The 72,089-nt window shown below is 35.1% G+C and overlaps 5 protein-coding genes across 6 annotated transcripts in view; 1 reads left to right on the top strand and 4 right to left on the bottom strand.

The window, feature by feature from the left end:
• The window catches only part of LOC136208833 (SNF1-related protein kinase catalytic subunit alpha KIN10), a 5,849-nt gene extending 2,893 nt beyond the window's left edge, over positions 1-2,956 (bottom strand). The window contains exons 1-5 of the mRNA XM_066000091.1: positions 2,736-2,956; positions 1,471-1,663; positions 792-976; positions 516-698; positions 226-357 (exon numbers count right to left, since the gene is read on the bottom strand). Coding sequence (XP_065856163.1) covers positions 226-357; positions 516-698; positions 792-976; positions 1,471-1,660 — 690 coding nt within the window. The 5' untranslated portion in view covers positions 1,661-1,663; positions 2,736-2,956. The remainder of the gene's footprint in view (positions 1-225; positions 358-515; positions 699-791; positions 977-1,470; positions 1,664-2,735) is intronic.
• Positions 2,957-28,469: 25,513 nt separating this feature from the next.
• LOC136208825 (iron-sulfur protein required for NADH dehydrogenase, mitochondrial) lies at positions 28,470-33,502 on the bottom strand. Its single transcript, XM_066000079.1, has 9 exons — positions 33,212-33,502; positions 32,163-32,222; positions 31,941-32,067; positions 31,498-31,620; positions 30,996-31,093; positions 30,323-30,449; positions 29,760-29,845; positions 29,163-29,288; positions 28,470-28,954 (listed from the first exon to the last, which is right to left on the bottom strand). The coding sequence occupies exons 2-9, from the start codon at positions 32,187-32,189 to the stop codon at positions 28,784-28,786; spliced, it is 885 nt and encodes a 294-aa protein (XP_065856151.1). The 5' UTR covers positions 32,190-32,222; positions 33,212-33,502; the 3' UTR covers positions 28,470-28,783.
• A 12,689-nt stretch (positions 33,503-46,191) lies between these two features.
• On the top strand, positions 46,192-50,432 carry LOC136208814 (uncharacterized). Its single transcript, XM_066000067.1, has 10 exons — positions 46,192-46,595; positions 47,211-47,510; positions 47,595-47,678; positions 47,858-48,316; positions 48,497-48,632; positions 48,756-48,918; positions 49,020-49,148; positions 49,341-49,535; positions 49,715-49,837; positions 50,044-50,432. Exons 2-10 carry the CDS (start codon positions 47,234-47,236, stop codon positions 50,152-50,154), a joined length of 1,677 nt encoding a protein of 558 aa, XP_065856139.1. The 5' UTR covers positions 46,192-46,595; positions 47,211-47,233; the 3' UTR covers positions 50,155-50,432.
• Positions 50,433-51,727: 1,295 nt separating this feature from the next.
• On the bottom strand, positions 51,728-56,604 carry LOC136208801 (cyclin-dependent kinase C-2 C-like). Of its 2 annotated transcripts, XR_010677289.1 has the most exons (10): positions 55,918-56,604; positions 54,905-55,189; positions 54,460-54,777; positions 54,035-54,259; positions 53,755-53,852; positions 53,556-53,664; positions 52,980-53,465; positions 52,692-52,824; positions 52,215-52,386; positions 51,728-51,859 (listed from the first exon to the last, which is right to left on the bottom strand). XR_010677289.1 is itself a non-coding variant. In XM_066000037.1 (9 exons), the coding sequence occupies exons 1-9, from the start codon at positions 56,362-56,364 to the stop codon at positions 52,379-52,381; spliced, it is 2,109 nt and encodes a 702-aa protein (XP_065856109.1). In that variant the 5' UTR covers positions 56,365-56,604; the 3' UTR covers positions 51,882-52,378. The 2 variants fall into 2 exon arrangements, 1 of the variants encoding a protein (XP_065856109.1); XM_066000037.1 differs by lacking the exon at positions 51,728-51,859 and having other exon boundaries at positions 51,882-52,386.
• A 2,639-nt stretch (positions 56,605-59,243) lies between these two features.
• LOC136208808 (probable WRKY transcription factor 3) lies at positions 59,244-65,334 on the bottom strand. The gene is made up of 4 exons (XM_066000055.1): positions 64,676-65,334; positions 62,861-63,789; positions 62,613-62,771; positions 59,244-59,781 (listed from the first exon to the last, which is right to left on the bottom strand). Exons 1-4 carry the CDS (start codon positions 65,123-65,125, stop codon positions 59,499-59,501), a joined length of 1,821 nt encoding a protein of 606 aa, XP_065856127.1. The 5' UTR covers positions 65,126-65,334; the 3' UTR covers positions 59,244-59,498.
• Between the last annotated feature and the right edge of the window lie 6,755 nt (positions 65,335-72,089).

Raw genomic sequence — 72,089 nt, 5'->3', positions numbered from 1 at the left:
GAGCCAACTAGATGTATAAATAAAGCAGAACTGAAGTCAGAAAAACAAGTAATCTAATTGGGCAACTAAACAAAATGGGCTTCTCGTAAAGAAAATAAAAGCACAATAACTCAACAAAATTAATAATTCTATAACTACTACAAAGTACCAATTAGATCAACTATTGAGATGAAAAGCATGCAGATAAGCTGAATATTCATATAGACTAAAAGAAAGAACCAATACCTTGATTTTCTTAAAGAGGTTTGGGATGTTTTCATCATCAAATGGAAGGGTACCACAAAGAAGAGCATACAGAATAACACCGCAGCTCCAAACATCCACTTCAGGCCCAGCGTACAATTTCCCAGATATAACCTGCAGAAAGAATAGCACAACCTTCAAATTCAGATCATTGTACAGTTTAATTTTTTTTATTTTTTTTAATTAAAAAAAAAAAAAAAGTGGATTTAGGAAGCTTTGTTCCCATTTTAAAGTTCAAAAATTCATCTTAAAGTAATGGCAGAACTCTGCACCTCAGGAGCAGCATAATTTGGGCTCCCACAACTTGTCTTTAGAAAATGACCATCTCGCATTATATTGCTCAAACCAAAATCTGCTATCTTCACGTTGCATTTAGAATCCAATAACAGATTCTCTGGCTTAAGATCTCTGTGCACAACCATATTTCTGTGGCAATATTCCACACCAGAAATTATCTGCATCGAAAGAAATTTGGCCAACCAATCAAACTAATTGGCAAACGAAGATAAACCATGCAAAAACTAAGTCATACTAATGCCTATTCCCACCTGCTGAAAGAAATTACGCGCCTCATCCTCCTGCAGCCTACCCTTCTCCACTATATAATCAAATAGCTCTCCAGATTTTACGTACTCCATCACAACATATATATCAGTTTGTGTCTCTATAACCTCGTAAAGTCTAATAATATGAGGATGCATAAACAATCTCAATATTTTTATTTCTCTTCTCACTGCAAAAGCAAACAGTATGGAAAAAGAAATCAGATACTGATAAACAACCATGAAAAGTTAATAGAAATGTGGATAGAAATCAACCTACATATAGGAGAAACTAAAAAAAAAATCTAATGAAATACCAGAGAAAAGATCTAACATAAAGACAAAAATAACTCTTTTTCTTTTGATTTTGACTTTTTTTAACACCGTTAGTCCAAACAGTTTGGACTGTGTTTGCTAATGGAAGGTAACACGGGTACCTGTTTGCAAATTTTTAAACCACATAGTTTATGATTGAAAACGATCGTAACAAGGGGTTTATTTTTGTACTTTTCCCTAAATTTTATTATTTCCATATAAAAAAATCAGAAGCATTCCTCAATATAAGTAAAGAGGAAACAAAAGAATCAGATACATTCATTTATAGTAGCAATTATTCTGATCACTAGTACGCATATAGATGAGGAGCAAAATCAAGAAAGAATGAAAATTCATGCACAACAGGTACCTTTTTCTTCCATCTCCATGTTTTTTATCTTGCGACGGTTAAGTATCTTGATGGCAACTTTATGCCCAGTCAATGCATGCTCTGCAATTTTCACCTTGCCAAAGGAACCAATTCCAAGAGTTTTTCCAAGTTTGTAATTTGGTAAAATCACATCAGCAGTACTGCTGCCCCGGTGAGTTGAGCCATCCATTTTCTATGATACAAATATGAGCAAACAAATTTAAGATAATAGAAATCAATTATGTAAACATTTAAACGATGACTCCTGCACAAATATTATGTAGTTGGCACATTAGCAGAAATGAATGGAATAGCAAGACAATTTAAGAGAATCCATCTCCAATAAGATTCTGAAACCATAACTTTCATGTATGAGTTTCGACCTGAAAGTAAGAAATCCTTCATCTATACATATCAACCAAATGGCTTGTAGAAATTCCCGAGCAACAATATTTACACATCAATCAACACTAACATACATTGCCCTAGTAAGACTGTGGAACTGTATATGGAAAATTTTAGTTGCTATGTTGGCCCAGGTAATGATCACATTACTACAAAGGAAAGGTTTCTTTTTAGCTTTCACAAACGGATATTTGGCATGCATAACCCTTTGTCTTGAGAGATTTCACAACTTGGAAGAAATATCACATGACACAATCATGAGAGACACCGCATAACACAATCTCATAATAAAAGCACCTAGTTTTGCTGTAGCCTGTATACAATATAAAGCAAGGTTAAAAACTTACAAGTTCACAGAAAACTTTACCACTATAGAATTCTTCATATCCTCCATTAAATATCCAGATTTACACATTTAAGCCAGAGAGTTAATTTTGATACACTTCCGAAATATCAAAACCTAAAATTCATCAGTACAGCTACATGCTTATCCAATACTATAATTCTAAATTACATAATCTCAGCCCTAGTTAATATCACTCTTAGAATCAGCCACTTCATGTAAAAGTAAAAGAACCCACGAAGAGGGAAACTCTATTAGGGAGACTAGAGACATCGCAAGTAAATTAAAAGAAAGCAAAAGACCATCAATTTAACCAAATCGAATCCGATTAAGCTTAGATAAGAAAACATATATGAACTCAATTCTACAAAACCAAATCGAAATTCCAGAATTTGCCCGAGAACCCAAGCTTCCACAGATCTCAGAAACAAAAACAAGAACAAAAAGGTCACGCATTTAGAATGAAAGTTCATATTCATTAATCCAGCCACGCGTCCCAAGAAAAATAAAGACTTACCGGAAAAAGGGATAATCAGGGGACCCAAAGAGAAAGAACCGAGCTAGAAGAGAAGATAAAGAAGAGATTCACACAAAGAAAAATTCTAGATAGGCTATAAATTTTTTGATTCTAATTGGAGTATTGTTTAAAACCCATCTAGTTTTTTGAGAGGAAAAACAAAACTCTCTCCGTCAGTTGCAGATTCTCAAAGGACAACCATTTTTATTTGTCTTTTTTTCCTTTTCCTATTTTTCTTCGTGGTCTTTTGAGACAAAATGACGGCGGTTACCCTTGACGCCAGTCGCTACAAGGACTGTTTTCTGAGGAGATGGTAGGGGTAAATTGGGAATATGGAGAAAGGTAGCTGAATGAAGGAAGGAATAGAAGATTTACTGTATATGAATTGATGGAAAATTTTTATTTTTTTAAAAAACAAGAAACTAAGTGAAAGAAGAGGAAAACTAGAGGAAGGGAAAAGTTCGGTACCGAATATAAAAAGTCGGTTAGTAAAATATTATATTTTTATTCGTTTGAAAACAAATTATTTCATCTGTGTGATGTGGTTATAAAGAAATTATAAAAATTTAATTTCGAAATGTAAAAACTAAATTAAATACTCATAATTAATTAAATTAAATATTAATAATTGACTAATTTTAAAAAATAATAATTTAATATGATTAAAAGTAAATGATTATATTTTGAAATAAAATCAGTAATTCGGAAAAAAATCTTCTGTTCCGAATTTCCTGCCCCCTTCCCTGTCCCCCATTCAAATTTTGACACGTGTCCCTTTTATCTTACTTTATTGCTACTTATGAGAAAGAAATGAAAAAGGGAATAAAAATGTGAGATGATGGATGAGTTTGGTGAGTCAGGCAGGCGTGGCATAGGTTAGTGGTTTTGTTTTGTAGTTGAGGAAATAGAGAAACATGATACTTGCTTTTATTCTCCAAACTAGTATGTAAATGTATTCCTTTTCGGTTACAACCATCTTATAAACAAACAACACTAGCCCTTGTTTTTAAGGACATTTATGTCTTTAAACACCCCAATATTTTACAATAACAATAACTAATTACGGTAAGTGAATCTCGGAAAGCAATCTGAATCCTTCTACTAATTACGGTAAGTGAATCTCGGAAAGCAATCTGAATCCTTCTAGTCAGATGTCTCGATCGCATTTCCAAAAGTTTCTACTTTTTTATAAGATTAATTTAAAGAGTTCTTTCCTAATTTGATATTTTTAACACGCGCAGATAACGTAATCCAATAAAAAGAATGTGACTTATAACACTCTATAACAATTCAACAAAAACAAAAGTTTGAGTTGTCACCAAATATCTACTATTGTGAGTCTAGAAAATTCATTGGATTTAAGATTCGGTAAAGGTACGAGCTGCATGAAGCTTAATAAAAAAAAGGTTGAATATTAAAGACATGTTTAACTCATTACACGAACATAAGATATGTGTTATTCAGAATGTCTGCCTTTTACATAATTTTGAGTTTATAGATAGAATTCTTCGGAACCACAAAAGATTTTTAAATGAACAACTTGTAAGACCGAACCTATATATCATGTCTAGATCTCTTGCATAAGTAGGGATGGCAACGGGTAGTATACCCGCGGGTACCCAGCACTACCCGGTCCTAATGGGACTACTCGTACCCTGTATAAAATGGTATGGGACGGGTATGGGATCAAAACCATTACATGTTAGGGTAATGGGACGGGTATGGGAATACCCCCTAAGGTACCCGTTACCCGTCATAAATTTTTTATATATTAATAAATATAATTATTTTTTAGAGGTAAGACGTGAGATTTGAACTTCAATCTTTTGTTTTTTAACCATTGAGTGATACCATTAAGCTATTTTATTCTTATTAATTAAGGTTCAATTTATTCAATTTTTAGATAGATGATTTATTAAATTTGTAATATTTTTGTTTTATATATTGATTCTTAACGGGTAAGGGTACCCGCGGATACCCACAAACAGGAACGAATCCAGGATTTTTTGTTAGTGGGGGCAAACTATAATTTATTATAAGATCATAATTTTCAAATCCCGAGAAAAATGGTGCATATTTGAATATCTACTTAATTAGTGATTTTTCGGATCGTCACATAAAATGTGACATAGATCACCAATGCCTAACTTTCTATTTCTAGAATGGACCACGAGATAATATAACGATTTAATAGTATGAAAAAGTATTTCGGTGTCAACAACATCAACAATGAAACAAATTAAAAGACTCTTGATTCCTTTTATATTGCGCACTTCATAGTATGCATCATAAAATAAAATATACCAAGACTATTAAATTTTAACAAACTTCTTAAAATGATAATTAATGACTTCAAAATAAAAATATTTAAGAATTAAAGTTGTCCTGAACCACATTTACCATAAAACCATATTTTTTATTTTCAAAAAATAATCATTTTTTTATAGTTTTTTTTTTCAAAAGTTCATTCCCTCTCCTAACCAAACAAATCTAAGTTTCTTAGAATATCATTTAACTCTTAGAATTATTATTTACTGAGGAGATACTAGGGGTAAATTGGGAATATGGAGAAAAGGCAGCTGAATGAAGGAAGAGAAGATTTATTCTATATGAATTGATGGAAAATTTTTATTTTTTCAAAAAAAACAAGAAACTAAATGAAAGAAGAGGAAAACTAGAGGAAGGGAAAAGTTCGGTACCGAATATAAAAGTCGGTTAATAAAATATTATTTTTTTATGTGTTTGAAAATAATTTATTTCATCTGTGTGACGTAATTATAGAGAAATAATAAAAATTTAATTTCGAAATGTAAAAACTAAACTAAATATTCATGACTAATTAAATTAAATATTAATAATTAACTAATTTACAAAAACAATAATTTAATATGATTAAAAATAAATGAACATATTTTGAAATAAAAATCAGTAATTCAATCTATCAAAACCGAAAAGGAATATTGCCATAAAATAATAATTCAATCACTAATTACGGTAAGTGAATCTCGGAAAGCAATCTGAATCCTTCTAGTCAGATGTCTCGATCGCATTTCCAAAAGTTTCTACTTTTCTTAATATAAGATTAATTTAAGGAGTTCTTTCCTAATTTGATATTTTTAACACGTGCAGATAACGTAATCCAATAAAAAGAATGTGACTTATAACACTCTATAACAATTCAATAAAAACAAGAGTTTGAGTTGTCACCAAATATCTACTATTGTGAGTCTGAGAAATTCATTGGATTTAAGATTCGGTAAAGGTACGAGCTGCATGAAGCTTATTAAAAAAAAGATTGAATATTAAAGACATGTTTAACTCATTGCACGAACATAAGATATGTTCTGCCTTTTACATAATTTTGAGTTTATAGATAGAATTCTTCGGAACCACAAAAGATTTTTAAATGAATAGCTTGTAAGACCGCAGTCTTGATCACATGCACCTTAATGAGCATGTAGAATTTGCTCATTCACCGTCAGATCTAGGTTTAATAGAATCCTAAGATGGAGATTCAAAGTATTCTAAGGGTTAGATTTAATAAGCACATATCTAACAGTGAATGAGCAAATTCACTTGCTCATTAAGGTGCATGTGAAAATTCCTGTGTAAGACCGAACCCATATATCATGTCTGAGCCTAGATCCCTTGCATAAGTAGGGATGGCAACGGGTAGTATACCCGCGGGTACCCAGCACTACCCGACCCTAATGGGACTACTCGTACCCTATATAAAAGGATATGGGACGGATATGAGATCAAAACCATTACCTGTTAGGGTAATGGGACGGGTATGGGAATACCCCTTAGGGTACCCGTTACCCGTCATAAATTTTTTATATATTAATAAATATAATTATTTTTTAGAGGTAAGACGTGAGATTTGAACTCCAATCTTTTGTTTTTTAACCATTGAGTGATACCATTAAGCTATTTTATTCTTATTAATTAAGGTTCAATTCAATTTTTAGATAGATGATTTATTAAATTTGTAATATTTTTGTTTTATTTATTGATTCTTAACGGGTAAGAGTACCCGCGGATATCCACAAACAGGGACGAATCCAGGATTTTTTGTTAGTGGGGGCAAACTATAATTTATTAGAAGATAATAATTTTCAAATCCCGAGAAAAATTGTGCATATTTGAATATCTACTTAATTAGTGATTTTTCAGATCGTCACATAAAATGTGACATAAATCATCAATGCCTAACTTTCTATTTCTAGAATGGACCACGAGATAATATAACGATTTAATAGTATGCAAAAGTATTTCGGTGTCAACTTCATAGTATGCATCATAAAATAAAATATACCAAGACCACTAAATTTTAACAAACTTTTTAAAATGATAATTAATGACTTCAAAATAAAAATATTTAAGAATTAAAGTTGTTCTGAACCACATTTACCATAAAACCACATTTTTTATTTTCAAAAAATAATCATTTTTTTATAGCTTTTTCTTTTCAAAAGTTCATTCTCTCTCCTAACCAAACAAATCTAAATAATCTTAAAACGAAATTTTTTAAGAATTAAAGTTTCTTAGAATATTATTTAACTCTTAGAATTATTATTTTTAAGACTGTCAACGGTCATTTTGAAACGTTGAGGCCCACGAATATTAAAAAAATATAAAGTTGAGTATTTTTACGTTAATTTGTAAAGTTCAGTAGTCATTCCGTTAAAAAAAAGCAAAATTGAGTGGCGATGAGTATAATTTACCCTAATTAAATTTCATAAATGTAACTTATAAACATATAAGTTTTTATCAATATGTGGGTCATTCTCCATTGTGCATGTCTGCTAAACCAAGTAAAATTGGAGAAAAAAAACTAAAACCTAAACTAATCATACCTTGGGGGATCAAAATATTTCTAGATCTCAGTGCCCCATTGCCCCCATTGTAGATCTGTCCCTGCCCACAAATTAAATGGGACGGGTATGGTATACCCATTAGGGTAATGAGACGAATACGGATAATTAAAAAATAAAAGGGTAAGGGTTTAGAATTGGCATTTCCCGCGGGTACCCTATCCGTTGCCATCCGCGGGTACCCTATCCGTTACCATCCATATGCATAAGCACAGTTTGTAAAGACAAAAATTGAACCCTAACATATACCGAGAGAAATTGGCCTTACCTTATATGCTCAGATTCGACTGAATTTATTTACTCTTAAACCTCTGAATCTCTAATTAAAGGCCTTAAAATTTCACATTGAGAATTCATATCTTACAAAAAAAAAAAAAAAAAGTTCAAATTATAAAAGAAGCTTGGAGATCATTTCTCAAGTTTTAGAAAGTTATACTATCGAGTAAATGTGAAAAGTTATAAAAGAATATAGTTAAAGTTCTAGAGTGAACTTTAGGGGGTGTAGAACATCCAGATATTCAGAATAAAATTTTTTATTTATATGTTAAACAAGACATATAGAAAAAAAAAAATCCTAAGTCGAAGGCTTGTCTGCCTCATCGATACCGGAGTCTTGGGTAGGAGGAGCGGCAGACGAATGCTCAAGAGGAGCGGTATTTGAATTGTAACGTTCGTGTCCAAAATTCTCGATCTTTATATATTGAAATAAATTATTAGATATCTTTTAGTGTGTTAATAAATTGGATATTATTGGTATTATTGAGGTTAATCAAATTATATAAATTACAAAAGTGAAATATACAATTAAATTATTAATGAGTCAATCAACGCCACAATAAGTTCAGAGAACAAGAATGAGAACTACCTAAGTTAAGAGAACTACCTTAAAAAGATAGAACTACGTGGCTTTGATTCCCTAAATTGAAAATACTGGGACACGTAGGAAGCTTGATTATATATTATCAAGGCCAAGCTAGTTAGAGAGATTAAATTAGATAGTCAATTTTAAATATTGGTTAAGAATTTATTAGAGTATCAGGTTAGCTAATATAGAAATTTAAAAACGATTGTTCGTGTAGAGTGTGGATTTAGTGATAGAAATGTATATTTGATATTCTTATTGATTGAAATTTGATTTTTAGAATTTGTTAGAGAAAATAGATAAATGAAAATGTAATTAATTATTTATCATAATGTTTGTGACACGGGTTGTATGGTCTATTAGAAAATGAGTTTAAAAATATAATAAATCATTTTAGATCATCTGATTGAATTAAGGGGTTAAATTGATAACTTTTATAATTAAAATGTTATGGGTTGATTTTATAGAAAGTAGATTCATATTTTGGGATTTATAAGCGTTCGTTATCTTGTCTTCTTTTCATACCCGATGTCGTTTAGGGTCGGGTGTGATAATTTGGTATCAGAGCTCTAGGTTAAATTCTTCGGACCTAACTTGAGGTATATAGCAATTGAGAAATACGGATCATTGATGAAGATAGTTCAGAAATAATTTGAGTGGAAATTTTCGAGGATTATATTAGATATTTAGTCATAAAATAGAGGTTATAGAGAACAATTTTAATTATAACGTAAATAATTTGTGTGAGGAAATATGAAAGATATCAACTATTTTTGAAATTTTTTACCAAAGGTTTTCGGGGTTTGATAAATCATTCGGGTATTCATAAAAGGTTCATGGGTTAATTTCATGCTTTTAAGATATAAATTATAATTTTTGGAATTTTTAATGAAGATAAGATTAGGGAGATATTTTGTTATTTTTCAGTTATAATGCAAATTGATTATTGAGGCTAATTTAATTGTTTTTTAAAAAGGTTTTATGAGAGTTCATATGAAAAGAAAAAAATGGTAATTATGAAAGAAAATAGAAAGAATCTGGACAGTTGGGTTTGATAGAATTTCAGTATTCCAAATTCAATGGGATCTTCGGTTCGATTTGATTATTCTGATTAACAGTCTGTATTCTAGTAATAAAAATAAAAATAGCCTGTTAAGAATATTTGGATTTAATTTTTTTTTAATATTATCGGTATAATATTTTGAACAACTTTAATTCTTTCCAACTTAGTTAAATTCAATTTTTTCATAAATTGGTTATCATTTGCAAGTTTAAGATTAAATTAAAGAAAATAAGTATATTTATGAGTATTTTGGATGTTTAATAGCAGTTTTTGGTTTTGATGAGCTTATGTTGAATTTTTGGTTTAATTTATTTTTAGTTATGAAATTTTGGTATGTTGATAAGAGGAAACATCAGAATTGATGTTGGAATTTGATGAATATTTATGAGACCGATCTATGGGAAAGAAAGTATTTTGGAAAGAATGTATTTTTGATATCCATCAGAAGTAGACTGGATAGGTGGGTTTGTTATTTAAAGACCATATTTAGTGAGAAATATGGCTTGTGTACACAGTCTAATGACCTAATCGGGTATTGGCAACGAAGTGTGGGGTAAGACCAATATGGGATTAGGCAATGTTAAAGAGATGTCTCGAATATGAGGTGATACTCGACGATGGATATAATATTAAAATTTGATTTGAACTTTGGTTGTAGTAACGTGTTTTGATCATTATGTTTTGAATATGTTTGAATTTGATGATTTTTATGGAATTTTGATTCAATTGCAATTTTGATGGAAAAGTTTATATAAATCGAATATTGGTTGGATATTTGGTGAATTTTGATTTAGTTGGTATTTTAATAGAAAATATTTAGTATCCATCGGGAGTAGTCCGGATGGGTGGTTTCGATGTTTGAAGACTGTGTTCAATGAGAGACATGGCATGTGTACACAATTGAAAAACTTGTCGGGTATGGCAAATAAGTGTTGGGTAAGACCATGCGGGACTAGGAAATATGATGAGACATCTCGAGTATATATATGATTAGAAATATGATAAAGGGGATGTACTTTCTGATGGATACATACGTTAAACTGATTACAATATCATGTGTTTTTTTTTCTTTTTTAAAGAAATTCTTTATTGGAACAATATTTGAAAGATTTTGATAAATGTTTGGCATGTATGACATGACTATTCATATTTTAGGGTTTTGAAATTTCATGGGATTTTCTTTTAAAACTCTTTAAGTAAAGATTGACTATAAGAAATTACGAATTTTGAGGGCAAAATTTTTTTTAGGTGGAGAGGATTGTAACGTTTGTGTCCAAAATTCCCGATCTTTATATATTGATATAAATGATTAGATATCTTTTGGTGTGTTAATAAATTGGATATTATTGGTATTATTGAGGTTAATCAAATTATATAAATTACAAAAGTGAAATATACAATTAAATTATTAACGAGTCAATCAATGCCACAATAAGTTCAGAGAACGAGAATGAGAACTACCTAAGTTAAGAGAACAACCTAAAAAGGATAGAACTACGTGGCTTTGATTCCCTAAATTAAAAATACTGGGATACGTAGGAAGTTTGATTATATATTATCAAGTCCAAGCCAATTAGGGAGATTAAATTAGACAGCCAACTTTAAATATTGGTTAAGAATTTATTAGAGTATCGGGTTAGCTAATATAGAAATTTAAAAACCATTGTTCGTCTAGAGTGTGAATTTAGTGATAGAAATGTATATTTGATATTCTTATTGATTGAAATTTGATTTTTAGAACGTGTTAGAGAAAATAGATAAATGAAAATGTAATTAATTATTGATCGTAATGTTTGTGATACGGGTTGTATGGTCTATTAGAAAATGAGTTTAAAAATATAATAAATCATTTTAGATCATCTGATTGAATTAAGGGGGTTAAGTTGATAACTTTTATAATTAAAATGCTATGGGTTGATTTCATAGAAAGTAGATTCACATTTTGGGATTTATAGGCATTCGTTATCAAGTCTTCCTTTCATACCCGATGTCATTTAGGGTCGGGTGTAATATGAATGCTCAAGAGGTGATTGTTGCTTCAAGCCCTTCGGAGCACTCCTAGAAGCAGCTTCTGCTCCAAATTTCCCTCATGAATTCTTGAATGTTATCACTTATATGGAAGTAGATTTACCAAGGTAGAGAGAGATATAGTGCTTAGATAAATCTATCTTAATAGCACACGACCTGCGCAATGAAATAATCCTTATATTCTACAACATGGGCCTTCTTAGTAGCTAGCTCCTCCCTTAGATCCTCTAGGTCTAGCTGGAGCTTGAAATTGACAGTCTCTTCCTTTTTCAACTTCTTTTGAAGTTTCTCAACCTCCTAAAGCTTGCCTTGGAGATCCGCCACCTTTTTCTCCAGCTGCCAATTCCGCTTATTTAGCATAGTAGACTTCACAGCCTCGATGGCTTGTTTGGATAATTACTCTGAAAGCACCTTAGCCTATTGGAAGACTTGAGAAAAGAAATGTGATTAATAAAGAAGGCAAGGAAAAGAGGAAACTCTCAAGAAAGAATTGTTACGAGAAGATTACCCGAAGAATATTCTAGATCAATCTAGTATAGTTCTTCTCTATAAAATACCTCATGTACCTCTCCTCAGAAGCAAGAGGAGTCACAAGTCGTAAAAGGGAGGTTATCAAATGAGGATCTCTCAATATAATATCACCCCTAAATAGTGTTCACATAATCTAGTATTAAGACCCTCAAAGGTGAACTCAAGCATGCACTATGTAAAGGGTTACGACTGGTCCTCTAGGTCTTGTGAATGAGGCATCAACATTCAGTTAGAAAGCCAAGTAACAAATGATGGTATGAACGGAATGGAAAAACCCTTACCTTAGTTCCATTGGCTATATTCGGCCTCTTAGCCGAAATACGAGACAGTTTGCATTAATTATTCAATCGAATGGGCAAAAATTTTGTGTCCAAAATTATTCGATTGAAGAATCAACGCAATTTAAGAAAATCACTACAAGTCATCACACCATAAAGAAGGGGCAATCTCTTTGCATTCATTCTCAATTGAAGGGGCAAAAGTTTTTGTTCCAAAATGATGCAATCAAGAAATAAAGATAGATCCAATGATACATGACGGTCTTCCAGAATGAGAGCGAATGCAAGAGTCGGAAAGGGTGAGTTTCTTCCAGTTTGACAGTAGTCTACCAAGTAGCACATCAGCAGGATAGCATGGAGGATGGACATTCCTCACATGTGATAAGGAATGAGCTATTGAGATGGGCGACTATAAGAGCAACATATCTTTTATGCTTCATGGTTGATGATATCCCCGCACATGTGAAGATATCAATTTTTTTCTCCAGCCTTGGCGATAGTTTACCAAATAGCATGCCAATAGGTAGGATGATACGGATGATGGTGACCCCATATATGTGAAAGGATGTATGGTGGATGGTAACTCTACATGTACCAGAATCAGAAAACGGAAATTTACTTTTTCTAATTCGATGAATGATAATGAGAGTCAACTTGTCAGCAGGATAACATAGAGGATGGCCATTCTACACTTGTGACAAACAATAAATTCTTTAGCCAAAAGATGCAGGTCTATGAAGATAGCACATCGATGGTTGCTGATAAGAAAGGCAGGGTCGGCGGTGATGACTATGAGAGTTAGCTTGCCAGTAGGATAACATAAAAGACGGGCCTCTCGCGCGTGTGAGAAGAAAGAGACTAATGATGAACGGCAACTCCACACATACCAAAATCAAAAAATGAGAATTTACTAGTTCCACCAAACAGATGACTATGAGAGTCACCTCGTTAGTAGGATAACACAGAGGATGGCACCCCGCACATGTGACAAACGGTAAATCCTTCAGCCAGAAGATGGAGGTTTGTGAAGATATCACTGTTGAAACACCTTTCCACAAGATTTTGATTTGACAAAATCATCCATGATTAAGAGATAATTAAATTTAAGTGCTTTATTTTAATTGTACTAATCCGTTTGTTCAATGTTGAGTATTAATATAAATAAAGATAAATATAAAAAGTAAGACAGGAAGTGGTCAGCATAGAAGCCTAAAGTATGAAGCTGAGTGGAATCAAACTTAGCATCAAAAGACAAAGACATAAACGCCCACAACAACTGTCTCACGAAGTGAAGCTGACTAAAAATATACTCAGCTTGGAAATTGCCAATGACAATGATTTAAGCAGTAGAAGCTGAGTGATTCTTCAGGAAAGCATGAAAAAGTCGTTTGCTAAAAGACAATGATTACCGCCCCTCTGTATCAATAATTGAATCCTTGGAAATACGCAGAAGACACATTCCGAGATGTATGGGTCAATGGATTATTGGTAAAAGACAACTGACACAAAAAGACAAGCCAGACGCAAGAAGACAAGCCTGACGTCTGAAGGAATGCAGAGGAAGGGAATGGCCGGAACAGTCTGAAGCTGACCAGAATCTGTCCCCTAAAAGAGCCGTTTTAACATCAACGGCTAAATCATTTCAAAATGATCCATCACAGATTTTCCCTATATAAGGACAATCAAACTTCTTGGATCATGGCCGAATCACAAAAAGAAAAATACAAGAGAGAAAAGATACAAAAGCACTTAGATACAAAAAGAGATCTTACACTCATCTTCTATTCCTTGTGTAAATGCTAGAGTGATTACTTGTAATCTTCTAAAGTGTTCTTTATTTGAAAAGAAACAAGTTTTTATTAATTGTAACATTGAGAGTGTTGTGCTGAGTGTTTGATTGTAAACATTCAGTGGTAGAGAAATCTAGGTGCTGGGTTGTAGCACTTAGTAGGAGTTGAGTAGACGAATAGAAGAAGGTACTCTTGCATATTCAACTGCCTTGTAATTGGTTTGTGCTCTACCTTTAAAGAGCTCAGTATTGGATTCTAAAAGCCCGGAGGACTCTGGGGACTGGACGTAGGCGGAGAGGCCGAACCAGGATAAGTGATACTGAGTAATCTCTAAACTCTCTCTCAATATATATATGTGCATGTGTTGTGTTTGAAGTTTACTCAGCATATAAAATTGTTTAAAGTTGACTCTGAGTAATTTCAAGTGATGAGTTAGAAGCTGACCTCCAAGAGTGTCAATATCTAACTTATAAATAAAACGGCCTTAGTCAATATTCAGCCAAAGCTGTCTTATAGCATATCTGGCCAAGCTGACCAAAAGCTGAGTTGACAAACTCGCAAAATAACTAAGTCAGCATATCAATTAAACGAAAAAGTTATATTAGTTCCTAACCCCCCCTTGGAACTAATCACACGGGACCAGCAAGTGGTATCAGAGCCTAAGCTCACTACTCAAAGATATAACTATCTTGAGCGGATCCCCATAAATGGCTGAGAACAGCACTCGTTTCCTTCCAGGGAACCAAACTACACAGATACTCCCTGAGGGATTGTTAATCACTAGACATCCCCTATTCTTTGGATCTAATTATACATTCTGGAAGAATAGGATGAAAAACTTTATTCAAGCCACAAACATGAGTGCATGGCTTGCAATTGTTCAAGGTCCACATGTGCCCTATAAAACTGTTAACAATGAGAAAATTGTTAAGAGCGAAGCTGAGTGGACAGAGGATGACCTCGGAAAATTACAAAATAATGCTTCGGCTATAAATATGCTTCACTGTGCTTTAGATGCTGCAGAATACAATAAGATTTCAGGTTGTGAGTCAGCATAGGAGATTTGGAAAAAGCTTGAAGTAACCTATGAAGGCACCAGTAAGGTTAAGGAGTCCAAAGTCAATCAGCATATGAGACTCTACGAGCTGTTCGAGATGACCGAAAACGAAGACATCTCAGAAATGAACTCAAGATTCACCAACATCATAAATGAGCTCAAAAGACTTGGAAAGAACTTCACTGAAGAGGAACAGGTGAAGAAAATCCTGAGAAGTCTACCTAAGAGTTGGCAAGCAAAGAAAACAGCTGTAGAAGAAGCTCAGGACTTGACTACTTACAAATATGATGAGCTAATCGGATCCCTGCTGACCCACGAGATCTCTATGAAAAATTTTGAGGCAAAAGAAAAATCTGAAGATAAGAAACAGAAATCTCTAGTGATGAAAGCTGACTCCACAGAAGCTGAGTCAACTGATGATGAGGAAATAGCCATGTTCACTAGAAAGATGAAGAAGTTGTTCAGAAGAAATGACAGGAACAGCAAAAGGCCATACAAAAGAGGTGACAGGTATAAAGCTGAGTCAAGTGACAATAGATATAAGAAAGATAGCTCCAAGTCTGTCACTTGCTTCGAGTGTCACCATACTGGGCATATCAAGTCAAGCTGTCCTAATTTAAAGAAAGAAAAGAAAGGAAGCAAAAAGGCAATGGTGGCAACATGGAGTGATGGTGATGAGTCAACCTCATCAGAGGCTGAGCAAAATGAAACTGCCAATATATGTTTCATGGCAAATGATGGAGCTGACAAATCTCAATCTGAGCAAGATGACCTTTCTGATAAAACTGACCAGGAGGAACACAACAATGAGGTAACATCCCTACTTTTGCTTAGAAATGAAATGGTAAATGCCTTGAGTGACTTATATACACTAACTAAAAAGTGCAACAAGAAAATCAAATCACTCAGCAGGCGGTGTGACGAGATTGAAGAGGTCAAGCTGAGTGACCTCTGATATCTTCTCCAGGATAACTCAGATTTACATACCAACATGCAAATAATGCATAAGTTTGTCACGGAGGTTCAATATGAGTCAAAGAAACTTAGAAAGGACGTTACAACCCTACAGAGTCAAGTAAAAGGCTCAAATAAACATAAATCCCATGCTGAGTACTCAAGTACTAGTCAGCATAAACAATTCACCCAGTGTGAATGTTGCGGGAAAAGAGGACACACAAAAGATGTGTGTTGGTTCAACAAGCGGATTATCCAATGTGACTTCTGCGGAAGAAAAGGACATACCACTAAGGTATGTTGGCATGCTCAACATAACAATGCTGACCACACTCAGCATCACCCTCAAAGGGTAGTTTATTGTGACTTCTGTGGTAAAAATGGCCACACTATAAAAGTATGTCGTCACAAACTAAAATATGATTTTGCACCTGTTTATACTAACAAGAAAGGACCCAAAAAGAATTGGGTACCTAAAGATGAATAGTTTAAAATGCAGGTTAGCTTGACATGCGTGGAGAAGTCAAAACTTTGGTACATAGACAGCGCATGCTCAAGACACATGACGGGTGATGAAACACAACTCATCACACTAGAGCTTAAACGAGGTGGAAGTGTAAGCTTCGGAGACAATAAGAAAGGTAAGATAGTCGGCTCAGGTACTATCGGAGGTAACCCAACTATTGAGTCTGTCTCTTTAGTCAAATGTCTCAAATACAACCTACTGAGTGTAGCTCAGCTTTGCAAGAGCGGCAGAAAGGTTGTATTCGACGACACTAAGTGTCAAATACTCGAGGGGAACACAAATTAATTGATTTTATCTGCCCCTCGTGTAGATAATGTATACATGCTAAATTTAGAAAAACAGTTTTCTAAAAACATATGCTTAGTGTCTAAAGAGGATAACTCATGGCTATGACATAGAAGACTTGGGTATGTCAGCATGGACCTTCTTGCCAAATTAGCCAGAAAGCAATTAGTTGAAGGATTACCCAAATTAAAATTTGAGAAAGATCAATTATGTAAAGCTTGTCAGCAAGGGAAACAAACCAAAAAGTCATTTCAAAGTAAAAATATTGTCTCAACCAAGAGACCATTAGAATTACTACACTTGGATCTTTTCGGACCTATCCAGCCACTCAGCTTGGGAGGTAAGAAATTTTCCTTGGTCATTGTAGATGATTTCTCTCGGTACACTTGGATCATCTTGCTGAGTAGCAAGGATGAAACTTTTGAGATGTTTACTACACTTATTAAGAAACTTGAAATTGACAAAGACCTAAAAGTAGCTCATATTAGAAGTGACAACGGTGGAGAATTCAAAAACCAACAGTTTGATGAATTCTGTGAAACCAGTGGTATTGACCACAATTTCTCTGCTCTTAGAACACCTCAACGGAATGGGGTTGTTGAAAGGAAGAATAGAACTATTGTCGAAATTGCTAGAACCATGCTGAGCAAAAATAGGCTTCCAAAGTACTTCTGGGGAGAAGCTGTCCACACAGCATGCTATATACTGAATAGGGCTCTAGTAAGACCTATACTTAAGAAAACCCCATATGAACTTTGGAAAGGACGAAAGCCCAACATTGGGTACTTTCGTGCTTTTGGGTGTAAATGCTTTATACTCAATACAAAGGACAATCTTGCAAAATTTGATGCTAAAGCTGACGAAGCGATCTTCTTAGGGTACTCAACTAACAGCAAAGCATATAGAGTCTATAATAAACGAACTCAGGTTGTAGAAGAGTCTGTCCATATTGAGTTCGATAAAGCTGACCCTGTAGGAAAGTCAACTCAGCTCATTGAAGATGAACCAAGCTCAGCTTCCACTGATCAAAATGGAGCCTCTGAATCATCAATATAAGGGCTAACCAAAGGTAAGCAAGAAGTTGAAATTACATTTGCTGACCAGTCCATTCCTGTAGAGATTATAGAAACACCTCTTCCAAACGACTCAACATTGCCCAAGGAAGTAAAAATCCCAAGAGGACATTTAGAAAAGTCCATTCTTGATGCTGCTAACAACAAGCTGATGACCAAAGATCAGCTCAGGAAATACCTCAGCAATGTTGCTTTCGTCTCAATACATGAACCAAAGAACTTTGCTTATGCTGAGCATGATGAATATTGGATCAATGCCATGCAAGAAGAACTTGATCAATTCACCAGAAATGAGGTATGGGATCTAGTGCCTAAACCTAGGGATCAAAATCCTATAGGAACTAAGTGGGTTTGTAGAAACAAACTAGATGAGCATGGAAATGTAATAAGAAACAAAGCTCGACTTGTAGCCCAAGGCTACAGTCAGCAAGAGGGCATTGATTATGGGGAAACATTTGCACCTGTTGCTAGGTTAGAAGCAATACGTATATTATGTGCCTATGCCAGTTTCATGAACTTTAAGTTATACCAAATGGATGTCAAAAGTGCATTTCTTAATGGTTTCATAAACGAAGAGGTATATGTTAATCAACCTCCTGGGTTTGAAGATCCAAAATTTCCAAACCACGTTTATAAACTTAAAAAGGCCCTGTACGGCCTAAAACAAGCTCCAAGAGCTTGGTATGAGAGGTTGACCAACTTTCTGCTAACCAGGAACTATGTCAGGGGAAAAGCTGACACAACCTTGTTCATTAAGAAAAAGGGAAAACATACACTACTTGCACAAATATATGTAGATGATATAATATTTGGTGCTACTGACGAATCTTTGTGCAAAGAATTTAGCAAACAGATGCAAACTGAGTTCGAGATGTCCACGTTGGGGGAACTCAACTTCTTCCTTGGACTCCAAATAAAGCAAGGTAAGAATGGCATCTTCATAAGTCAGTCCAAGTACACCAAATAAATGTTAAAGAAATTCAATATGATGGACTGCAAACCCATATCAACCCCTATGGGTACTGATACTGTCCTATGCAAAGATGAGAAAGTAAGTCAATAGATAGTAAACTCTATCGAGGTATGATAGGTTCCCTACTTTATCTCACAGCAAGTAGACCAGATATACAATACTCAGTATGCTATTGTGCGAGATATCAAGCTGACCCCAGAGAATCTCATCTAACGGCTGTAAAAAGAATTTTTAGATATTTGCAGAGCTCAATTGATGCAGGTCTATGGTATCCAACTTCAAATGACTTCACACTCATTGGATATACTGATGCTGACTATGGACGAGATAAGCTAGAACGTAAGAGCACTTCGGGAGGATGTCATTTCCTTGGAAGCTGTCTAGTATCTTGGTTCAGCAAGAAGTAATCATCTGTAGCCCTGTCTACAACTGAAGCTGAGTACGTGGCTGCTGGAAGTTGTGTTGCTCAAGTTCTATGGATAAAGCAACAGCTTGAGGATTATGGAGTGAAGACTGAAACAATAGAGATCAAATGTGACAACAAAAGTTCCATTGATCTGTCCAAAAATCCAATCCAACATAGCAGGATGAAGCATGTCAGCATAAGGCATCACTTCATCAGAGATCACGTACTAAAAGATGAGATCAAGCTGACCTATGTGCCAACAAATGAACAACTTACAGATATCTTCACCAAGCCCTTGGCACGTGAACAATTCAACATACTAAGGGAAGATATCGGTATGTCTAATCCCCTTCAATAATTCTCTAGTAAATGTTGTATGATTGCCATGCTGAGTGAAAATTTGAACGCTGTACAAATGCCATGCTGAGTAAATTAAATAACTACTACTTACTGAGCTTGAAATAAAGAAAAATGACCCCATACTGAGTTGACATACATGTTGTGTGATTATCCTGAGTAGGTACAAATACTGAGCAACTATCATATATTAAGATAGGAAATTCACCTTGATAGAACTAAGTTCTCAGTATCACAAACGGTTCATTTTCTAGGAAAACTACGCTAAAACCCACTTGCACCATTAAATGCCAACACGTGTAATAAAAAGCACCTGGGAGAGGCAAACAATTATGAGACAACCCATGCATCGAAAATGTCATAAATGACAGAATCTCTGTCGGTTGAACGCCCCAAGGAAAAACGGTTAGTTCAATAAATAGAACCGTTTTAGATATATATAAAATGGAAGAATTACTCCTCAAATCTCCTCACGTGTAAATCCTTTGGAATTCAGAAATCCTTTGGTATTCAGAATCTCTCTCTCTCTCAAAACTTCCTCAAAAATCTCTGAAAATGTCCAACACTCAGAATATCTCCGGTGAAAATTCCGGCAAATTGATCACCGATGAAAGCCCCAAATCTATTCCTCAATCTAACCTAACTCCGAGCAAACGCCGTCAAGCTGGCCCAGCAAGCTCCTCAAAACAAAAGAAACCCAAGGCTAGAACCATGGTAAAGGTTCACACGAAAGTCAAAAACCTGGAAGTCCTAAAATGTCGTTGGTTCTCTCCCAGCTTCGTTACCGCCGAAAAGCCATTCTGTGAATGGATTGAGAAGAACGAGTGGACAGGTCTCTTCTCTCTCCCCGGAACCACCTATCCTCGGTTGGTTAGGGAATTCTACTCCGGTCTCCATGTTGATAAGGACGATGCTGACTATCTGGAGACGCACGTTAAGGGTCATAAGATTGTAATCACTCCATCCTACTTGGCAACCTTACTCAACTTGCCTAACAAAGGTACCGAGTTTAGAACAACAAAAGAAAAGGTATCAACGGAAAAGCTTGACCAGATGAATGGATTTTGCAAACCCAAAAATCACAAAGGAGAAATACCCAGCACTAGTATGGGGCAAAACCAGAAGATGGCGCACTACATCTTGACAAACTTCATCTTCCCTAAACTCAACTCAGTTTCGTCTGCCTCCAATTTCGAGCAGTGCTTTATATGGCACATGCTAACCTATTTCCCACTCAATATGCCTGTGTTTTTTTATTGGTGCACTCCAACGTGGAGGTAAGAAACTTCGACTAGGTACTCTAATCTCCAAAATACTCGAAGATCACAAGATCGAGACAATCTCTGAGACTAAGGGTTTGGGATCAGAAATAACAGCGGCTCTGTTATTTGGGTTGTTATTCAACCAACCTTTAAAGGGAGTTGAAGATGCTGAGGAAGATGAGGAAGAAAACGATGTTGAACAAGAAATCGAAACTGAGCTAGCAGTAGATGATGCTGAGCCAGAAGTTGAACCAAAGGAAGTTCCAGCCGAGTCCCCTAAGGCAAAGAAGAAGAGAAAGACACTTGCCACTTGTGCAAAGGATATTGAAACTGTGCCCAGAAAGAAGAGGGCTATGACCAGAGGAAAGAATGTTGATGCTGAGCTACCTCAGGTTACACCTAAGTCAGCAGAGAAAAGGAAAGAGCAAGCTGAGCCCGAAGAAGAAAATGAAGAATCCCCAGAACAACCTCTAAAGAAGAAAAGTAGAAATTCTGGGTTGAAAGTTGTTGAAGCTGATCCTATTGATTGGGTTGTGACACCCAAATCTCACTGCACTCAGAACATTGGGATTGATCTTGAGAAAACCCCAGTTGAGCAAGCTGATAAAGGGGAAGAACAAAGACAGGTTGATACTCAGCCTAATACTGAAGAAAAAGATCATGCTGAGCCGGATAATGTTGAACAACATCAGGAGGCACATGTTGAACAAGAAGAAGATAATCAAAGAGAGGATCTGAATGTTGAAGCTGAGGTTGAGGATATAAATGTTCAAACTGACCCGTCACCTCCAAAAACTAAGTCCCTAAAAAGACTGAAAAAGAAAGCTGTTAAAACTCCTCTCATTGATCTCTTGGCAGATTCTCCATCTTTGGAGCAAACTATGGATCCATCCAATATCCAGTTCGAGTATTTTTCCCACCATGTTGAGTCTCCTCCTAAGGAACCAGAGCAAAATCAAGCCTCTGTTACTCACATTGAGGAACATGCCAAGACGCCACAGAATCCAAATCTTGACGAGCAAGAGCTCGAAGATCCAGCCACTCAACACCGGGAGAAAGCTATGGATCCACCTGTTCAACCTCAACATCCTGGTATCGCACCTCATCAAGAACCAATTACTCAAGCTAGTAAGCACCCAACTCCACCACCATCCAGCTCCACCTCCATTCCTGCGTCTGAGCCAACTTCCACTGAGCAACATACATATCTTAGTGCAACTCAGTCTGGCCGTCGAATCATAGAAATGGCTCAATCTATTCTCCAGGAGTTCACCACTCCTGATGCTGCTAGGTCTGCTCATCCTGAGTCAACAAATATCTCTGCCATCACTCAACTTCTTACTGAAATTAAGGGACTCAAGGATCTTATCAGTGTTATGATCACCGTCCAATCGCAGCAACCTAAGCAAGATCACATTGCCAAACTGACTGAGCTATTTCTTCTGATGATAAATCACATGAACTCCCTTGAAGGTAAAATCAACAATCTCTCTGCACCTACTCCAGGATATGCAACTTCGGCTGAGTTAGATCACCACTTTGCCAAACTGAGAACAGAACTGCCCAACCTTGGGACAACGGTTGCTCCTGAGTATGCCACATCTGCTGAGTTGCAGGGATGCTTTGCCAAGCTGACTGCTGATCTCACTTGTACACGTGAGCTCGTTTCCTCCACTTCTCAATGTACAATTGATCAACTGAGTGAAGCCGTGAGTCTTCTCAGTGTCAACAAAGCTCAGATGGATGTTGACCCCATCAATGATAATCTGTCAAAGGGTATTCTGCAGGCCATTCACTACGACAATGCTCAACGCATCTTCTATGACTATGCTCTACTGAAGATGTATCATCAATCCTTTGCTCAGATTACCAGCTCCCTTACTTGGCTTAGTAAGTCCCATGAGTGTATCATCAATCTGATCACTGGGTCCATCCCAGTTCCTCAAAACGTTCGAGATGATTGTGTTCCTGTGATAGATGGCTTGAGTGAGAGCACAAAAAGATTACAGCGCTATTCGAATGTTCTATCCTCTGCTGCGAGAAATGACACCTTTGTCTATAAACCCGATGCTGGCAAAACGGGGGAGAGAACTCATCATGGAACTCAACAAGGGACAGGAACATCAGGGAGCAAAGAGAAAGGCAATGGTGAGAAAGGAAAAGGCAAGGCTTAAGAAGAGAGACTAAGAAGAGAAACTAGTGAAACTTTTTTTTGATTCTATTTTGTGTGGGCACAAGTATTTTGCATTCGTATGTTTTATTCTGAGTTCCAATGAACTGTGTTTTTTCATTCTGCTCAAATGCCATGCTTGTCAATGCACATTAACATAAGCAAATTGAACAAACAAATACTCAGTATACATAATAACGAGTAAATCAAACTGAGTAATCAAGCATTTCTGAAAGCTGACCTAGACTCAAAATAAATTAGAACTGAATCTAGTCAGTACACACATCCTTAGTTTGTCTCAAATAAATCTTGGAAGGTTTAAGAGGTAAATTAACAGATGCAACCCTTACGGGGGAGAAATCTCAGAAATATGAAAAATAAATCAATCATGGGGAATCTCAAAACTGAGTTCCATAATTATGCATTTTGCCAACATCAAAATGGGGGAGTTTGTTGAAACACCTTTCCACAAGATTTTGATTTGACAAAATCATCCATGATTAAGAGACAATTAAATTTAAGTGCTTTATTTTAATTGTACTAATCCGTTTGTTCAATGTTGAGTATAAATATAAATAAAGATAAATATAAAAAGTAAGACAGGAAGAGGTCAGCATAGAAGCCTAAAGTATCAAGCTGAGTGGAATCAAACTTAGCATCAAAAGACAAAGACATAAACGCCCACAACAACTGTCTCACGAAGTGAAGCTGACTAAAAATATACTCAGCTTGGAAATTGCCAATGACAATGATTTACGCAGTAGAAGCTGAGTGATTCTTCAGGACAGCATGAAAAAGTCGTTTGCTAAAAGACAATGATTACCGCCCCTCTGTACCAATAATTGAATCATTGGAAATACGCAGAAGACACATTCCGAGATGTATGGGTCAATGGATTATTGGTAAAAGACAACTGACACAAAAAGACAAGCCAGACGCAAGAAGACAAGCCTAACGTCTGAAGGAATGCAGAGGAAGGGAATGGCCGGAATAGTCTGAAGATGACCAGAATCTGTCCCCTAAAAGAGCCGTTTTAACATCAACGGCTAAATCATTTCAAAATGATCCATCACAGATTTTCCCTATATAAGGACAATCAAACTTCTTGGATCATGGCCGAATCACAAAAAGAGTAATACAAGAGAGAAAAGATACAAAAGCACTTAGATACAAAAAGAGATCTTACACCCATCTTCTATTCCTTGTGTAAATGCTAGAGTGATTACTTGTAATCTTCTAAAGTGTTCTTTATTTGAAAAGGAACAAGTGTTTATCAATTGTAACATTGAGAGTGTTGTGCTGAGTGTTTGATTGTAAACATTCAGTGGTAGAGAAATCTAGGTGCTGGGTTGTAGCACTTAGTAGGAGTTGAGTAGACGAATAGAGGAAGGTACTCTTGCATATTCAACTGCCTTGTAATTGGTTTGTGCTCTACCTTTAAAGAGCTCAGTATTGGATTCTAAAAGCCCGGAAGGACTCTGGGGACTGGACGTAGGCGGAGATGCCGAACCAGGATAAGTGATACTGAGTAATCTCTAAACTCTCTCTCAATATATATATATGTGCATGTGTTGTGTTTGAAGTTTACTCAGCATATAAAATTGTTTAAAGTTGACTCTGAGTAATTTCAAGTGCTGAGTTAGAAGCTGACCTCCAAGAGTGTCAATATCTAACTTACAAATAAAACGGCCTTAGTCAATATTCGGCCAAAGCTGTCTTATAGCATATCTGGCCAAGCTGACCAAAAGCTGAGTTGACAAACTCGCAAAATAACTAAGTCAGCATATCAATTAAACGAAAAAGTTATATTAGTTCCTAACCCCCCCTTGGAACTAATCACACGGGACCAACAATCACGTCAATGGTTGATGATAAGGAAGGTAGGGTGGGCAATGATCCCGCACATATGGAGATGAAATTTCATATATTCATTTCTTCCGATTCGGAAAATGACTATAAATGTTAGCTCACTAGTAGGATCGCACGGAAGACAAACCTCTAAATGTGTGACAAGAAATGGATTATCAAATAGAAAGTATGAGAGTGTCACATCGACAATAAAAGCAACCTCTAGGTCAATCAGCTAAGTCTTCTAAAACTCACCACGATATTCAATGCTTAATCAATTCTGACAGTCTAGGGGTAAGAGGCCAAGACGTCACAAACTTGGTGAAGTGAGGGGAAGCCTATGAGCACAGATTTTTTTCAACCTCGATGATGTATAAATTTTTTACCTAGAGATACAACTTATTCAGCAAAAAATATCGTCTCCAAGCGATAAGTCAAAGTTTCGAGAAATAAAGAACCTTTTAAAGACTAAGGTCGATCGACTTTCATCAGTGTCGATCGCCCATTATCAATGTTGATTGACCTTTAACCAAAATGTCCCAAACGTTTGACCATTCAATGCACAAAAAGTGCAACATCATTACCTTAAAAGGTCGATCGGCCCTTAGTCCTAGAAAATTAGAGATTTTCCATGCCTCAAATGTAGTAATGTTAAATCTCCCCCAATCTGTATGGTGGGTCTGTATCAAGGAGACTTCTTTGGGAAATCACATTTGTAGAGTTTTAGAGAGAGAAATGAAATCTTTAGGGGCTAGATCTAAGCTTTTTTCTTGAGAAAAAGAAAGGAAAAAGCTTGGGTTTTAAGAATTAATCCCACCAATCCAACATTTGAGTTCACCAACACACTCACAGGGTTTGATTTGCTAAGATGTGATCTTCAAATCAGTGAAGATGTGTTGAAATCACTAAAATCATTGTTTCATTCTTGTTCAAGTTCAAGAAGCTTTGCTTGAAGGCTTGGAGGACAAGAATCGCCGAAAATCAAGTTCATTTAAGCTTGAAAATCACGCTATAAAGGTGCCTCATACTGGGATTGTTCATATGTTGTATATCAGATTTAGGTATTTATCTTTATTGTAAATATGTAATTGTTTTTACTTATTTCCTATTTCCATTGTATAAATGCATTCACCTTAATTGATCAACCACAGTACCATTCAAAGTAAATCAAGTATAAAAGTTTAATTTAATTTAACATTAGAAATGAGTAAGTGAATGTCCTGAACCTATCTCTTAAAGGTCTAGAGCGCTCTATCTACTATACCGATTTTTTTGGTCTAGTAGATCGAGGGGCGAATCTGTACAATTCAGTTGTTCCATGTCATATTTTACCAAGCATCATTAATCGTGTGTCCCGCTCATGATACGATGCACTTCTTTTTCGAGTGACTCGATCAAGACTCGTTCCCGAAAGTATCATGTGCTCACATCTTTCCCAAATCGATAAGCTATGGAAATCAAGGCCACATCCTCAAGAGTGAGCCTGATTGCCACCTCCTCCACATGACATACGTTGTCATTATTAGAAGGTTGCTCTTGGTTGTCGAAATGGTTGTTAGGAGTGAAACCCGAGACGCTAGTGGACCACACATTTCTTGCGATCTTCTTATACAACTGGCCAAGCGTCACCTTGGCCTCTTTAAACGTAGAATTACCAAAGAACTCCCTGGTATAACAACCTATACTAGGAAAATGGGTGTGACAGTAGCTACTAACGACTGCGAGTTCCTCGGAATCCCTATTAAAACCACTTGTGTCCTCATATCCTCTATCAGGACTACATGTGCTTCTAGACCATGGAATACCCAAATTTAAAGTTGATCTAGACATTTTTGAAGCAATTGTAATTCAAAAACCTTCACATACACACCCTCGGGTACAAGAAAGAGAAGTACGAACAGAACTAGTAAAGAAAGCAAAGAGAAGAAGACTAACCTTACTTCAAAAACTGCCGACAATGAAAGAGTAAGTTCTCTAAAAAATGATCCACCCAGGTCTTATAAGAAGATGAAAGGGTTTCACACTAAATATTTGTCTGATATGATCATTCACCGTTAGCAAGTTAAAAAGCAATGGCTATTAACTCCCTCCTATACCAGCAGATATCAAGCACGCCTACTATCAGACTACAAACATTAGATTTGTCTCAAATGTAATGATTCGGAATACACCATTGAGGAGAACATATGTTACGGATCTAACAAATTAAAAAGGCCTAAGTCCAAATGGGACTTAGACTCTCAAAAGGGTTTATTCCTTTATAGACCCGAGAGCCTCACATCGACTTATAGTCACCACCTTACCCAACAGCAATAAAGTAACCTCACCCTGTGGGACCCCTGTAGACAAAGGTACTTCTCTCTCTTTAGGACAGATTACATTCATTCTACAGTACTTTCCTTACAATCATACTAACTTTGACATCAGGGTGTACTCAGGAGGTTCATCCCACTGCATGTCAACCTCTAAAGAACCAATCGATTGAACTCTTAAACCAGATGCAACAACTTTTATCTTTTATTGTTCTTGTTGTTACACGTTTATTTTTTTAGGATCAATGAATTCTTTTATTGTTGTTTTGCATTATTATATTTACAGACTTAAACTTAATTTTTCTATGTATTATTAAATGTATATTTTTTAATTTCTTAAATATATTTAAAATTTAATATCTTACAAAATAATAGAATATCATACTCGTGTATCTAATAGTAACTTTAGTAAAACATTAACAATCCTCTAATTGTAAATGTAGATTCTGAGCAAAACATTAGACCTCTGTCCTCTAATATTCGGGACGAGCAAAACCGAATCAAAAACCGAATCAAAATATAATTTGATTTGGTTCGATTCTAATTTCCTAGTAATTTTTACTTTCGGTTTGGTTTGTGTAGAAACCGAAAAAACCAAAAACCGAATTACTCCTTATTTAGCAGTTTTTAGTAATGGACCAAGCCTAAAAATCTAAAATTAAAAAAGTTTAGATTAATGACACCAGGTAAGCCCGCCCCCTAATACAAATAAACAATATATAAACCCACCCAGCACAAATAAACACTACACTAATTTAACTTGTAGACTACTGCTGAAAAATAAAAACTTAACATAACTTGAACTAAAATTAGTATTATAATTTATAATTCAACAAAAAAAAAATGATAACTCAAAAATTTAAAAACTAAAAAAGTTCCAGGAAATGAGATAATTAAGGAAATTCGGTTCCAACTATAGACAATCAATTCGCACTCAAACAATACTTCCAGGTGAATAACACAAAATTGCTCATCTTTTTTATAAGATGATTAGTGAAATTGCAAATGCATATTCCCTAATTTTAAATTTGACCTATTATTTGCATAAAAATCACAATAAGTTTCTTATATTGTATTGTAGCTGACAATAAATACACCCAGATTTTATTTTTTTGGTCATTGTCAGACTGATAGTTCCCAGTCAGAAAGAAATGTGCCAAGAAAATAGCAAATATGTTGCCACCTCGAAGGGTACATATAAGTAATTAATTACAATAAATGGTCAATAACTTTGAACTAGATTGCAATTAATTTTTTCCTTGTACAGTGAGATGGATATGAACTAGATCAACATTCATAGGCATCATTTTGGTCCCTAAAACAAGACCAAGTATATATTGATTATGCAACCACCACACCACACCATGGTTAAGACTATGGTTTACCCGGCAGAACATCAGAGATTAATTTCTGGTTGCAGAGTCTGTTCTGTTGCCAATTCCTTGAGTTTCTTCACCACATTTTCTGCCGCATCGCCATATGCTTTTGAGACTACAGAATCAGGTGATGATATTGTGATGGGGACACCTTCATCACAGCTCTTCCTTATTTCCACTTCTAATGGTATCTGTAATCAGAAGCACATTAATGTATGATGGTGATTAACATCAATTGCATTGCTTTCAATAATAGTTAAGGCATCAGCTTGAATTTGGAACGGATAAAACACAAGACTCCATATTTTCTGACAAGAACTTTGGTAGAAAAAATTGCAAATTGTACTAACCTGAGAATAAATCAAACTCACATGAAGTTGCTAGGAAGATATAGCTTACCTCGCCAATAAAATTATAGCCCATTGAAGCTGCTGTCTTTCGGGTTCCTCCTTCCCCGAAAATGAATGAAGGTTCACCACAATGCGGACATTTGAAACAGCTCATGTTCTCTATAAACCCCAAAATCTGCAAAGGCAATAAAACAATTCATCAACAAAATCGTAATAGAAACAAGCTTTCGTTTTATCAATAAAAAGAACACAAAAAAAAAAGTTAAAATAAATAATTTCACATTTCTCTACCTAGAATGAGGAACGAAATTCTTGCACTCAATAGAAATGAAAGTCAAAAATATGACGAGATACTCGATGCAACTATACATGTTAACATATCTAAACATGTATATCAATCAATTAGCCTAGTGCTCCAAAGATCTGACTAATTATCTATATAATAACTGAACCAGCAAAGCTAATAAATCATATTCATAGTCCACAGCAGCTATAAATAGATAGCATAAACAAGTGTTATATTAAAAGTCAAAATTCTACAAGCAAGGGAGCATAATATCCCTGATCTAAGTCAAATTACAGAGTAGTCTCAGAAATTACTTTAAAAATGTACAAATTTCAGATTTTAGAAATGAAATTGCCATACAGGAACTTGGACTTTAGAGAACATCTTAACTCCTCTCCGAGCATCTATTAATGCAACATCTTGTGGAGTTGAGACAATAACAGCACCTGCAAGCAAATCAAAGATGATTAGTTTATAACTACAAAAGAAAGCTTCGGAAATAAAACAAGAAAGAAGTTTTTCTTTTTCTTCTTCCGTTTTTGGTGCATATGCCCTAAGGATGTAGCATTTCATATGGGTTGTGATCATTATAATATTAACATTTAATAGGAGTTTCAGTGATGATGATTGATGACCCATTCAAATCCCCAGAAGAAGGCCTACAGGCTAGTCTTCCAAAATCATTTTAGATGCTGCCAAACATAATGGAACTTTATTTCCTGTTTCCACTGGAACTGGAACAAGAAGGTTGCTATATCCAAAAAATAATCAACCTAGATGTCAAAAACAGAAAATGAGTTCAGGATACAAATAGAGTATCAACTGACAGAAGCTTATCAATTTAGATTAAAGGAGTCCCCAGTATAGCATGTCCCCTAATAATTAAATTGGCAAAATGGTTTCTTATGGGACAATTGCCAGACCTGATAATTGCAGATTTTGACTCATAGTTAACTGAGCATCACCAGTGCCAGGGGGCATATCAACCACTAGTATGTCAAGGTTCCCCCAATCAACTCCCCTCAACATTTTGTTAAGCGCACTCATCACCTTCAAAACAAAAAGGTCAAATAAACTTCTGAAGTAAAGCAAATAGTTGTAGAAGATGAAAGCCCACTGTCTAGTTACTAATACCTCAAGAATAAAAAGCATTAGAGATCACAAGTACAAAATTCTTAAATACAGCAGAGTAAATGTTAAAGCTGAAAACATACCGCCACCTAATTACCTTAGCAATCAATTAATATATCACTTCTTCACCATAAAAGGGCGGCCCGGTGCATTACGCGTCCCCGCTAAGCGAGGGTCCGGGGAGGTGTCCCACCACAAGGGTGTACTGGGGGCAAGCCTTCCCTTGCCAATTTTTTTGGCGAGAGGCCGCTCCTAAGACTCGAACCCGTGACCTTCGGTCACACGACAACAACGTTTTACCGTTGCGCCAAGGCTCGCCCTCTATCACTTCTTCACCATATGAAAAGAAAATTTTATATAAGATTTTACATCCAGGTACAGTAACATTAACTAAATCACCTGCTTATGTAGAAATATATCCTTATACAGATGCTTATGCAAAAGTTTTGTAATAGAGTTTCGTACCATGGGACCTCTCCAAACAATAGGGGAATCCTTCTCCACAAGAAATCCAATAGACATGCACCTAACACCATAATTCTCTATTGGTATCATCTTTGCATCTACAAGAGAAAAAGAGAAACTATTATTTCTGTCTCATCTGTTAGTGAAGAAGGTACAATCATGACTTGTAGTCCTTGCATATGGAATGTTAATTTCACAAATGAGGGTGACAGAGACAGTATTCTTGCAAAGAAATTCACTAATACTCAAGTTGGATCTAGTTTTGCATGCCATTATGTAGGTGGAGACATTATGGAAGGCCCGTATACCAGAATAAATGCAAGTAAATGTCGATAAGTAAAATACTCAAGTTTGAACTTTCTCTGGGATAATCTAACTGCAACCAGCCAAATTACCACTATCTTACAACTACATCTGTGACGCTGAAGTCATGAATATTTTCCAGAAACTCCCTTATTTCACAAAATACCTTCCAAAGCATCTAGAAGAATCACATAATTACCTTTGTTGACATCTGGCTTTCTGTCAATCTTCATCATTGTTGGAACGGAAGGTCCATAAACATCAGCATCGAGCAAGCCCACCTTCAGTTGGCACTTCTTAGCAAGTGCAACTGCCAAATTAACTGAAAATTTAACCAATGCATCTATATGAGACAAATCAATTGCATCGAACAAATGAAATAACATTGGCAGATGGTTCAAGGTGTTTCACACAAAGACATGTGACCTATCAGTATATTCATTTAGTATGACAATAGTACAAGTTAAGTTTCAACTCCTTTTTAAACCAACTCTCAATCAAAATATAATAGAAGCCCAAGACCAGGCTTCTTAAACAAACTCAAGAAACACGTTTCATCGTGAAAAGAGACAATGACTGAAACTACTGTCTCAAATAAATAAATAAAAGTATCCAAAGGTGAACAGAAGATTTAATGAATACCGGCTGTGGTGGACTTCCCAACGCCGCCTTTCCCCGAAGCAACAGCAATAACATCCTTAACCCCTTCAAGCAGCAGCTTTGACCTACTAAACGATGATGTTGCATAGCCTCTAACACCTCCAAGCCCCTGCAGTACAAATTCACCCCACCACAATAAACAACCAAAAACAATTTACCAAAATCAACTTTTGAATCCAAGACGATTTGAAATGATTGTCTTACACTTAAATGTCGCACCAAGTTCTTCATGAATTTCCTAATGAAGTCCTATAGCAAATTACACTATTCATCACAGATTAGTTAGTGTTTTATCCATGAGAAATGGGTATGACGAAGGTTTTGATTCTGCTTTGAGGAATTTTCCAACAAAGGGCTGAGCATTGATCAGTTTGGTTCACTAACTGAATTGAATGGAATACTAACAGACCAATTTTTCTTATATTTAGGAACTTAACTAAACCAAAATGACCGAATTATCAAGCAATTAACTAATAATGATAGTAACTGATAATATGATCAAACAATTCATGTCAACAATGAGTAGCTAATGCTCAATATCAACTATGAAATAAAAACTCTTTAACCTCTTGTTAGGAATACACCCTTGTGGTGGGACCCCTCCCCGGACCCTCGCTCAGCGGGGACGCGTAATGCGACCGGGCCGCCTTTTTTTTTTTTTTAACCTCTTGTTAGGAAACATTTAATTGGATGGATTTTGGAAGAATACAATTCTATTTCCCGTTAAATGAATTGGTTGGAAAAAATAAACAAAAAATTCAATGATTTTCTTCAAAAAATAAGGTGATTTGAAGGAATTGTAAATCATGAGAGAATTCTAATTGAAATCATTTCTTGTAAGAATTTGATTACAAACAATGCTTAGCAAGAATTATTTTATATTGAAATCATTTCAAAATAGGGGAACTAGTAGCAACATACAAAAACTAATATGGTAAAAGAGCCAAAAGGCTCAAATGAATAATTCTATGGCAAACGAAAATTATACAAACGAGGAAGCATTTCTGCGGGAGAAGGTTCTAGTAATCCATAGCTTCTCATCTTCACACATTTGCTCTAAATTTTGATATCAGAATCAAGCAAAACAAAGAAAAACATTTTGGAGCAACAATATTGTTCAATATTGTCAATTTATCTTCAGTTCAAGCAACACAGTAATAGAGTTGAAACTTCAAAATCTCATTAATTCACTAATTTACATAATCTTTACAGAATATTAAAATCAGGGATTTTGGATTTGGCTTCTTACTTACCTTAAACTTAATGAAAATATAAGATTGACTCAAAGCCCGGAGTAGTGGTGGAGAGAGGAAAGACAAAACTGCCTTTTACTTCAGCTACATGGCTTCAACGAAGGAGATGACTCGATGAGGGACTTCCATTGCAAATATGGAAGAATTAAAGAAAGGACGCGCGCGGCACGAAAAAATGGAAGAGGACGATCAATTGCAGCGCACAGAGGAGATGGCCAGAAACTGACAGAGATGAAAATCGGAAGACAGAGCCAGAGAGGGAAGAGCGCGGCAGCAAGAGAGAAGAAAATGAGAAAGCAGGAAAACTAACCTATATTACAATGGAGACGTCGTCGTTTTGGACAGGGATGCCAAAAAGACAAAAAGAGCCACCAAGTAGAACTGGTTTTTTTATAAACATTTTATTAATCCTTAAATTTTAAAAATAATTATATTGTTAAGGGAAAATTACAAAACTAGGTCAAATGGGAGGCCTATTTACATATTTAATCCATTTACTCAACCTACTACATATCTAGCCTGATTTTGTGTGACTTTCTCATAATACCCCTAACCTTTCCACTTCCCCCAACGCGAACAGCCGCTCCCCCCTGCTCCTTGGTTACACAAAAAGTTGGCTCCTCCATTAATGATTCCAAGACTTTTGATCTTCCTATCTTCCTTTAAATTGCACGAAATCTGCACCATTTCGCCAAATCACAATGAATTATCATTGTATAATGTTCTGTTATTTTATCGTGTGTAATCTCGTGTTTCGATTATACAATCTATAATGTATTATTTTCAATTGGTAATAATTATTTGAAGTGTGTTTTTCTGATTATTAAAACTCAAATATTTTTTATTTTTTTATATTTTATTCAATTAATAAATTTTAGGGGAATAATAATAAATATTATGTAATTTTAATAAATTATTAATACGTACTGAATTAATTATTTATTGTGTTAAAAATTATTATTTGTATATTAATTGAGTAGATTAATAAAGTTGTATGAAATCATATAAAATTTTGAAGTAAAAAATAAATATAATAATGTATTTTTTATAAGTGTGTTTTATGATTAGATGCACCCTATTAAAAAACGTATTTTGTTGCAACCATTATGTTGCTTTTATGCACGTAGTATATTAACCGAATATTATGAAACATTTAGAGCATATGCAAGAGATTCTTAGTGTGCTCTCTAAAAATAATATAAATAATTGAGTCTTATTAATTTAAAATCTGGCGTGTTGCCGCTGTCTCTTGTATCTGGTTAAGCTGGTACTGCAGGAATGAAGCAACCTTTAAGGAGGTTTCTCCTTCTATTCAACATTCGAAGATCACCCTATTTCGAATGATTCGAGAGTCTTTGACCTCTTCTAAAGGTTTTTGCTCTTCGAGGAGAGATGCCGATATCTTATCCCATCTTCTGGCTTCTCCAAGGCCGCCTCCGGCTCTCAACATTATTCCAGTTCATTGGCTTAAACCTCCCCCGGGTTGAGTTAAAGTCAATGTGGACGGCTCTGCTTTTGGTACTCCTGGCGAGGCGGGAGCGGGTGGTATCTTTCGTAATTATCGAGGCTTTCCCAAAGGTTGCTTTGCTTTTTCTACCCCTCCTTCTTTTGCTTACATGGCTGAGTTGAGAGTCGCTATATTCGCAATTGAACTTGCTTGGGAGAAAAATTGGCATCAACTCTGGGTTGAGTCAGACTCCATGTACGTAGTTAATCTGCTTCGACTTCGTTCCATGGATGTTCCTTGGAGTATTCGACAAGAATGGTTGCACTGTCTCAGTATTTGTTCTAGGATGAACATTATTTTTAGACACATCTTTAGGGAAGGAAATCGCGTTGCTGATGCTTTGGCAAAATTTGGAGTCTCTTCTTCAGTGATCAATTGGTGGCCTTCAGCTCCTACTTTTTGTCACAGGTTTATCAATGATGACATCTGTAATTCTTTTCATTTGCGTTTTTCTTGACCTTTCCTAAACTTTTCACTTTCCCCATTCTTTTTGTTTGTTCTCCTTCCTCTTCTCCTGTTCAAACACTCACCTTTTCTTTTATTAATATATTGCGGATTTGATAGTTCTTGGGCCATGGATGCTCTCCCCGCTCAAGGTCTGTCTCGTCCCAATTTCTATAAAAAAAAAGTGAATAAGACACAACATCTCCAACAATACTCCTTATATTCATTCATTATTTATTATTTTATTATTAAAATTATTAATTGTTGTTATATTTACCAATAGTGGGAGGAAAGAGACTTCCATTAATAAATTAGTAATAAAAAATAAATTAAGGAGACACTAAAAGATGGAGAGAGATCCTTTATTAATAGAGAAGATGAAAATGTTCTTAGTGATTTGAGGAGCTACTAAAAGAATGTCGGAGCTGATTTTTTATTCTCACTTATCCAATTTTAATTTAAGATTCAACTTAAAAGTATATTGAAACACACTGAACTTTTTAGATGTTGGAAAACTTACAACATGACTAAAGTAGTGACACTCATGGTAATCAAAGATTAAAAATTAGAAATTTAAAATTAAATTATACTTTAATAATAGGAAATTAATTAAAATATACAATCAATTTAAATTTTTTAATTAGTACTGAGGGTTAACTGTGCACCACTGACCTCTGACACAATAATTAGATACGTGTTCGTTTGTGCTTAAAGGGTCGCACGTGCGTGATTGTGCACTTCCATGTGAACAGATTCACTTGACCTGTAAATCCAAATACTAGTATAGTCAAATAACATTGGGAAAGTGAGTATGAATCCAATCTTCAATGATTGAACATTTTATTTCCATTTTACTATTGGTATTACGAGGTTATAAGCCTATGTATACATCACTCTTATTAAAAAGAGAATATATAGGAATCATAAATTAATTATAAAATAGTAGTACTAGTATAATCTAACCAATTCAAATGAAATCCAAAACTAGAGTCCCTCATCAAATTAGGTTGATGGCGATTTTAAAAAAAAAAAAAAAAAAAAACCATTTAAATACACATCAATGGAATTGCATATTTTTTTTAAAAAAAAATTTGCGTAATACGCTTACATTAAAGAAGAAAAAAAAATCCCCACCAAACCCAGATGTGATTCGAACCCATGACCTCCCAAGATATAGGTAAGCTCTCAACCACTAGGCTAAGAGCTTCACCACGTATGGAATTGCATATTATTCCTTCGAAAACAAATTTAACATAAGCATACTCTATTCACAAAAGACATAGGTGGTCGGTATAAAAACCAATTAATTCAATAGATGTTTGGATCATCATATGACGATAGCGACGATGATAACACAAGCATGCCTAATGAAGCAGACGGCGATAACAACAGTTTTAATGTACGATGAAGCATTTAGCGTTCTAGTTGAGCACAATAGTATTGATAAAGAAGCAGGTAGATCAGATGATAATAATGTAGACGTGGAACATATTTCACAAATAGGAACGCCATATATGTGACTTTATAGAGTTCGATTTATGCGTACAGACAACACAAGGTTTTTATGTTATAATGTCATCGTCGTCCAAGAAAGACACAAAGGAGGCGAAGATAAGTATAGGACATTAAGATGTGACAGAGGGAGGAAACGAGGAGCTCATAAAAAGTAAAAAAAAAGGTAGGTTGCAAAGCTAAGATCGGTGTTGCATTTGAAAATGGTCGTTGGATAGTTAAAATTCGAATTGACGATCACAACCACAGATTGCATACAGAATTGAGAAAAATGATGCCTAGTGAAAGAAACTTAACTATCCACTCGAAGCAACAATTGTGAGCCAACGATATAGCAGGGATATCCAAAATCATTAGAATGATGCAAGTTCAGAGTGGTGGACTAGAAAATTTTGGTTGCTTACCAAGAGATTGCATGAATTTCATTGACTGTAGCCAAAGGCGAAGGCTTAGTATGGATAATGCGGATGACATAAGCAAATGTTATATGATGTGTAAAAGAAAATTTGAGATTTTTTTTGTTTGATCAATATAAATGACGAAGGAAGATTGAAGGATGTTCTGTGGATTCATCCACACTCAAAGGCAACGTTTAAAGAACTCAATAATGTGGTGAGCCTTGACACAACTTATCTTATTAATAGATATAAAATACCATATGCGACATTTGTACGTGTGAATCATATGGGCAATCAATGATATTAGGTTATGCTCTAATATCAAATGAAAATGTTGATTCTTTCAAGTGGGCGTTTTCGACTTGGATTTGGGCAATGGGACGAGAACCTCGTGCGATCCTCAGGGATCAATGTGTGAGAGCATAAAAGGAGCTATTAAAGTTTTATTTCCTAATATAATTCACCAAATTTGCTTGTGGCATATCATGACCAAATTGCGTGGTAAGTTTAAGTACATTCCTGAGTATTAGAAAGCCACAAGTGAGTTTAAGGTGATATTAAGGTGATAGTTCTAGAGAAGACATTGAAACAAAGTGGGAAGGGTTTTTGCAAATCCATCTTCTATAATGCAATAAGCCGTTGTCGAAGTTGTACAATGAGAGGGAAAGATGGGCTCCTCTATTTCCTCAATCATATTTTCTAGTCTGGAATGGTGTCTACTTAGAGAAAAGAAGGTAGGCATGCATATTTTCATGGATATGTAAATTCAATGTGTACACTTAAGCAATTTGTCGAGCAGTATGATATTTCTATGATATGCAATATCTAGAAAGAGTTGAAGGCTAAATTTGAAAGCAAACACAAAGTCATAACATAAAAAACTGATTTTGATTTCGAGAAACAGTTATAAGAACCATTCACAAATAGTATGTTTAAGAAAGTGCACGTGGAGATATCCAAGACGTTGTACTATTTTGAAATGGTGACAAGGGAAGGACAATAACAATAATGGGATGGAGAAGATGAAATTTTTTTGGCAGACGTGTAGATTGTTAATACCATAGGGAATTAGAAATTCGAGAAGATGGGCAACATTTTAAATGCAATTGCAAGAAATTCGAGTTCTATGGATATCCTTGTGCCCATATATTCAAAGCAATGAGCTACAAAGATGTAAGAAGAATTGATGAAATATATATTAAAAATCGATAGAGAAAGGACGTACAATGGAGACACACAATGACTATGTTCTATGGAGTATCCGCACATGACAAATGAATAAAAAAAATTATATAGAAATGGAACATGAATTTAAAGATTGTGCAGAATTGTGTATGGCTTTACAGGCAAACCAAGAGCACACATGAAACAAGCAATAAGGTCTTTAAGGAAAGAGTTGTTAGAATGGAATGAGATTTAGAGGCAAATATAAGTGAATTCCTAGAAGGCCGAGAGGTCGAGGAGGGTGTGGCGACCGAGGAGGGTGTGGGATACCAAATCACAACATCTCTAGTGAAGAGGTAATTCTCATCTAAATTCGTGGCATAGTGTTTTTTTATCATTTATTATGAAGGATTGTCGTTGTGTATTTATTTATTCATTTTTTCATAGTTTAGCAAGGAATTGATCATAATGAAGCAAAACCAAGTCTATGTGCGAAATGACCTTGACCTTGTAGATGTTATAGTACAAATTGATAGTATATGAGACTTTTAAAACCTATCATTAGGTGATTTCTTTAGGTTGTTCAAACATTGTACATGGTTGTAGTATTGAAATCCAAACATACAAATGTTAGACTTCATACAAAATGTGCCAATGAAATTCAATCCATTTCATACTCTTGGATGGTGTGACAATAAACATCACTTTCTTGAAACATCGTAAAACCCATAATACTAACACAATGAAACAAAATGGTAATAACTGATTGGTTAACAAAAATGGTAAATTAAGGGAGGAAATGTGTGTTATTTGTAGCCATTAAGGGATCTTGAGCTCAAGATAGTTTTATCTCAGACATAGAGCTTAAGCTCGGATACCATCTGTTGGTCCCTTATGAGGTTAGATTAGTTTCAAAGGGGGTGGGGGAGTGAATGGAACTATTGGTTAATTTTAACATTTTATAAAAAAAAATTATTTAACGTTCAATAGCTAGCACAGAGGCAAGTTCAGTTTATTGAGTTAATCAGTCTAGTGAGCTTAATTTCGCTTCTGATGAATGTGCTCATAGCACATCTCATTTAGTAGAGCTTTTGACTATTCTCAAGATTATTAATTTAATTAGCGCACCGTGCTCAGAGTTTATGTATGACATAAATGAGTTAGAGCAACAAATATAATCAAAAGTAATAAAGACAATTAAGAAATACGTTACTCAGTAGATTTATACTGGTTCGGCCTCTCACCTATGTCCAGACCTCAGAATACCTTATTATGAGTTTTTATCCACTAAAGCACTCTTTAACAGGTAGAGCACAAACCTTTTTACAATAAACAAAGCTTCTGTAAAGTAACTTCCTTTACACTCACACTCAGCTATCTATCTAACTAGTTATTCGCTTATAACCGAATCAAATATCAGAGCTTCTGATTTATAATAGAAAATTGGTTCTGATATAGAAAATAGTTGAAGTATTGTCTCTCTATTAGATTTACACAAATATGAAAATGAATGTGTATTATAATTTTGCTCTAGTTTTTCATTTGAAGATTTTTTTTCTCTTTTTCGCGTGAAGATTCTTGTGTGAAAATGAGCTATTGGCTTGGCTTTTATAGTGGAGCACTTTGGAGAGGACCATCAACGAAAAGTCTATTCCGTCTTCTGTCTTCTGATGTGCTTCTGACCACTATGCCCTTTTATCCATAAGAGAAAGTTACCATTGTCAAAGTTAGTCTTCTGTCAATTGTTGAACAACACGCCAATAATCATCTTCTGACTTCTGGCATTGTAGACTTCTAGTCTGAATCTTGCCTTAAATGGGTGATGGAGAGAGACATTTATATGATAGGGTCTTCTGTGTAATATCGTTTTGCTTCTTTTGGAACTCTTGAGTTGACTTGTCTGTCAATGGGCTTTTGGTTCCGAATTTGGCTTCTGGGTTCTGGGCCAGACTTAAGCTTTGGGCCTTTAATGCTTTTAAGTTATCTTTGAATTTATGCTTTAATTTAAATCAACACTTAACAAACATATTAGTATAAAAACAACTTAATTCAATTCTGAAATTAAATATTTTGGGGGTCTCTTTATAATTATTTTTGTCATAATAAAGCTAATGGAAATTGTGTTTCAACAGCAATTTCTTCTTCGGGATCTAAAGTTCGGGCAGGCTTCTAAGAAGACTTGAGTGTGGAAGTTTCGTTCCATCTTATGGCAAATTGGTAACCCCAAACGTAAGGATAGTTCGGGTCAACACCATTCGGTTCTACTTAGAACCATTTCGGTTTGAAGTCTTTCACACTCTGTACTTTATTTTTTAGGAAAGACTTTGGGCGAGAAGATCCTGTCTAGTAAACCATACCTTCATCTCCTTTCTTGGTAGGACGCCAATAATGCTGAAATGAGGGTTCAATCAGATTTACAACCAAATCATCACAAAGTTGGTTAAAACTAAGAAGTTCGAGCCAGGCGTTGAGAGATATTTTGCAGGGGCATAGAGAAAACCCATCCAGAACGTCCACCACGCCTTCGGATAGTAAAAATCTCATCTCCCACTCTAAGTACTGGGTAAAAATTCTTAGTTTCATTTCAGGGGGGAAGATTGGCCCTTTCGTCCTCTTAAGGAAGAGAGATCGTCATTTTGGGGAGCAAAGCATGTTGTTCTTCAATAAATCGAAGACGCTCAATAGTCAAAACAGAGGGTAGAGAGGGAATTCTAGGATTCACCTTTCGAGGCTTGGCTTCTTTTTCAATTTTTTGTTTTTCCTAGTGGAGGAGGGAGAAAAGGAATTAACTGTGGTAGATTTACGAATTTTCTTCAAACCTTCCTTTGGAGCTTTAGGAGCCATTTAAAACAAAAAGGGAAAAGAACAAAAACTAAGAGAATAAGGAAAACAACTTACATGTTTAGCAATGACATTTCAAAGTAGGAAGCGGAGGAAAGTGTGAAAAGTCTGTCAACTGGAACTTATAGCAACGGAAGGACATTGGACAATGTCTTTTGCGTGTGGCATTAATGTAACGTCATTAATGTCAGATGTATTTAATGTGTCATTTAAACGATGTCCTTATTGGGAGAAGGAAGCCCTAAAGAACTTTTTAGCGATTTTTTTTTTGGATGGGGAGGGGACATCGGATATAGTATTAATCAAATGGGCCTAGCGCTCAAAGTAAATATCTGTAGCCCGAAGCTAACAGTTCGACCTAATTCAATAAGCCCATAACTGACGAAGATGCAAATACTCAATTGCGAATAGTCTTCTTTAGGAACTATCTAAGTGAACACGTGGTCCAATAGTAGTCCGGATCCCAAAGGCACGCTCCTAGCTCCCACCAAATGCAGAGCTTTATGAAGCTTAGAGTCAAAATCCAATAGAAAACTATCACGTGTAAGGTACACAATCTTTATGTAAGTCATTAACTACCTCTAAATAGTCTTGGAGTAAGGGCATCAGGTACACATTATTCTCATTACAAACTGTCTCCTAATCATTGCTTTTAAGTTAATTTCACACTCATCAGTACCATTCTGACTTGGTGTCGGAGGAGGTTTACCAAACTTCAACTCTTTTCTAACTGTTTATTATCATCTCAGGTTATTGGAGACAACTGAAAGACACAATTCAGATCAATTATAAAAGAAGTCAACATAAAAAAACTAAACCGGTCTCGACATAATAAATAATTAATGTAGAAAGAACATAGCACTTTCCATCACAAAATCAAACAAATTCCATCGGTTTTGGATGGGGTTAAGGTGCAAAAATACCCCTAACGTTTTAGGTCAGGAGCAATTTTACCCCTAACGTCTAAATGGTGCAATTTTGCCCCTAACGTTTGTAGCCAAGAGCAATTTTACCCCTAACGTTGATAAATTTAGTCAATTTCAGACACTATTATAAAATACAGATATTTTTGTTCATTATTTTGCACCAATTGCATATCAATTCATTCTAAAAAAAAGATTTCATATTTTTTGTAATTTAATAATAGAATTGAAGATTAATATTTATAAATTTGGTGAATTTTTTGATTTTTTTTGTCTAATTCGTACAAAAGACAGTATATTTTTTTTCACATCCCAACATATGTTTATGATTTGTTACTGATAAAATGACGCACATGTGAAGTGTATATGATAAGATTCATGACCGAGAAAACAGTTTGATGAATTATTTCTGAAATTGATCCAATTTATCAACGTTAGGTGTAAAATTGCTCTTGGCTACAAACGTTAGGGGTAAAATTGCACCATTTTGGACGTTAGAGGTAAAATTGCTCATGACCCAAAACGTTAAGGGTATTTTTGCACTTTAACCCGTTTTGGATGTCTCCATCACCTAATAGTTATCTGATATTTATCATCTATCCATTATTTAAAATAGTTATATCTTTGTTTATTTATTTATTTTGGATAAAGTGTAAAAATACGTTTAGCGTTGATAGTTATAAGCAATTTTATATCAAATGTGACATATAATATTGATCAATTAAATCAATTTTAGAAATTATTATAAAAGACATATATTTTATTCTTTATTATGCAACAGTATACCAACTGGTTAGAAAAAAATTATTAAATTCACATTTTATGTAATTTAATAAAAGAATTTGAAATCAATATTTTTAAATTTGACGAAGTATTTATATTTTTTTCCAAGTCGTACAACATACAATATAATTTTTTAACTTGTTGTGTTAAAAAAAATCACATCTATTTATATTTGTGATATGTTACTAATTAGTAATAAAAAAAATATAAATGTGGAGTGTAGATGACTTAATTCATAATTGAAGACAGTTTAATAAATTATTTCTCAAATTGACCAAACTTATCAATATTAAAGGTAAATTTGCTCTTTGTTACATTGTTAGAGGTAAAATTGCACTATTTTAAATGTTAGAAATAAAATTGTTCCTAAAATATCATTCAAAATAATTGAAAAAGTTTATAAAAGAATACAACTCTATCCATTATTAATTATTTGTATTATAAAAATTATTTACAAATAGTCATATTCACTTTATCAGTTGTTTACTCACTGTGAGATTGAAGTTCATCAAAATTTTAAAAGGCTTAATATATCATTTGCCCTCTGAACTTTTCTAAAATGGTTGATTGACCATCTGAACTTTCAAAGTGTTTCGATAGCTTCCTGAACTTGCATAAAATGTTCAGTTAGCCCCCTGAACTTGCATAAAGCGTAATCAATTGATCACTCGGTTGCAAAAAAAATAAGATAAATATGGAAGATATATTCCATGTGTCTTAGAATGTTATTACATAATTCAAGAATAGAGTAAAAATGAAATTATTATTTGCTCAACTATAAACCTTGTATTCTCTAATATTACAACCGCAATACCCCGATCTTGATTTTTTTACTTTTTTAAAGACGCGTGCAATACATTTTCCGTATTTAACTTACTTTTTTTTTTACAACCGAATGATCAATTAATTATGTTTTACGCAAGTTCAGGGGGCTAACTGAACATTTTATGCAAGTTTAAGGGGCTATCAAGACATTTTGAAAGTTCAAAGGTCAATCAACCATTTTGGACAAGTTTAGGGGACAAATGATGTATTAAGCCATTTAAAATGAAAGTGAAAATTATTCGTAAAATTTAAATTTAATAAATTAGATTTAACGATAACTAATTCAATTCATTTAATTAACCACTCATTAGACGAACGCGACTCTTTTTAAAATATGTACTTAAAAATGAAAATAAGTAGAAAGTGATGGATATGATGTGAAGGATGAAACAGTGAGGCAAAGGCAACTGGATTCAGCTGTGCCTGTGTCTGCATGTGATGTACGCTACTTTATTTTTTGTCTTTATCTGATTTCTTATTAAGTATTGCTCATAAACGTTACTTGTTAATTAATGCAACATATTTATACATTTAATTCCACGTTTTTTTTAAGAAAGGAAAAGCTTAGGGAAAATTATATATATATATATAATTATCATTTAAAAACTATTTACAACTATATCAATCATATCAATCGTAATTTTAGATTATATCAAATTAGTAAATTTAATATTTTTAATATATTTTAAATATTAGAATTTATAAATTAGAAGTCTATTCACAAAAAAAAGAATTAACGGAATTATTTTTGTTAAAAAATTTCACGTTGCTAAATAAAAAAATTATATGACTCATTAAATATGTAAGACAATCTTCACATATTGAGGTACATTTTGGAGTGAGTTAGAAATTTGTTTATATAGTATCAGAACCATGGTTCAATATTAGGCTCTAGGGATGGCAATGGATAGGGTAACCGCGGGTAGTGCCAATCCCAAACCCTTACCCGTTTATTTTTTAATTATCCGTACCCGTCCCATTATCCTAACGGGTATATTTTTGCATCCCATACTCTTCCCATTTAATTCGCGGATACCCACGGATACCCTTACCCGTTAAAAATCAATAAATAAAATAGAAAATATTACAAATTTAACAAAGTATAAATTTAATAAAACATTTATCTAAAAATTGAACAAATTGAACCTTAATCAATAAGAATAAGTAGCTTAGTGGTATCACTCAATGGTTGAAAAACAAAAGGTTGGGGTTTAAAATCTCAAATATTACATCTAAAAAACAATAATTTTTTTAATATATAAAACAATTATGACGGGTAACGGGTACTGGGTACCCAGGGGGATATTCCCATACCCGTCCCATTACCCTAACGGGTAATTATTTTGATCCCGTACCCTTCCCATACCCTTTTATAGAGGGTACGGGTAGTCCCATTAGGGTCGGGTAGTATCGGGTACCCGCGGGTACAATACCCGTTGCCATCCCTATTGGGCTCCCACTGATATTAGCGTACCTTTTGAGTCGAGTTAGACTTTGCTTACAATTTTTGATATAGTTGTTTCTCAAAGCATTATGTTGTATAAATGTGGGATTCAAACAGTTATTTAAAGGAAGCAACTACATCAATTAATGTAGGGATAAGGTGCTAAAATAAACCCAAACCCGTAGTTTTTTTGAAAAATATCAATTTAGGCTACATGTATAAATATCGCCAAATAGGCTTAACGTTTAAAAAACGTACCAATTTAAGATTCGATAACGGAATGTGACATGTCATTTATATTACTGCATTAAGTTCTATCAATTGTACATGGAGAGAGAAATCAGAACTCAATAGAATAATATAAATGACGTGTCACGTTCCATTATCAAGGCATAAATTGGTATCATTTTTAAACGCTAAACCTGTATTGATGCTATTTTACACGTGAAACCTAAATTGGTATTTCTCCAAAAACCATAATCCAATTTTTTTGATAACTTATAATTGAAATGCTAGCGTGGTGGTATGTGCTATCTTCTATGCCAAAATTCTTGGAATTTGGACTTGTCATCTCGGATTATCGTAGTTTGCCTCGAAAGTTTATGTTAAATATTTTTAGAGCAGCAAAGTAGCCCGTATTTAGCTAGTGTTGCTTTGTTTCTACTTGTATTCTCTCGGATATTACATCTCTTTCATATTAACGAAAAGTTTTCTCAGTTTGCTTAGAAAAATATTACAAGAACAAGAAAAATTTGTCAATTTTTTGATTTTAATATTATTTTGTTTTTCAGTTGGAATTTTGATAGTTTTTAGTAATAGAATCCCTTAATCAACACTTTTTTTTAGCAAAAGAATCCCTTAATCAATACTTAGATTCTTGTTTCTATATTTTGTTATAGAAATTCCTTCCTTTGTTATTTATTTCAATCACAGTGCAACAAGGTTAAGTTAAGTATTGAAATAATATTTTAATTTGTAAAAAAAAATATAACAAAAATTAAAAGTCATTTTCGTACAAGACGTGAACGGTAGAAGTTGAAATAGAAAAACAAAAGAAAATTCCATTAAACTCGTAAAAAATGTTTTTAAATAAATAAATTAATAAAGTGAGACACGCAAACTGCAGTAACAGAAAATACAAATGAAAAAGCTTTTAAAAATTTTCTCCCATGGCGAATTTTGGACAGTAAGAAAGCTACACTGGAGGAGTCAAAAACGTTGTACACGCAGTTCCAGAAAAAGCCTCTGCATCTGCAGCTGCAATTATTATTATTATTATTTTATTTCTATCTTATCTTATAAGTAAAAACTTATTAATTAAAGAAAAGGGATTCATTCATACATAAAAACTTTTAAAAAGCTCCAAATTTAAGTTGATTGACAAGGAAAAGTGAATTCTTTTTCTTCGCCATTGTAACCGGATCCGACATCGCCGGACCCACTGTCCCATTGACCGGCGTTCCGGCATCCACCTCTCTTTCCGGTGTTTTTATTCACAGAGAGGAAGATCCTTGAGAGCTATTATCATTCAATTTCTTTCCAGGTTGGTTGATTTTTATCTTTCTCCATTATTACTTTGATTTCTTTGTGGTTTCCATTCACATTGTGATGAGGAAAGATTATCTGGGTTGTGTTTAAAATGTTCAACTTTTTTTTTTTTTTTTTGTGATCTCCAAGGAAACAAATTATGCATTTGTGTTTGATTATCTACCCCTCTTGTCCTTTTCAATTCCCAGATTTCCATGTGTTTCATTGATTTTTTGTAGTTTGTTCTGGGATTCACCTTGTTGCCTGGCATTCCCTTGATTTTTGTAGTTATGCAATACCTTTTTCAGATTATGAGATGTCAACATTTTCATGTTTTCTGTTGATAATTGACAAAATTTGTTTTAGGTCTTGTTTTACTTTTTTGGATATGGACTTTTTTTGCAATAATTTTGCTCTTCTCCTGCTGCTCATCTTTGTAATTGCAAACAGATACTTCATTTTGCTGTGATTTGAGGATCTACCTTCCTCTGTCTAATGGCTACTTGATGAGCACAGCTTTACAATTTGTTGTTTGTGTGTATTTGATGAAATGACTGTATGTTTTACTTCTTCTTACTGATGCAACATCAGTTTGCTGCTTAGAAAAATGATGCATTTATGTTGACAACAGGATTTTGAAATCAAGTAGCAATTATGGGTATTTGTATGTCTACTCCGCCGAATAAAGCTAAAACACACAAGAAACGTCTTCGTCGATTTGGCAAACGTCGTGTGCAGATATCTACTTCTCTTGATCGAAACAAGAAAGGGAACACTGATGCTGGGAATGTGGCAGATTTTGCTTTGAGTCAACTTGCTCATATGGATTTCGACAAGGGTAAAACTTCTACTAGCAGAAGATCAGGGCCCTTGAACTCAACATACCAGCTAACCCAGATGCAATGGCAATTCAGTCAAGTAGATACAGATGGTGTGTGTCATTCAATTGCGATATCGTCACTAATTTCTCTGTCTTGTTTGTAAATCTATAGTGAATTTTATGTTTGTTATGCAGGAGTTTGCCAAGAGGAAGCTTGGTTTGATTCAGTTAGTATTCTGGAATCTGAATCCGACGATGAATTCAGCAGCGTGGTTGGAGGTATAATGTCGAAATTCTCTTTGACTACATAGACTCATAACATACCAATCTGCTTCATCACTTGAAATTTAATGTGTAGATTGAGCAGTTATGTTTCTACTTTTTTTCCCCTTTATGTTACAAGAGGTTGTTTACTCATCTCAGTGTGAGTTCTGACTGGTTCAGTTATCAATCTGCAGACCGCTTTTCATCTGTGGGTTCGGCGATAGGAAATATTTCAAATGGACAAGTGGTTCAGTATGAAAGTTCTTCATGCTTTGTTGATGGAAGCGGTACATACGAAGAATATCATGAAAGCTATGTGAAAATAGATGGACATAAGACTAGCAAAGATGAATGCAAAGAATCAAAAGGGTTCCCAGTTGTTGGTACTCAGGGCTGTGATCTTTCACGCTTCGGGAAGGCTGAGGAAAACCTAAGGAAGAAATTGTTTGATAATATTGGAAGCTTTAAATGTTCTAAAGACGATAAACGTGATTCACAGGAGAATGCCTTAAAAGCCGGGTTGCCTAGATTAGTTTCATCAGTCAGTTTCAATGACAAGCATCAAAGTGCATCAACCCAAAAAAAGAAATTAGCAGTTTTGAGGCTTTCTTTCAAGAGGAGATCATGCGACGGAGATGAAATCGTTGAACAGTGTGAGTATTAAACTTATAACTGATCTTTGGATCCAGTAATAAGTATGCATTTGAAATTAAGGTAGATTCTTGATTATGAACATAAATGTCAAATTATTTGAAGTTCATGTCTTGATTTCTTTGATATGATCATATGGTTTTTTAAGAACAGGTTGTGATACTTACTGAATATGTATACAGGTGCATCAAAAAGATTCTTGTATCATCCAAAAGCAGGATATGTTGTTCCCCGTTGCTCGACAGAGAAGTTGAGTGCAGGTTGTTGGTCTGAGATTCCTCCATCAAACTTTAAACTTCGAGCCGAGACTTATTTCAAGTATGTTCTTGATTCTTAATGATCATCGTTGACCTAAGCCAATTGCAACATGTAGTTCTATTGTTTGTGCTTTGATTAGGCGAAAAGAAAGCACATATAATTGTATAATGATCTACAATGCAGAGATAAGCGGAAATGCCCAGCTCCAAATTGCGTTCCATATAATCCAATTGGTGTTGATCTGTTTATCTGCCCAAGAAAAATTAATCACATTGCACAACATCTTGAGCTTCCTAATATAAAAGCCGAAGGAAAAGTCCCTCCTCTTCTAATTGTAAATATCCAGGTATATGTTTATATATATATCTAATATGCTCTGTCTCAGTTGGTTAATGTTTCTACCGACGTTTATTGATTGTACTAATCCTTTTGTGTGCCTCATGGTAGTTGCCTACTTATCCTGCCGCGATGTTTCTTGGTGATACTGATGGCGAAGGGATGAGTCTTGTACTATACTTCAAGGTTTCTGAAAATTTTGAGAAAGAGATATCTTCACAATGTCAGGATAATATCAAGGTAATTCATTGTACTAATATCAAGGTTTCCGAGTGGTTTGCTGTCTACTCTGTGTTATATTTGATTTGAAAGAAACTTGAAAACTGAAACCCATTCGAAAGATGAAGTAGCATTTTCTTTTAATTCATGGATGTTTTCGTTTGCTAAGTTTGTCATTTTTCTTCTGCATACTAATTTATTTGCAATCAATAGAAACTGGTTGAGGATGAGATGGAAAAAGTTAAAGGCTTTGCGAAAGAGTCGAGTGTGCCGTTTAGAGAAAGGCTGAAGATCATGGCTGGTTTGGTTAATCCTGAGGATCTCAGTTTAAGTTCTACTGAAAAGAAGCTCGTAAATGCTTATAACGAAAAACCAGTCCTTTCTCGTCCGCAGCATGAATTTTACAAGGTAATTTTTTTTTTTTCTGCAAATGATTAACTTTTTTTATGCTGAAATCAATCTGCCTTCATCCACATACACATGACTAGACTTGTGACTTGATATGGAAAATTGCACATTACATGAAATGCTGTTTATAGGAAAAGGTTATCAGTTTGAGGTTTTGTGACAATCTCTCTCTCATTCAGGGTCCTAACTATTTCGAGATTGATCTGGATATCCATCGGTTCAGTTTCATATCAAGGAAAGGACTTGAATCATTTCGAGATCGTCTTAAAAGTGGAATACTTGATCTTGGTTTGACAATCCAGGTGATGCATCAATCTCAATAGCAATTAAATACTTGGTCTTTTGATCTTGTTGAGAAGAAATGTGCGCATGATAAATTCGTTAATTCAGACATTAAGAAGATATTTTCATAGTTGTAAGGGCGTTAAGCTCTCTCGCTCGTTAATATCATGTCAGGAGCTTGAAGCAAGCTTAACCTTTCTTAGACTAACTTAACATTTGATAGCAGGCACAAAAACAAGAAGAACTTCCAGAGCAAGTGTTATGCTGTCTTAGATTAAGCAAGATCGATTTCGTCGACCATGGGCAGATACCGACACTGATGACTGAAGATAGTTAACAGCAATAGCGGAAATATACAGGAGCTTCACAAGATTGCAACTTCAGCTTCAGCATTGTCCTCTGCCATTTACACATGTACATGTAGAGAGTATGAAGCTTTCCATAGATGCGAATCGAAATGGTCGAGGGGGTTTGGAATGTAAGATTTCTTTATGTCCAACTATCAGAACTGATCTGTTATTCATTTATGTATATTCAAATGATAGATGAACTGAGAAGACAAATTGCAATACTCACAAAAATGTGCGATGATAATATATATCTATCTATTCTTTTTTTTATCTGTATTCATATTTACACTGGAGGGCGAGCCTTGGTGCAACGGTAAACATTGTTGTCGTGTGACCAAGAGATCACGGGTTCGAGTTTTAGAAGCGGTCTCTTGCCAAATAAATTGGCAGGGGAAGGCATGCTTGCCCCAGTACACCCTTGTGGTGGAACCCCTCCCCGGACCCTCGCTCAGCGGGGACGCGTAGTGCACCGAGCTGCCCTATTCATATTTACACTAAAATTTGTAGATTAAGGCTCTGTTTGATAACTAATTTCAACTTTAAAACTAATATATTAAGGATAACAAGATTCTAACCAAGAGAAAAGGGATCTAAAGGATAACAAATCAAGTAAAAAGCCAAGGAAATTGACATTAAAACACAAGATAAGGTAATAAACTCAGATACATGAAAATAAAGTTTAATAAACCTCAGATACATGAAAATAAAGTTTCTGGTCGCTCCGTTCGGAGGCTTATTACAATTCGCTCGAACTTATTACAATTCGCTATATGTGATATTCGTTAAAATCAATACTCCCTTTTCTTGATCAAGAGAAAAGATAAGGTAATAAACCTCAGATACATAGCGAATTATGGGAGCCTCGGACTGATTGATCAGATCTTTGCCAGACAAGACACACAATCATCAGTAATCTAATCTAAGCTGAATTCAAGTCAAGTCTGTTATGCAGACTTGCATTCTCCTGAGAGAGATGACCCTCTCTTTATAATTATATGATCAGGATTTTTAAACGTCTTTTTAAAGCTTCTGTTCTGCTGATATATATTCTTTTTAATTGGATTCATTTAATTGTGACCGCCTCTCTTCACTTATCTCTTCCCGTTCTGATTTGTGCATTTGTTAGAAGAAGCATTAAATTTTATTAGAGCCTCAGGGTGGGTTCAACGGTAAAAAAGTGGTTCTTGTGATACCTTCACCTGGATTCAAATTCCGCAATCATTGTTAGAGTCTCACATGTGAAGCAATACACAAGTCTTCTCATAACCGCTCTATGGCCCTGAGCTTTTCCCTCTCTGACCCTGGAGTTACCCAACTCGTAAAACATCCATCTAATCTTAACTGGACAAAAAAAAGACAGAATTCGACGCAAAGCAAAAAAAGCTCATCTCCTAAGCCCTTTGTGTTCCTATTTTTTTACCGTTTTGGGAGACTACATAAACTTCAAAGTGCCCGACAGAAAAGGAGCATCTCATTATACATTGAGAGTATGATAACAAATTTAATCGTCACAATAGAGAGTAAAATGATTTTATTTAATTTTTAATAAAAAAATTAGAGTCATTACTCTTAAATAAAATTATTTATTTGATATCAAATAGCTGGTCGTACAAGTCATTAGGCATTAGAGTCCAATCTCAGCCATCATTGATGATGACAAAAACAGTTACTGATGAAGTTCTGCTGCATTTTCTACAAATGGATAGTAAAATACTAAATTAGAAAATACTTCATATTCATTAGTATATGCTATTATATATTGTCTATCCTTCAAAACATGTTTTAATTTGAATTGAATATAACTACTAGGATTTACAATCCTCCCACCTAAATATTCTGTTTCTCTCCCCTCAAAAAAAGGAAGCCATCCACAATTTCCACCATTTCCTTTTCTTGTTTGGTTTAAGCCCCCCTTCGCCTTGAAATTTGGCAGTACTTTGTAATCGGATCAGTTGATTACCCAGTACAAAATTTCAGATGATTATGATTCAAATACAACCCATGTGTGAACTCGTATACAATTAATTCCAAGATCAAAATTTCTTACAGGCAAGGGCAGCTCAGTAGACCGAGATCATAATAGAATTTGTACTCTTGAGGATTTCAAAGCACAGAGCCAACAAGCAACTAGATCCCAAAATAGCTAGCAGCTCTGCATTTGCCTGTCTTCTTTTGGCCGTAAGGTTTTCCATTTTCACTTCACATTCATCATCATACTTCTGCAGAACAAAAACTGAACCTTTTACACTTCTTGATTCTCTTAAACTATATATATATATATATATATAAAGCATTTTCATGTCTGATTATTCCCTATGATGTGCAATATAATTGAATATAGTTTATTTTCTCCTTTGTTGAATTTTGGCACAAGTGATTCATGTCATTCCAGTTATATTTCCTTCTGTATCAAACAGGACAACTTTTTGTACGTTTTTCCTACATGCTTTAATCATTTAAGCAGATCAAGAAGAACTTCTTCATGCATCGAATTAACAACCTGTAGAATTCAAGTTACTTTTACCTGCACCCAACCTTGATCTACGAGTTGCTTGGCGAATCTGATTTTCATTCCTTTGCAAAATCTCATCCATTTTGTATGCCTGAGTCAGCAATGGTCCAGAAAATTCAACCTTCTCTCGTTCTTCACAGTCGCCCTAACAAAGTTAAGCAGTAAGTTTGACTTAGTAACATAATTTTTTTTAACAGTGGAAAAGAACACTTGGGCTAAAAAACACTAGGAATAATTAATTCAAAAGAACTAGTTATAATCATTCATAAAATGAGACATTTGGCCATAGTGCACCCTCACCAGATTTCTTCCTAGACCATTGGCTTCGTCAATAGCCTTCGAGTCATAAAAATAGTATATATTAGAGGAATCAAAAGAACCTAATGTATCACGTCCATTGCGATTCCGCTGCTTCGGCAAGCGATGTTTGGGCATACCCTCATTATAATCTTGTTTTTCATCTTTTGGAAAGTTAAACGGACTGTTTGCAAAGTTAAACTTTGATGAATCTAATTCACTAATTTGACTCATTGAGATAGATTGGTCACAAGATAATGTGGAGGTAGCATCCTCTTGCCGCCTTTTTGCCCATTCAAAGCCACTTGACGCCGTGATTGGTGCTGGCCCTGTGAAAACTGAGTCCCTTTTTGTTGCTTCGGAAATTTCCAAGATTGTGTCGCATGAAGATCTTTTTTCTATGTTCATACCTCCTCTTTCCCCATTCATCACCTGGCTATTACTGTCATTCATCTTCTTAGGAACAAACTGAGTATTCTCTTTCACTTCCTGAATAAACAAAGCATCCAAGTATTGGGAATAAGGTATCTTTCTCGAGTCTAGCAAGAGAGAGAGAGAGAGAGAGAGAGAGAAAGAGACCTTCGTTGGTATAAATTTATTGAAATTGTTCTGGTCTTGCAATGTTTTATTAACTCTTCTCGGTTTTCTTGGTGCCCCAATATCTCTCATCCTACCACCAGCCATTTTCCTGGAGGGACAACAATCATTCAGTGATGGTTAGATGAGCTAACATTTTTCTACTCTGGTAAACTCATTGCAACGAATTAAATGTTTTTACCTTCGTACGTCTTCTCGATATTTAGCATCCAATTCTTTGTTAGGTGGATACTTTGGCAAGTTTGATGGTTCACATGCATATGGTGCCGTGTTGAAGTACTACAGACAAGAAATAAAATAAAATAAAATAAGGTAAATAAGAGGAAACATTTTGAGAGCTTCAGTAGAAAAAACAAACAACATAATCTCATAAACCGCAGATTCTAAAATTCGATAGAATTCTTTTATCTTTAGCTTGAAATAGATAATTACTGGTGGATCAAAGTTTCAGTTGGTGTGACCTGAGCCAGAAGAGCAGATGTGGCAGTCCCGCGTTTTTCTGGTTCTATTGAAAGAAAAGTTTCTATCAGGTCAGCTGCTGTTGGGTAATCCTTAAACCTCTGCTGAAGTGAACTTTCATAAAGATGTTGCGGTTTAAACACGGTAGCATTAGAAAGCTTAGCTTGTTTCCAGTATTCATCGGAAGGAGAACCACAAAGCTTGAAGATTTTATGTAATTGTTCAACCTGATTCAAGGGAAAAACTTATTAATTTCAACTGCCAAGTACACAAGAACACTGACTTCAATTATCTACTGAAAATTCGATATCTCGTTGGAACTGTTTTGAGTCAATTAAAATCAATAAATTTTAATTTTTCTCAAGAAGTGTTGTACTAGAATGATATATACTTATTAGAAGATACTGAAATATAATGTCTTGATTACCTCAGTTCTCCCCTTGAAGAGAGGCTTCCCGAGGAGAAGTTCTGCAAATACACAGCCAACACTCCACAGATCCACTGATACTCCATAACTTGTTGAACCCATCAAAAGTTCTGGCGGGCGGTACCATAAAGTCACTACACGACTTGTTAGTTGATGTTTGTTCTTTTCACTAAGAACATTCGCAAGCCCAAAATCTCCAATTTTTAGAATTCCATCATTGTTAACCAAAATGTTGGATACCTTTATATCTCGATGCATGACACCTCGTGTATGGCAATGCTCGATTCCGCATAGTAGTTGCTTTATGTAACACTTAATCTAACCACAAAGACAACCAAAGCTTAAAAACCTCTTACCAGGTACGAGCAAAAAACAAGTCACTGATTTTCTTTTTCTTTTGAAAAATGAGACGAAATAGATAAGGATTTTGATGTCACTAACAAACCTGTGACTCACTGAACTTGATCTCTGGAGAAGACGATAGTCCAGCAAGATCATGCTCCATATACTCAAATACAAGGTATACACTGCCTGATAATCGAGAAGTAATTATTCCCTCCAACTTTATGATGTTTGGATGGTCGAGCCTGCGAAGAATCAGTATTTCACGTGCCATAAACCTAATGCTCTCTGGCTGAAAATTGTCGAACCGGACCTTTTTCAGTGCAACCATTCTCCCAGTTGCAACTTCGCGTGCTCGGAACACACTGCTGTATGTGCCTTGTCCAATCTACATATTGCAAATAAGAGTTGTTGGAAATTGTGAGTTACTAAATACCAAAGCATGAGCATTGAAGCAAGTATTGTAGCACAAGCAAATAATGAAATGAAAAGCATGGAAAAGTTAAAGACATAATCAAAGCACGTGCTAAATCTTCCCAAGTTTTTAACTATCATATACCGATGATGTTCCCATGCAAATTTGAGGATAATTGAAGTTTCTCAAAATCTAAATTGAATTAAATTTACAACTCAATCACAAATTCCTTTGTTGGCTGTGTCAAGAAGACACGTGAATCATTTTAACATTTTCAAATTATACAACCAGTAATGTTATCTAATCTCTATTCGTATAGGAAAAGATGCAACTCTGGTTTTGCACCATCATCTCGGCTTAATTTTGCATGCCTTTGTTGAATTGCAAGCTTTAATATCTAATTTCATACTCTCACAATTTGTACCTTCTAAAGGTTGAAAACTGATACATAAAGGAAGATTAGCACCCATAAGAACCCAACAACATTAGATAACATTTGTAATAACTCAAATTTTCAGTTCTATTTTTATCCTTTCCCTTAACTTTATCACGTAGACATTAAAATTATAAATTGGAAATCAATGCAATGACAGAAACTTTTCCCAAAAAGTATTGAAGTAGGAAATTCCATTGCCTAAAAAACTAGCTGCATTGAGCTGAAATCCAATGATAACAATTATTATATGATGAAGTGTTGATACCTTTTCTAATTTCTGAAAAGCATCAGCCTTTAGAGGCACCCAACCCTGAATAGCTTCAGCAGCAGCAGAACTGAGCCAACTAGGCCAGCCAGCAGCAATCTGCTCAGCCCCAACATTACGGTGGGAGAATCCCAATTTGAAGCTAAGCGGTCCACTGAATCCTCCAGAGGGCCTTCTCTTCAACTTCTTGTTTTGAACAACATTGCAATTTCGATCCTCATTTAGCTCTTCCGCAACATTCTTATCAACATCAACAATCTCCTTTCGCCTTCTACTGCCATCTCTAGAATCTTTTCTCCATTTCTGGATAGAATTCAAAGGCCCAGATGGATGTCTCGATGAAACCGCCGAACCCCGGTCACTATAAGGCAATAGCGGCGGTGGACATACAGAGGAATAGTCTAAAACAGGGGAGGGATCAGCCCGTTTGGAGTGAACGCAACCCATTGACCCGCATCTAGGGCGGAACCCAGATAGGGAAAATGGGTGTAATTCTGGTTTAGCACTATCTCATCACATCAAATTGGGGTTGAATCGGAATGAAGAGAAAAGACAAAGAAAGAAGAGAAGAGATGTTTTTGTTGGGAAAACAAATGAAGAATGGTGCGAGAAAAGGGCAGAATGTCCGGTGGAAAAAGAGAGCGAGATAAAAGGAAGAAGAGATGGGTCCAATTAGGTTCATGTTTTTGAGGAAAGGAGGAAGAGAGATAACAGTAATGTGAGTGAGTCTAAGGTATGGCTATCTCTCTTTTTCGAGTCTTCGTTTTTTGTTTTTGAAAAAAGCAGAGAAAAAGAAGGGGGGAAGAGAGAGAGAGAAGAAAGGTGAAATGTAACCGTTAGGGAAGTTCTGTTATTGTTTTCCGTTTGGGGGTCCTATTATTATATAGTTGTTGGACTTGCCAATAACAGATACATTATACCATATTAATCTTTTAAAAATTGAGGTTTTCTCAATTATTCATGTTGAGGTTGATCAAATTGAGGTTGTTTTTTTTTTTTTTTTTTTTTTTATTCTTTCGAACTCGATAAATATATTTCGTATTACAACCATAAAAATACCAATACTATTTTACAACTATAATGACACTAAAGAATAAAATTATATTGACATAATCCTTTTACAACCGTAATGGTTGTAAAAATATTAATGTTATGCTATAATCATGATAATAAATACCGTAATTATTTTTGTTTGGAGGTGCAAAGGAATTGTTGGCACTTGCATGTTTCGAGGACTGTTCAGTATACTTTAGTATCTGCCTACTCGTTTATTCACTCCTCTGTTACCCATAATAATGGGAGGATTTTGGATCGTATTTGGAAGCTCCCAGTTCTTGAGATGATGCATGTTTTCTATTAGTTATTGGCTTGCAATAGTATTCTCTATAATTCGAATCGTGTTTGATGCTATTTGGATTTGTCTTTAGACTTTGTTGTCTGTGGGTTGCCAAAATCGGAGCTCCATTTGTTACAAGACCGTGTTTGTGCGAAAAAGTTGTGAGATTGACTTGTCTCGAGTTGTAATAGGCTCATGTTTTACTCTTCTATTTGGCAAACTGGTTGGATATAATTTTGAGCATTAATTGTAATTATAAGGGTGTTGATTGGCGTGTTATCTTTTTATTTCGCTTTGGTGGCTCTGAAGGTGGCAGAACGAGTATGTCTTTACTAGGGACAATGTGGATGTGTTTAAGAAGAGAATTGAGCTATCTTGTGTAAGTTGGCATCCTCCAAATCATGGATGGGTGAAACTTAATACGGATGACACTTGTAAAATTGATACAAGGTTTGCCTACTGATTTGGAATACTAATAGAAATAGAGAATGAAGAAATTATGATCGAAGAAGATGAAATCATGTTGATTAAAGATTGAATTTACATTAGAATTCTTAACCCGTAAAGACAAATTACATTATTTTATATACTAACAAACTTCTAATGCTATATTCCTATTTGTTTGTATAATTACAAATTAATCCATGTGTCATAGCTAACTTACTGGTCATTTATAAATTAACCCATGAAGTTTAATAACTATCTCTATTAAATACCATTGGAAATTGGATTTGGGATTTTGTTGTGAATGTTGGGATTTGTTCGGCCTTTGTAGCAGAGCTTTAGGGTCTTTATTTTGAGTTGTCTCGTACATGGGAGAAAGGTTACATGCGTGTTATTGTTGAGTTGGATTCTCAAATCGTTTTAGGCTTCATGGTTTATAATGCCCCCACTATTCATGTTTTCTCTTGATTAATAATTCTCAATGTCGTAAGCTTCGAAATAGAAATTAGAATGTCTTTTTTGTTAACTCGCATCGTGAGAGGAGTAGCTGAATGGTTAGCGGATTATGCATGTTCTCTCTTTTTGAGAAATCACGAATGTGACGTGCCTTTTGTATACATTCAATATATCCTCTTTGAGACCTAAGTGTCGCTTTAACATATTGATTGCTTTGTAGTTTTTGTTTATTTTCTCTCATCACCAAGAAAAAGATATTAAGTAAATCCTTTCATACTTGTTTTATTTTAGAAAGTAAAAAACAGGTAGAATAGTAGTCCCACTCGTTCAGTAAAAATTATTAAAGCTCCAACTCTAATTATTAAACTAAAAAAGAAACAATTATTTGATTTGAAAAATTGATGAACAAGTTTCATTTTATGCATAGTTTGAAGGAATGGAAAAAAGCTTTAAAGTTTCAAGAGAAAGACTGTTGGGAAGGAGATTTGGTTAGCATGAGTTTGGACATCCTTTTGAAGTATGTCGGACCTTGGATCTTGTGATTTGTCCAACCTCTTTATTTGAACCAGACCAGACCAGACAGACACACTATGGATTTTCTTCTTTACTTTTTGCTTTCTTTAAACAGTTCATAACTCCTGTTACAGAAGATGACAATTTTGACAAAGTAACTACAAAACAATGAAATCTTAGAAATCATAGTCACCTCATTACTTTATTAAAAGAATAAAAACAACTGCCAAACCATGCCTAAACACTCTACAGAGCTACTAGTAATGTTGATAGCATTGACATCTAAGATAAACTTCTTGTTTGATTCATCCTATAATAGTCTACAACAACAACAACAAAACCTTAGTCCCGATATGTTTTTGGCCTTGAACAGGCTTCTACCTGACGCTATCCCCTTTGAACCGAGTTGTTATATATCCCTTCATTAATTTCGAAGCCAAGATAATTACAGAAGAAAAGAATTAAAAGTTGTGTATTTCACCACTCAACAAACAACAGGATCTTCATTTTGCAAATTGAAAAATTCAGCATGAACATAACTAGGAGAGAGACAGCATCCTAAAAATGGCACTTGAACTGCATACAAACATTTGTTATTGGCATATCTTTCACTATAATGTGAATGATCATATACAATGTCAATTTGTGAAATTTAGTTACAAAAAAGTGAAATAAATACAGCATTCTCTATCAAATGGTAAACACTAATCTTTATCCAAAAAGTGAAGGGCAAAAGTAGAACCATTTACCGCCAAACTCTCACAAATTTGAATTAACTTTCCTTCTCCATGTCAATTGACCAAATCATAATTGTCGCTCTCGGCTAGAGCATTTATACTGCAATTTCCTCTTCTTTCAGTCTCAGAAGTACTGGTCTTTGATCACTGTTTCCCAAGTCCATACCTTCAATCATAGAATGCTTATTTGCCACGAGCTTTTGGGGTTTCAATTGCAGTGCATTGCTGTTGGCTGCGTTATGGCTGCTGTGTCTAGCTGCTGGAACATCGTGATTATGTTTCCCCTCGTATGTAGTAATCACGGCTTTGGGGTCTGCTGCAGCTCGCTCGACATGTTTACGAACATTGCATCCTGTACTAGTACACTTGTAATAACTCCTGTTCACAGAAGCACTGCTTCAGAAATTTTGTGAAAGCAGTTATGAAATTCAGGAGAAGAATATACAAGAAAGACACAGCAAATAGTTATTTTGGAAAAGAATGCCTTGGCTTTGAACAGAACCGTCATTGGAAGTAATACAAATGGGTGCTAGCTGAGATCATTGCAGTTGCAAATCTTGGCTTAGTTTTACATGGGTCAGAATATAAACTTAAAAAACCAAACGAATAAATGAATGGTTAAAGAACTTTTATGTTCGTGAAGAGTAAAGTTGAGTAACTTTTATGGCCTGTTTTGAAGTTAAGTGGCCATCATTTTAGTAAGGACGCCATCAGTGTAATTTACCCTCATAGAGCTTGTTCTGACTAAACATCATTCCACATATGATAAACATGTATAACTAAAAATATGACATGTCAACATCCTACTCGTCAAGTTCCAAAGATAAATCACGAAAGTTAAAAATGTCAATCTTCTGCTGGTCCACCCTATCAGTATTGTGGGATATATATTGATAATGCCTAAAACCCCATAGGAAGAAAATTAGCGGCCACATATGTAGATGGCATGAAATTCTTGGCCTTTTCTTCTGAAATGACCAACATGGTTATTAAAGGCGCACGGCACCTATGTGTCGCACTAAAAGAATAAAATCATATAGAATTTGTTTTTAACAAAGTAAAGTTTACTTTGTTTTTTTCACCATTTGATGATGGTAGACTTTAACAAAGTAAGTCCATCCAATGGTGGTAAAAACAAAGTAAGGCTTACTTTGTCAAAAACAAAGTAAGCATAGCCTAACCCAATTGGATGGTAATATTTAAGATATAAGAAATTGTAAACTTTAAAATCAAAATGCAACAAATATTAAATCATGTCAATATACTTTATCATAAATTCTAACATGCAATAAACCCTATATTCTAAAGTTAGCGTTCAACTAAATAGTAAATCCTTAGTTGACTAGTAGCTACTTCTTATCAAAAGTCTCCAACTTCAAGTTCTGCCCTTGTTTGCTTCTTTTTATTTTCTGGTATTTACTCTTGTTGTGTGCTTCTTCTCTCTTTGTTTCCCATTATGCATCTCTCTCTCTCAATTTTGAAAGTCTGTCTGCTTTCCTTTTGTTTTTGTTTATTTTTGGACACTAGATGTGTCTAATCCAACGGTGCAGATTGAACATGTGGGTAAATAATCTAAAAACCCTAAAAAAATAACATGAGACACAAAAGGCGTGCCACAGCACACCTATGATAACCCTGTCCACGCCAAAGCAACATCGCTAGTCTTTATTTTTTCCTCTTTTCCTATTTTTTTTCAGTCTTCTATTTTCAGTAGGATTCTTAAGTCTTTATTTTTATTCCTATTTCCTGTTTTGTCATTCTTCTATTTCTAGTAGGATTCTTAGTCTTTATTTTTATTCCTGCTTTGTAAGTCTTCTATTTCTAGTAGGATTCTAGTCTTTATTTTTATTCCTAATTCTTGTACAAGTCCTTTACGCATAAACCTTGTACTCTTCTATAAAAGAGGGTTTTTCTTATGAATAAAGGGGCAGAATTTTACAGATAAAAAATTAATACAGGGAGTTTTAGCGATCTCTTACAAATGGCTACAGAGTTTTCAAAATAAGTTGCACGAAGAACAAGAGCAACAAGGGAAATCAAGGGAATTTTCCGGTGAACAGACCTGTGATGAGATCCTATTCGCGGGCACACAACACTTGTGCCATGGCGTTGCCATTAACAACTACAATGACCAGAAATTACCAATAATTGCATATGAGAATCAAACCATACGACCAAATTGCATTTTCCTAGTATTCCAAACTCAAGGATGGTAATGATGCTATCAAGGAGGAGATCAAGTACAAAGCAACTTGTTCTTGCACACAAAAGATAAACTAATATCAAATACTTTATGAGAAGGGCAAAGACAAAGGTAATTAGTTTTATGAGAGTGAAAAAGGGCTGAGAATATGTGACACTGAAATCAGACAACAGCCCTGGTTGGTTGGCTCGAGTGGTTAAGGGCCTCAAAATCTCTTAAGCAGAGATCTCAAGTTGAGTCCTAGTGTACGCAACAAACATTAATGGGGAGATGATCTACGTAAAGTGTGTCTAACCAATCGGATTAATTACCAAAAACAGAAGACAAGCTGGTTTAACAGCAGATGAGGTCTGATATAAGGCAGAATATGTAACTAGAAAAAAAAAGGAAAAAGAAGAATCCGCTGCAAGACAGGGTCTTGTGACAGATACAAAGGACAAGAAGAATGAACAGTGTGCAACCATCTGTATTTCTGAAACATGAACATGAAATTCTAGGCAAAAAGAGGACTTTGAAAGGATTCACACAGTATACTATGAGACATAGGTCAACGTAAATGTGGTCTATTGGCTACTTGAACTTGCTTAAAGTAATATGTGCTTCAACTTGTCCAAATCATCACTTTTCTCTGCAAGTAGGACTTGGGGGGTGACTCATATCAATTTAAGTAAGTTCAGGGGGCTATGAACCCCAAGCATATTGCTATTTCTTCAAAAATCTTGTGGGCTCTGGGCATAATTTTTCTGCACACGCTAAGAGTACTTCTGAAGGGTTTTTTAAAGTAAAATGCTCTATTGCTGATCAATCTTTGAACTAGTGAAGTAGTTATAAATAACTGGTTTTCAAGGCCTTAGTAACTTTGAGGTCATTCCAAAACCATATAATAAGGTGGATTTGGTGTGATTACATTCTCAATGAAATTATTACTTTTGCAAAGTTCCCTGGGATTCACTAGACATTGGAGATACAAAAAACTACAGCTAAAGAATACTAAAGCAGTAATCACCTTGGATGAGGATTCCCTTTGACCACCTTCTGGCCATACTTGCGCCACCTGTAGCCATCATCTAAAAGATCAACTTCACTTCTTGTTTGAACAATGATTTTTGCATCTGTTACTGTCCTGTGAGGTACAGCAACCTCAGATGTTCCAACATCAATTTGCCTGCCATCCATTAAAAAAAAAAAGTCAGAAAATTAGGCAGAAAAAAGATCTGGGAGTGATTACATACTGTAAATAAATTTCTAACTTGCCTTCTTTTCGGGTTAGGTTCATCCACACTCCTTTCTGCTCTCGTCGCTCCATCACCTGCTTCCTCACTGTCACTTGATCCAGCTGGTGGCTCTGTGGGATCCACTTGAGTGGACTCCTGATCCCTCCCGGACAATGAATGAGAAGATATTGTTTCGCTCAACTTGTTGATATTACCACCTTCATTTTGAGAACTAGGTTCGGGCCTAGCCTGAGAATTCATAATTCCATTTTGGTCATTGTTATCTTTTGCACGCTTATTGGGTTGAGGCAGCTCATGGTTGTGATGTCCTTTATAGATAATCTCAGTTATCTGGCCGTCACTAGAGCGCTCAACCTGCTTTTTGACCGGACAATTCAGATGCGTGCACTTATAATAACTTCGTGGGTACTCACTACCCTTAATCGGCTTCTGCCCATATTTGCGCCAGTTGTAGCCATCATCACTGGGCTTGTCAACAGCAAGAGGTTGCTGTTTCCTATCAGAGTGTGAGGGTTCTGATGGTTCCACCATGGAACTTTGAGGTGCAGACGTGGAGGGCAGTGTCTGCTGCTGCTGTGAAGCTTCAACAGGAGGAAAGGATGAACTGTCCTTCATTAATTCACTGGAAGCTGTTAACGTGACAGGTTGATAATGAACCTGCAAGTGCATCCGAGATTGGGCAGGTCGTGCAGCTTGAGCAGTAACCTGTGTCTGCTGTGCAGCTTGAGCGGTAACCTTTGTCTGCTGTGCAGCTTGAGCGGCAATCTGTGTCTGCTGCTGTGAAGCTTCAACAGGAGGAAAGGATGAACTGTCCTTCATTAATTCACTGGAATCTGTTAATGTGACAGGTTGGTAATGAGCCTGCATGTGCATCTGAGATTGGGCAGCTAGTGCAGCTTGAGCGGTAACCTGTGCCAAGGCTTGTTGGTGGGACATTCCAAAGGGACTCTGCATAAAGGAAGATATCAAACCACCACATTTAAACAAACTGAGCAATAAAGTATGTTTTCGACTGCTTAATTAGGCTGAAAGCTAATCTCTTTATAAGGTATGTTCCACAGTTCAATTACTTCCAAATACTCTATGTTGTACAAGGGACACACTTAATGACCCTATGCATAAGCATTATATGGTTCAAACAGGAAAGAATGTCTTAACATAAATCAAAAGTATAATTTCCTCTCAACCTTCTTTGATTACTAAAAAGTCAACTTTCTGAAATCTCATAAGCACATCAATTTTTTTCATCTGAGAAACATGGATATAAAATCCTCAATGTGCAAAGCAGTTCTCAGGACTTGAACAAGTACTGTTGTGTACGGACAAACTACTTGCAACTCATGATTAAACTAGTTAAGTTGATGATGCCCTGGCAAGGAATAACGAAAACATAAAAGGAAAATATTTAATCACCAGAAAGTCCAACCAAAAAGCTTACAAGTGCCAAAATCTCATTCCTTCCAATATACTTCAGACATTGATTTTCTTTCAAATTGAAGATAATATCATTGAAAAACCAAGAGCAATAACATGAGAGAATCATATTTAGACCAGTAAATGTCAAGCCTTTCTCAAATAACATAAACAAGAAGAAGCCAACAGTATCATCAACCAAAAGAACAATCAAATTACAAGGCAAACTCCTTCAAATTAGCATAAAAAACAAATATCATGAACCCAAAACGTTCTCATAACCATTTGCAGAAATAAAAAAATCAAAACAAACACCACCTAACACCTCTCAATTGTTCAAAATCACAAAACACTAAACTAAGACAGCAAACAGGAAATCAGGAACAAAACCGCACAATTTCAGATCCAATTAAACAATTACCTGAGGAGGAGAAAAGAAGCCAGGCGAGTTCAACAAACCAGAAGGGCTTAACCCAGGAGGGACAGTAAACATGGGAGAATGAGCCACAACCAAATTCATAGGCCTACTCTGCTTAAACCCCAAATTAGTATTACTACCTGAGCCATCCTGCTTCGAAAAAGAAGAAGAATTATTATTATTAGGTAAAGAAGCATCAGTGAAGAAAGCAGGTCTGGCAACTGGAGAAGCCATAGCACCAGCAAGTAGCTGGGAGAAAGAACGGGAATCAGAGTCTGGGTAATTATCAGGGAAAAAAGAGGAGAGAAGAGTCATGGGGCCAGGGCTAAATCCGCCAGTGTAAAGGAAATCCACAGAAGACCTAGGGGGAAGAGTTATTGTGGGTCGTGATGGTGCTGTTATCGGCGGAGTAGCTTTAGTAGCAGTAGAAATGGAGTTTTGTTTCTCAGCCATTGGAGAGAAAAACTTAAAAATCTAAACTTTATCTATAAAAACGGTTGCTTTCTTTGTTTCCCTCTGTAATTGAAGCCTTGGAAATGGAAGATGATGAACTCAGTAGCGAATTAGAAAGCATGAGAGATTGTTTAGAAATGACATGAGGATGAGAGAGGTGCTTTCTCTCTCTTTGGTGTATATGGTTTTTAGGCAGTTTCGTGCTGTCTTGATATTCAGAGCACAAAGTCCACGGAGTAGAAATGGACAAGCCCACCTTTTTTTTCCCTTTCTTTCAATGAAAAATATCAGTTTTATTTATCTATGTAATAAATTAAAATTCATATAAATAATAAATCACATTCCAAATCCTACTAAATTAACTTCCAAAAATTATTGATTTTTATTACCATAAAAATTATCCTTTGATTGATTTTTAGTTGGTAGTTATGCATTGTTGTTAGTAAAATAATATTTGATAAATTTTATTTATTATTTTTATGTTTTTTTTGACAAGTTATTATTATTATTTTTATGTTAAACTTATAATTAAGGATATAATTATATTTAAATGTTTTTTTGAATAAAAGCGGGAAGTTGGTAAAAGAGAGGAGGACGAGCGTCCCAACTAGGTTGGCACCCTCGACACACCACAACAAGCTAGGCCCAATACATTAAAAAGAGAAAACCAAAACGTAATAAAGTATTCGAAATAAATTACACAAAGCGAAATTGCTTAACAAGGTTAAAATCATAAGAAATGAAAGTATTGCAAAATGTTGGTGCCGAATTCCACCAACTTATTCCCTCACCAGTTTGACCAAATCGAGCCAAGGCGTCAACTGCTCTATTCTCCTTTCGGAAGATATAAATCATAAGGAAGCGCATACTCGAAATGTAAACTAAACACTACAAGCAATCATGTTCATGTATAAGCTCTCATGGAACCAGATTAGAACCATGCTTAAGAAGATTTACCACATAAATGGAATCACACTCAAGCTAGGGGCAATGCCATCCTCGTCGCCAAGCTACAGAAATAGCATAAATTGTTGCACGAAGTTCCGCGACATAGGCGTAAGACGAACCCAAAGCAACCCTCAGGAAATCTTCGAGCTGTGCGAAAAATACCACCCGAACTGCCTGTCCCGGAGCTCCATTAGCTGAACCATCAGTATTGACTTTAAGCCATCCATAAATTGGAGGCTACCAAGTCATTCCAATTATCCGAGGCGTACGGGATAAACGACTTCTAATATGCTGCTGGCGCAAAACATGAAATTTTGTCATGTTATTCAAAGTTGAAGCCGAATGGTTTTTTTTATCAACCTCTTGAAGGAAGGCACGAAGTTGGCGCATCAAGTTGAAGAAATTGGGGTTGATATCTTCGAAAAAAGCCAAATTTCTATACTTCCAAACCAACCAGATAACATTGAGGATTGCAACAACCCAGAGCAAGCTAACTTGTTTGCTAAACTTGTGATTCATAACATTAGTAATTAAATCCCGAATACTGCCTGTGCATTTAATCCTTTTGCCAAAAGATTTGAAATGACTTGCCATAAAGTAACAACAAAAAGACAATGTAAGAAAATATGATATATTGATTCTCTATGTTTGAGACAGAAATAACACTGAGAGACAAAAGGCATACCTCGTTGCTGTAATTTACCGTGCGTGGGAATCACATTGTGTAAGGTGCGCCAAACAATTAATGAACGAGTTGGAGGTAAAGCTTGATCACACAAATAAAATTGAAATAGGGACAACAAGCTGCTGGCGACTTAAAGTATCATAAAAGTCATTTACATTGAAATGACCTAAAAAGGAAACCATCCAAACACAAACATTTGTATCATCTAGGCCTTACTTAATTGTAAAAATCTGCTCTCGAATTTAAAGCGGTAGATTTGGCAGACTCTCCCAACCAGCAAGTGTGGTGAAAGCCGAGACTCCATCAACCAATAAATGATGATTACTGTTAGAAATCTGCAATTGAAAAGCGATTGAAGGTCGAATGCACAACGGAATTCCAGAAATTCAGATTAGAAACTCGGTGAATCCACTGGAAAATAACAAAAATTTGGTAGATTTTACTATATGTTAATGTTATATAGGTTTTTTTTAGAAAATAAACATATGTTTTTTTTTATAGTTTATCCAAATTCTCGGATTGAGACCCTTTAGTGGATCTTCTAACAAGTAAATTTTTTTTTTTTTTTTTTGCATATACTAGGACTCAAATTCGAGATCTAACTTAAACGACTTGAAGCCCTTAACCATTCAAGTTAACCTTAATCAGTAAATAAACATAGGTTTTTAATAAGTTAAATAGTTTCTTAAAAAAAGCTAAATAGTTATTAGTAATAAAATATGTGATTAAGGTCATGTTTGTTTGGAGAAAAATATTATGCAGAAAAATATTTTTTCAATTTTCTAGTGTTTGTTTGGGCAATAAAATAAGTCAAAGGAAAATAAGTGGTAAATCAATGGAAAAGGAAGGAAGAAATAAGGGAAAATGTTTTACAATTTTCAAAAGGGTAAAATATTTTTCCCAAAACATACGCGTTTAGAGAAAAATGGGGAAAACGTTAAAAAATGTAAAAGTACGAAAAATATGAAACACGAAAAAATATGAATAACGTGAAAACGTTATAAAACACGAGAATATGAAAAAACCCGCAAAAAACATGAAAAGGTAAACAAACGCGAAAAACACAAAAACGCAAAAAAAAAACACTTGAAAAATATGAACAACGCGAAAAAGTAACAAAACACGAAATATACAAAAACGTGAAAAATACAAAAAACACGAAAAGTGAAAAAATACAAAAAATACGAAAACGTAAAAAATGCTAAAACACAAAAACGTGACAAACGTGATAAACATGAAAAGACGAAAAATACAAACACAACACGAAAACATAAAAAAAACGAAAAGGTGAAAAATACGAAAAAAACATGAATAACACGAAAAAGTAACAAAATGCGAAAAATATAAAACGCGAAAAAAAGAAAACGTGAAAAAGGAAAAAACCGAAAAACTAAACGTGAAAACACGAAAAAATGCAAAAAAAAAACATAATAACGTTAATAACACGAGAAAAAGTACAAAAAATACCGAAAATGTGAAAAAACGTTTTTCGTATTTTTAACATTATTTTTTTTTCACATTTTAATGTTTTTTCATTTTTTTCCACGTTTTCATGTTTTTAATATTTTTTTTACTTTTCGTGATTTTTGTGTTTTTAACAAATTTTCACATTTTTTTTGTTTTTTTACGCGTTTTTCTGTTTTCCATATTTTTTTTCTTCAGGTTTTCGTGTTTTCCACATCTTTTCACGTGTTTTAACGTTTTCGTGTTTTCCACATTTCTATTCCATTCTTTGATGTTCTATTCCTTTGGTGCTTCATTTGTGCTTAATATATGTGAATCTTTTTTTTTTGTTTTATATATACAATTGAAAATAAAAAAAATACAGAAAATCTATATTTAGTGGTTGGAAAATATTTTCCAATGTTGTTGCCAAAAATAGAAAAATATTTTATTTTCTTGCATAATATTTTCTCTGCATAAAATTTTTCAGAGCACAATATTTACCCCCAACAAACAGTACCTAAATATCTACTACAATTTTCTTGAAAAAACTTTACGATATTGTTAATTATTTAGGTGATTCTTTTTCACCTAAATGTTAAAATTCCAACTAGAGATCTGGTAAAGGCTATGCTTACTTTGTTTTTTTACAAAGTAAGTCTTACTTTGTGTGGTTTTACCATTGGATTAATTTTATACCCATCATCTAATGGTAAAAACACACCAAATAATGGTACTTTGTCAAAAACAAAGTAACCTTCTAAGTAACCATAGAAGGCACTTTAGAGGTCTTTAGTTTTAATGATGAATTTTATATCATACAATTCTTCTCTAAATTAACACAATTTAAAATAAAATAAGTATATCATATAATTAATTTTCCATTTTACTTACTATCTTTTAGGATGTTGGTACATAAATTGATAAAGTAATTAAAATATTTTAAGTTACAGTATTTTCTACTAAAATATTTTATAAATACTCGTAAAAAGGCGTAATCCAAATTGCATATACATATACATATAGAAAGGGGTTTATATAAATTATTAAAAAAATTCTTAATATTGTAAATGATAAATAAATTCATTTAAAAATATTTTAGAAAGGAGATAAGCATCACGCAATGGAGAAAAGTATTATTAAAGCACAAGTAAAATTTAAAATGTTAAAATAATGGGAATATTAAGATTAGAGATTGAAAAACGAAAATATATATAGAAAAAAAATTAGAAAGTGAAATTGACAAATGGCAAAATGGGCCAAAAAGGGCATAAAATGAAAATGATCCGAATTGACTGTGTTACCCTTGGGCGACCGGCACTCTTTAATTCCCAACCACTTCCGCGCCAATTCACAATTTACGCAACTTGGCAACTGCCATCCAGAAGCCCTTTGTCCAATTCATCCAGAAGCCCCTAAACTTGTCCCTAATAAACAATTCATCCTCTCAATTTTAAAACAAAATCTCATTGGTCCTGTTTAAGTGGCCATTCGTCCAATTAAAATGTAGTAATGTTTATTGTCAAACTCAAGATTTAAACTTCACTGGTGAACATCGTCCGATTCGGTTCAAAAACCGAACCGAACCGAATCAAATTACTTTTATTTTTAAAACCAAACCGAATCAAATTATAATTCGATTTGGTTTGAACCGAACCAATTTTTTTTGGTCCAATCCGGTTCGGTCCATGTTTGGACCGAACAGAGTATTAAGCAATTTTCTCTTTTTACTTTATCTCACTGATTTTATTAAATTTTCTAAAAACCAACACCTTATTTTGTTAACATAAATAATTGATTTTAAATTACTATTTTGCTGTTGACATCTAAAATTAAGGATACAAAAAATATAATTAGCACAAACTTTTTTTTGTTTTTTTTTTTGGTAGAAAAGGAAAAGAAAAACGAATAACAACAAACTACCCAGGAATTAGCCTAGGGAAGCTAACCCCAATCCTATCTTCTAAGAGAAGATGAGAGATGAAACTAGGGGAAACAGGAAGGGTAGTAACGCCTAACGTCCCTTCATGGCCCGCCGCCGCCAAGCGATCAGCAACACGATTCTGCTCTCTAAAAATGTGTCTGAACTCTACGAACTCAAAGGAGGAGCAAAGCCTTATAATAGCTTTGATGAGGTTGCGACTGTTAAGACCCATAGAATGATTCTCAGAAATCATTTTGATTGCTTCCAAATTATCAGACTCCACAGAGAGCCTCTTAACACCCAGCCTTTTAGCAAGATTGATTCCAGTAAGAATAGCCCAGAGCTCCGCAGAAAAGGAAGAACCCAACCCTAAATTCTGGGAGAACCCAGAAAGCCAGACGCCCCCTACATCTCTAAGCACACCTCCAGCCGCAATCTTACCGTTACTGAGGCAGGAACCATCAGTATTCAGCTTCACAACCCCCTCTCTTGACCTGCTCCATCCCACGAGATGGACATCACAACACTGAGAGGCTCTGGCAAGGGACCTGGAACCATCAGTATTCAGCTTCACAACCCCCTCTCTTGACCTGCTCCATCCCACGAAAGTTCAAGATGCCACAACTCATCACTTACTCCGGAAAAGGTGATCCCTATGATCATATGCAGAATTATGAGGCAGTAATGCTATTACATGGATGGGAAGATGCTATAATGTGTTGAGCTTTCTCTCTCACTTTATCAGATCATGCTCGTACTTAGTTCAATAGCTTAAAGGAAAGCTCCATCTCCAACTTTGATCAGTTGAGAAAAGAATTCATAAAAGCATTCATCATTAACACCAAAAGGAAGAAGGATGCAACATATCTCCTTATAATAAAGCAAGATGAAAGAGAAAACTTGAAAGATTATGTAGAAAGGTTTCGCGCTACAACTCTCGAGATTCATGATCTCCAAGTTGGAATGGCAGTTGCGGGAGTACTTCAGGGAACAAGATCGCGAGATCTCCAAAAATCTCTTTCCTATGATCAACCTTCAACCTTGGGCGATTTGTTCAGCAGGGCTAATAAATTCATTCTTTCCGAAGATGTGATGAGGAATATAGGGGCGAGAGGAAATCAAGATAAAAAAAGGAAGGAGAGGGACGAGGTTGATGATGTAAAAAAGGGAAATGGAAGAAGAAATGAAGCAAGACATGCTCCAAAGTTGAGATATGAGAATTTCACACCTTTACTCCAACCACGTTCCAATATCCTGGCAGCCATTGAAAGATCTGGACTCCTTACATTCCCTCCCAAAACTGACAGAACTATGGGCAAATTTACGGATGCTTATTGTCGATTCCACAAAACTCATGGTCACTCAACTGATCGATGTAGACAATTGATGAATGAAATAGAATCATTGGTACGACAAGGTAAGCTTGAAATTTTTTTCTATACAGAAATGTGGAGAGGGGAAAAACCACGAAACTTAAAGGAAGAAAGATACATGGAAAACAGAGAAAAGGATGGTCGAACATATGCCAAAGGAAAGGAAGACAAAAAAGATAAAGCCATAGCTCTTGATAACAAGCCGGCGTATCCAGCAATAAATGTTATCTCTGGAGGGGAAACTTTGGCTGGTGAATCCTCTTCATCAAGGAAAGCTTATGCTAGACAAGCTTATGAAGTCAATAATGTGATGAAAGTCCAAGAAGAAGAGTCCATAATTTTTACCCCTGCGGATCAAGGAAATATGGTTATACCCCATGATGATGCTTTAGTGATTTCCGCTACCATAATGAAGTTCCCAGTAGAAAAAATTCTCATTGACAGTGGGAGTTCGGTCAACCTCCTCTATTGGAATTGTTTTAAGAAGATGAACTTGTCTTTGGATAGATTGAAAAAGGTGTCGGCTCCACTTTTTAGCTTCTCAGGGGAAGCTGTCCAGGTGGCAGGGTCTATCCAATTACCGATCACGTT

Source organism: Euphorbia lathyris, chromosome 1 (genome assembly GCF_963576675.1).
Source record: "Euphorbia lathyris chromosome 1, ddEupLath1.1, whole genome shotgun sequence".
Classification (NCBI taxonomy): domain Eukaryota; kingdom Viridiplantae; phylum Streptophyta; class Magnoliopsida; order Malpighiales; family Euphorbiaceae; genus Euphorbia; species Euphorbia lathyris.
The sequence above is the reverse complement of the archived record's forward strand: the minus strand, read 5'-3'. Positions and strand labels throughout refer to the sequence as shown.

Coding starts and splice junctions, on each gene's coding strand:
- LOC136208825 (XM_066000079.1), bottom strand. CDS start 32,189: ATGAAGAACTTGGTGCGACATTTAAGT. Junction 30,450..30,995: donor TTGTTTGGAGAGGTCCCATG/GTACGAAACTCT, acceptor TTTGTTTTGAAG/GTGATGAGTGCGCTTAACAA. Junction 28,955..29,162: donor GCTATAATTTTATTGGCGAG/GTAAGCTATATC, acceptor TTCTGATTACAG/ATACCATTAGAAGTGGAAAT.
- LOC136208814 (XM_066000067.1), top strand. CDS start 47,234: ATGGGTATTTGTATGTCTACTCCGCCGAATAAAGCTAAAACACACAAG. Junction 48,317..48,496: donor AGATGAAATCGTTGAACAGT/GTGAGTATTAAA, acceptor ATATGTATACAG/GTGCATCAAAAAGATTCTTG. Junction 48,919..49,019: donor TTCTAATTGTAAATATCCAG/GTATATGTTTAT, acceptor GCCTCATGGTAG/TTGCCTACTTATCCTGCCGC.
- LOC136208801 (XM_066000037.1), bottom strand. CDS start 56,364: ATGGGTTGCGTTCACTCCAAACGGGCTGATCCCTCCCCTGTTTTAGAC. Junction 54,778..54,904: donor TCAAGTTCAGTGAGTCACAG/GTTTGTTAGTGA, acceptor CTTTGTGGTTAG/ATTAAGTGTTACATAAAGCA. Junction 53,665..53,754: donor TATCGAGAAGACGTACGAAG/GTAAAAACATTT, acceptor TTGTCCCTCCAG/GAAAATGGCTGGTGGTAGGA.
- LOC136208808 (XM_066000055.1), bottom strand. CDS start 65,125: ATGGCTGAGAAACAAAACTCCATTTCTACTGCTACTAAAGCTACTCCG. Junction 63,790..64,675: donor GCTTCTTTTCTCCTCCTCAG/GTAATTGTTTAA, acceptor TCCTTTATGCAG/AGTCCCTTTGGAATGTCCCA. Junction 62,772..62,860: donor GAACCTAACCCGAAAAGAAG/GCAAGTTAGAAA, acceptor AATGGATGGCAG/GCAAATTGATGTTGGAACAT.